The 55,843-nt window shown below is 42.4% G+C and overlaps 1 protein-coding gene across 1 annotated transcript; it reads left to right on the top strand.

The window, feature by feature from the left end:
• The first annotated feature begins 2,452 nt into the window (after positions 1 to 2,452).
• On the top strand, positions 2,453 to 28,032 carry kitlga (kit ligand a). Its single transcript, XM_083973299.1, has 10 exons — positions 2,453 to 2,774; positions 19,714 to 19,824; positions 20,179 to 20,235; positions 20,405 to 20,557; positions 20,660 to 20,840; positions 23,122 to 23,154; positions 24,209 to 24,312; positions 24,598 to 24,704; positions 25,700 to 25,769; positions 25,861 to 28,032. Exons 1-9 carry the CDS (start codon positions 2,760 to 2,762, stop codon positions 25,731 to 25,733), a joined length of 795 nt encoding a protein of 264 aa, XP_083829425.1. The 5' UTR covers positions 2,453 to 2,759; the 3' UTR covers positions 25,734 to 25,769; positions 25,861 to 28,032.
• The last annotated feature ends 27,811 nt before the right edge of the window (positions 28,033 to 55,843 follow it).

Below are 55,843 nucleotides of genomic sequence, written 5' to 3'. Positions count from 1 at the left end.
CCCAAGTCATTTAAAAAACAAAACCAAAAAAGAAGCACTACAGTATCTTGATTCTGGCTTGTTTTCATTTGGCCATTAACGAGAGTGATTAGATTTTATCAGACTCTGATTTTTCATTTAATCTTTGTCTTAATATCACATAATGACAATTATCTGATCTGAGGGAATGATGCATCCATATGTGGAAATCAAATATTCTATTATTATTTTTATTAACACTAAGATTTGTTCTTATTATTTACGGCATTGGGGGCAGATTAGCCAGGTTTCTTTTCTTTTTTTCTTTTGACTGAGAGAGAAAACAGCCATGAGAAACCAATCTTCAGAAAAAAAAATCTGGTTTTGTTTAAGGCAACAAACAATCAATACCTGAGCTTTTCCCAAGACATCTCCGGTGGATATATGTAATGCATAAAAAAGGTGATTTTGTGATGTGCACATGGTTTATATTTAAGAAAGTCTTGGTATATATGTCCTCCAGATTACTAGAAGTGAGATTGGCAAAAGTAAAAAAAAAAAGAGGTTGAAAATTAGCTGAAAGGGAAACGTTACCAGGTCAAAAGAAAAGAAAAGTAGAAAGTGGAATAAAATAAGTACAAGAGCACATTATCCCTCCATCTACCCCAACATCCTGCCTGCAATTTTCATTGCTTTGTAAGGCTGTCAACTTCTCTCAGCGTTGCCATGCATCATAAACTGTTGCTGTATAAAAATGCAACTTCTATAAGACTGTAAGATAACACAAACATCTGGATGACGAGGAGAGTCTGGGTAATTTTCGAGAAAAAAAAGAAGCGAAGACTGAGGAGAAATGTTTACACCGTGTATACATGGGACCTTTGACATCCATCACATTCATTTCCTTCCCAGACTGCATTGCTGCGGTCCTGTCTCCAAACCTTTTAAAGCAGTCTGTACACATTTTATTGGCAGTATAAGCCCATTAGCACATGATGTTTGCTCGGGATTTGTCAGTACTTCAGCTGCCACAAAAACTTCTCACTTTTTAATGGCCTGGATTGTAAAAATTTAACGCACTCTTCTCCATCAATAAATGTTGTCTGTCAACATGCGGTATCATGTGCAGTCTGAAACCTCGGCGATGTGATCACCATATCGCTCCTCTTGGCATGTTTCACCCCGTGTGTTTCAGAGTGTTTGGCTCTTTGCTTCTGGGCAAATTCTCAAGCGAGCTTCCACGTCTGCCTCCTCCGAAGCGCCCACACGTAGAGGCAGCAGACGAGTTGTTTCACTTCGCTGTGTGCCGCACAGCCCCAGGGAGAGGATCTGATGATGATAATGATGATGATGATTCAGGACTGATGAAGCTGAAAAATTGAAAATATGTTGCAGCATAGATGTAAAAAGAAGACTGATGTAATTTGAATCCTGTAACTTTGTCCTTTGTCTGATGTTGAAGTCATTACAGCAGAAAAGTCTGGATATAACATCACTGCTCTAAAACTGTTCACAGAGAATATGAGTTAAAAATATCCCACAAATAACCACAGAGGACGGAAACAGGAAATGCCATTAAATTCCGTTGGGTCACTGTAAAAATCAGTATTTAGCAACAGTATAACACAGTACAAATAACAACTACCTGGAAGAACTCAAGTGTGATAGTTGGGCTGCTTTCTTATAAAACAATGAATAAATAAATAAATAAATAAATAACAATCTCCAGCTCCAAAGTCCAACTCCATGCAGGCCTGCCGAGCTTTCCACCACAGACTCTCGTGGAGTCTTAAGTCATAAGCTAAGTAAACAAAGATTGACTTCTTGGTTTTAATAATAAAGTATGAGGTCATTTCATAGAATAACTTAATAAAACAAAGGTTATGTTGAAAGCACCGTAACCTGTTTTCAGAGAAATCATTGCAGCTTTTTTGACGCTTTCATTTTCTTCTCACTTTATTTATTTCTTTTTAAACTGTGGGCTTGGTTTTATTGACAGTTTATCATTAAAATACTGGCTCCATTGTAATGTAACACTGTAATAATGAACAGGTAATGCAGCTCTGCTCTGTGGGAGACAATGGGGGGGAGGCATTAAAAACAAAAAGTGAATGTGCTTTCATATTGTTTCCAGTTTATTCTGATCATTAATGCTATTGTTATTATTATTGCTAGATTGACAATATAATATATCAGCCCACAATTTGTCAATGCGTGGGGCATTAATGGGTTAAAGCCTGCGCAACCACCACCAATTAATAGGCAATAAACTGAGCAGCCTACTATTGAGCAACCGGCTCAGGGTCACTCTCTGTACCTGTGTTCATGTGTGCCATGAGTTTATATCGCGCTGTAGTGAAGTGGGGTTGTGGAGCGCTGCAGCCTCGTCAGAGCAGAGGAGGGCGGCTCTTCCCACTGCTGCTTTTTTACGCATCATTATAAAGGCTTAACTCCCTCCCTCTGCGCGCTGTCGCTCTCCGCCGCTGCTGCTGCGAGCCTGGATCTATGTGCTAGATAGATGGGCTAGATGCAACACGTCGTTAGCCTACAGGCTGCCGAGCTGCTTCAAAGTTTGATCTCCAGTTGAGTTCTCCGGTCACCGATTTTTTTGTGGAGGGGGGGGGATTTGGTCTTTTTTTTTTTCTTTTTTTCTTTTTTTTGTACTTCTTCTTCCTCTGCTTGGATACTACTGACTTAGGCATTGGATATGTGCACACAAGATGATGACAACCCCTTTCCTCCCCGTAGAAGTAAAATAAAATAGGCTTTCGCACACACTGGATTTACTCCTGTCGTTCCATATGAAGAAGTCAAAAGTAAGTGTTTTTTTCTTTATTTGTTTTTTTGTTTTTACTTGAGGAAATTAACAGTTGTGTGTGTTGTGGTTGTGACGCAGAGACACGTTGTACTGTCAAACTTCACCAGTTTAGTTCACTCATGTTTCAGATAACAGAGTCGCTCTGTTGAAAAAAAAAAGATGAGCTGGCTACTGGATGTTATCACGTCCAGGCTCCTGAACGCACCACCTGTCCCACAGTTTGTGCAGCCTGTCCCACGCACCCACGTTGTTTCTTCTCGTGGTGTTGGAGCAGCAGCAGCAGCAGCAGCAGCCTCCTGCCCCGATCAGTGCGTGTCTGAGCTGCGTTAATACAATGAGTGGAGAGGAGGAGAAGACGCTCTCTCTTTCTGCTCCTTGCGTAACTGTCCCTTCTTTCATTTTTCTTCTGTTTGCTGCATGTGAACCGAGGGGAGTTAGTAAGTTATTTAAAGTGGAGCTTCATTTCTAACTTCAGGGGAAAACGCACGTGTCTGTTGCGTGCAACTGATTCTTTTTTTCTTCTCTCTCTCTCTCTCTTAATAATAATCGATAATTCAGCCATAATTGATCCATCCACCTCCTCCAGTCTGCCTCAGATCATTAGCAGGTAAATTAAGCTGCTGTTAATCAGGTGTGGAGGAGCTCAGCTTGGCTCTTTGTGTCCACCTCATACCTGATCATTATCGATCCACATTTATTATCTACCTTTCTCATCCAGCCGCTGCCCTGCCCTGCCTTGGCCGCCGGCCTGGGCCGCGCTGCCCCCCAAACCCCCCCTCCTCCCCTCAGGGCTCCTCGAGCGGGGCCGCGTGTGTTTTAAGAGCGCTGCCTGCAGGGCCAGCAGCTTAGGCTCCGTGTCTGCGCCCTGACACCGTAATCTGTGGCCTGTGACACGGCTGACCCAAAAAAAAAAAAAAAATTGTACAACGTGACGATCAACAACCACCGGCTCCGGTTTTCCATGCAGCTTCCTACCTCTCCGTGACATTAACGAGCGAAATCCCAGGAATTACTCACATTTCTACATTCCTGCAGCAGCAGCAGCAATCAACCCTAATGTGTAGGTGGTGGTGGTGGTGGGTTTGATCCCCCATCTGTACCCAGCAGGTGATCACCCCGGGGCAGCCAACTCCCACTATTGATCTGAAACACATTTTCTTTTTTTTCTTTTTTTAAAATTGGAAACACTCTCTTCTGTTTCTAGTGTATAACAAGTTGTGTCTGTGGAATGGAAACTGGTTCACACAGACTTAACGTGTGTGTTGTGTGCATAAGAAGGTGTGCAAACTAAATTTAGGCAGGTTTAACCTGCATTACATCCTCCAGGCTGTTCAACTCAGCCCTGCCACATACTGTAGTATGAGGGGTCTCTCTGAGCTTCTGTTTGAATATTATATATAAAAACTGGATGATGTTGATATTGATATTGAATTGATACGACAGGGTGTGTGTGTGTATGTGTGTGTGTGTGTGTGTGTGTTTGTGCACGTGTGCATCTGGGAATGAAGTCTTTGAAGTTTTCCTGGATGAAGGATGGGCATTTCTGATTTCTGCACCCACCCACCTACCCCCATTGCTGCTGTTTCCTTTATGCTCTTTTAATCAAGTTAAACAGTGAAGTTGTGCTGTGTGTGTGTGTGTCTGGATTATCTCACACCTTTCATCTTTTATTCCGCGTCCTTGTCACAGCTCCGTGTGCTTCCTACCGTCACGTAGTCGCACGTAGGAAACAATGCAGAGGATTTGCCCACAGTGGGTTTTTTTTTATTATTCTGGCATGTGCCTGGAATTCAGCGGAAATATGGAAAAGAGAAACTTAAAAAAAAAAAGATAATAATGTTTTTCCTCATGGATGCAGTGCAGATGATTAAAGCCTCAGATGTTTCCACGGAGATGTCAGATCATTGGTAGCGACATGACAGTGTTTTCTTTGCCATTTGTAAAACCAAGGAATAACATATCGACTGTGATTGTTCACCAGGGGTCTCTGAACAAGCAGTGGCATAGAGGTGTGTGTGTGTGTGTGTGTGTGAGAGAGAGAGAGAGAGAGAGAGAGCGTGTCTAGACTTTTTACACCTCCACAGAACATTTGGCACCAGTAGGGTGCACTAGTTTCCTGATGCCTGCAGTGCTGGAGAAACCAGTCGCCTGGGGTCTGTGGGATGTTTGGAGAAACACCAACATGTGGTTGTGCCCCCCCTTTCTCCCCAAAAACACACACACACACACCCCTCCCTCCATCCCTCCATCCATCTCTCCCTCACACATGATGAGCGTTATTTACTGCTGATTCAGTAGCAGGACTCTGGAGATATGGAGTCGGATAAACTGAATCATTGAAGAGAACGGTTCACATGATGGACTGAGATGTTTGCTGGCTTCACATGGGGGAGGGGTTGGGGGTCAGGGGGCGCAACACTGGGGCAGGTGAAGCGGACTTGTTTTGGCGCCCGCTATGATTTAGCTTTACACACGGTGCAGCCAGAGGAGCCGGCTGTAAATCCACAGGCTGGCTATGGCTGCTTGCATAATGGAGGCTCAGTTTGCCTTTCGCTGTTTTGCCGTGGCCTCTGACACACCAGAGAACCCCCCACACCCCCACCTCAACAAATATTCTTGCACAGGTAAATGGTGCAGGCTGCAGAAACAATCAGTAGATGTATTATGTCACATGCACACAAGCAGTGAGGAGGCGAGGTGTTGATGTGTCACAGTTACACTCTCCAGCGATGACAGCTGAATGAATTAGTCAAAGGCAAATCTGATCATGAAGTTTACGCAATAGAGGCTTAATTCTGCCGATCAAATCTGAGGCCGATGATGATGATTCGTTTGGATGAAATCAGAGCCATCACCACTACGTCGCAGCGTGTCTCGGCTCCTCTGAAGTTCAGAAAACACCTTCACATTCCTCCAGGTTAATACTTCACGGCTGTCGACCTGTGAACATCAGGGGTTCATGTTGCCTGAGTGAAAAAAAAAAAAGAGGAGGAGGTTTCCCAGAGACACTGACAGTTAATAATAATACCGTTGTCTCATCTTGGACAGAATATTTCAGCAGCTCGCCTCTCAGTGATGAATGTCCTGAGTCTGTCAGTGCTGCATATCAAGTGGACCCTGTGACTCATGCTCTAATCACATCTCATGCCTGCCTGCACAACTCACTCACAACTCCCTCACTTTCTGTTTTGTGTTTTTTGTGTTTTTTTTTACATCAAGCATCACAGCCGCCGTGCTACCGTGCATCAGCTCACACCTTGTGTTAAACGAGCCGAATATTCCACTCAAATTTGATCAAGATCTTTTTATTTGCTGCAACACCAGACGTCTCTGGAAATCCCTTTTGACGTGCCCACTTCCAGCTGAAGTTCAGTGGGATGATTAACCATGTGATAACTGTCGCCAGTCGCCAAAGGCCACCACGCCGGCTCATCGGTCACATTGGTCTCCAGGGTCATATGTTATTGATAAAACTGTGCGATCCGTCCTCAGAGTGTGGACACTCCTCAGTCTTCAGAGCTTCCTGTGAGATCTGCAGAGGTCTTGTTCACAACCAGATGCAGAAATCATATTTTTAACTGTGGAGATTTTCACCAAGACAAGAGTCCAAACATTTTAAGGCCTCATCTCTACTGAGGAAGGGAAAATAGCCAAAAGGGATGTTGTAATTGACAAAGCCCCACACAGTTCAAAGCACAGTTATGGAAAAGTGAATTAAGAACTTCCTCGTTCTTTTGCACACAAAGCTGAGGTTTGATAAGGAAATATTTTTGCGTCGTCTCGCTGCAGGAGGAAACAGGAAGTATCTTAAGCCTCGTAAGAAAGAACTGTAAAAAATAATTATAGTCTAAACCTCTGTTAAATATTAAAGGAAGCTCAGCAGCGGTCGGGGATGGGTTAGTCCCCGGTGATGCAACAACACTGCGTCTTGGCTGATTTTATTTGATTTGATTTAGATGGAAATCATCAAGATAAACAAAAACATGTTCGCCCACAGAGTGTTAAAGGTATAAAGAGTGGTTCTTTGATATAAAACGCATTGGAGAGTCGCACTCTTAAATATTAGCTCTCGCCTTGCAGGGGTGAAGAAAACAACTGTAAAGCAGGCAGGATCCATAAAAAGCAACAGAGAAGACATGGTTTTAGTTACAGCTGGGGCCTCATGTCTGATATTTATTGTGCTGTCTCAGATCCAGAGAGGAGCCGGTCTGCACAGCGGGCTCATGCAGTCTTACCTGTCTGACTTTACAGCAGGCGTGTCGGTAAAGCGAGGAGGAGGAGGATTTCTCAGGAAATCTGCGGGTGACAGAAATGACTACTTGGAAATCAGGTTGTTGATTCGCGTGACTGACCACCGACGAGAACTCTTGTCACGAAAGACGGGTGTAAAGTGAGTTGTTGGCAGCACGAACTGCTGCAGGAAACTTTTTAAACTTTTTTTTCCCCCACCACCCTGGCGTGTGATCCCTTCAGTCTAGGTTCGTTTGGGTTCGTGAGGCAGTGAGTGAGTGAGTGGGTTGAACATGAGTTGGGAAATCACTGTCACATGGATGCGGCACCCGACCGGAGCCAGTTCTGATGGGTCGGTTTGTGTGGTGTGAACCAGCACTCTACGTTGATAATGTTTTTGCTCTTGCACGATTTATGAGTCAGTCACTTTCTCACTGTGACGTCCCTTTTAAATACTTTTTTTTACTGGATATGATGATTTAAAAGCACAAAACACAGGACTTTTATCATTCCTGTTTCCAGCTTCTCAAATGGGATTTTCTATTTTTTCCCAGTTTAAATCATTGTAAATTAAACATTTGCTTTTGAACTGCAGGTCTGACAGTCGCTGTGGGAGCTGGGATATTGTTATGGCTATTTTGAACCACTTTTTGTAGAGTGCTTGTAAAAATGTTCCACATATTGTAAAAATACTGAAAATTTTTCTTTCTCAACTCTGAAAACAACAATGGTGCTGCAGCTTTTCCAAATCACACATCTCTTTAACGCCCCCCCCTCCTCCAAATAAATCAGGTCCAATTCATTGCACTCACGCTGCACGGTGTGTTTCTTTCTCTTTCTCCTTCCTGAGGGGGTTTGATTGAATCACAGTGAGTGCAGAGACCACAGCTGCTAATGTTAGAAACCTGGCAACCGCTTCAGCAGGTGCATCAAGGGTTCTTGTTAAATATTCTCCTCTGCGGTCTTCTCAAGTGGCAAAGGAGCACGGATGTCGAAAACGCTGGACTTTGCGGTCCCTGCTTGGGGCCAAGAGACACAGTGCCGACCAACAGGGCTCCTTCATAATGAACCTCTTTGCCGTTTCCCCCTCTCTCTTGTCAAAGCAAACAGTCTGTCAAAGATCAAACCACATTTCCAATGAGTTTGAGTTCAGTCTGTCAGAAGGAGTTTGTGTGGTTGAGTGGTGTTAAGTCGGGTCAGGGAGGCAGTTTACGCTTTCACATCTTTGCATCAATGATCACTTGTCACACGAGGAGCAAGGACTCGTCATCTGATGGAGGCGATGACATGCGAGGCGGATCGTGACGCGATCAACGGTCGTTCGATTTAACGCGCCCGTTGCCCTGTGTGTGTTGCGAAGGCCTCGTGTCTCTGTGATCGGCGTGCTGCCTTAAACTCACAATTATTAAAAAAGCTCGAGGTCTCTTCAGACATGCAAGACTGAGCACCACGACATCCACCGACACACACACACACACACACACAGAGCAGAGCAGAGTCACAGCATGCAACTGACCGAGCAACCATTGTCCCAGGGCCGGGGCCAGGGCCATCGGGGGCCAGGGGGCATTTTAGATGAGTTAGATTTTGAGTGATGAACACAGAACGTCTTCATGCCAATTAGTACATCTGCAGTTTTCCACATGATCTGCTCTTAGGAACTGCATTAGTCATCTCGGCTCTTCGAGGAACATCACAGAGATATACGTCTTTTTTTTAAATTATTATTTAATTTTTTCCTTGCAGCCCGCAGCATGTGTTGTGCAGTCATGTAAAACAGCTCCCTGTGGATTCAAGGGTCGCTATGTGCTGTCTCTGTTGGTTTTGGTGTGACTGGGCTTGTGATTTTCAAATGTTATTTCCTGGACACGGGCAAAGAAATCCCCTGCGCCTCTTCTGTTTTTTTATTCTTTATGTACGCACTCTCAGTATATTTTTCAATACATTACTGTAAGGAATGTGCTTTTCTATAAACCCCATGTTTTTGTAAAAAGAACCAAAGAAGTTCTCATTTCAACCGGTGTAACGAGCTGCCAATGTCGGATAAAAAAAAGTTGTTGTGATTTGAAGCAGAAATCGTCTGACGGAGGAATACGAGGAGAGGGGTGAAAATTTGAGACGGTGGAAATGCAGCCGAGCCGTGGGTGAGAACTTGTGAGGGTAAAAACTTGGCAGGACGTCTCTGTAAGGGAATCTGGTAAAAAAGCGGTTGCACAACATCTAGCTTTCCATCCTTGTCCAAGCCAAACCCACCACTCCCCCCGACTCTCCCCACACCCCTACCACTGCTGCAGCTATCTGTTGACACAGTAACTGATGTGGTCTTGTAATGGGACTGTAAGCGAGCTCATAAAATACAGCTTCTCCCTCCCAGAGCGTGCAGTCATGAGATGTGTTTTATCTTCACTTTCTAGCGAAATCTGGATTTTTGATCTGCAGATGATGATGATGAGTCGTTCAGATCAACACATCCTCCAGAAGAGGCAGCCTCGGAGCCTCGGGAGGGGGGTTGGTGGTTGACTCATCGCTGAACAAAAGTGGTGAAAATAAAGCTAATTGTGTCCGTCCGAGTGAGTCGTCATAACGACATAACCAATTCTTCGATTACGCGTTGGGGCTCCCGGGACGACAGTAATCTGATTAAAGTCACGGCTCTGGATCAAACCACACATGTCTGGAGGAAACAACAAGAGATAACAAAATCTCATCTAGCTTAAACAGGAAGTAGGAATCTCTCATATGCCACCCCCCCCCCCCCCCCCCAAAAAAAAGAAAAGGCCCCCATTCTCTGTTCCCATTGTTCCCTCTGCTACATTTTTATTTCTGTCTCCAGCATTAAAGCCTCTAATTCTCTCCAGCTCGCTGACGCTTAGATAATATTTGGTTAAAGACAACAACATTTGGTACACACTAATCTCTCAAACCCTTTGTTTAACACAGCGGGTGTTCCCTCTAATTTCCACCAAAGCCTGAGTGAGATCTTTTCTCATTGCATTTTGTAAAGGTTTGTGTGTTTCCTGTTTTTCTCTGCAACATATGCTCTGTCAAACAAAAAAACGCACACACAACAAAAGCAAAGTGTTTTCATGTTGTTATAAACGAGTCATTTCTTTGTTGTTCAGTGCCGCTGCTTTAAAATTTATAGCTATCTATAGTGTGTGTGCGGCAATGCCAGTAAGTGGTTTAATGAACCTCAGCCCTCAAGGTCTCGGCCTCTGTCCGCTCAGCTGTCTGTGATTTCTTCAGACCTGCACCGCTTTACCCAGAGGTCACAGGCCGAGGTCATCCTCCCATCATATGATCAATGACAAACATGCATTCATAATTCAGTATCCAATTAATGTCTCGCACCGTTTCCCTTTTTTTTCTTGCTCATTTGTGTGTGTAAGGATGCAGCGATCCAAATCTGCAGGATCAGGTTTGGCCGGACGCCAAACTTAACAAGTGGATCAGGTTTCAACCAGATCCCTGTAAAAGTAAAAAAAAGAAAAATCATTATAAAAGTTTTCCGTTCTGCTCTAAATTAGATTCATTCTGCCATGACTCAGGCCTTTGACTCATCATGTAAACCCAAAATTAATTGATCCAATCCTGCTCCTTTATGATGAATATTCTTTGTGCAAAAATAATGATGTGCAAATGCAAAAGCTAAACAATATGTACGTTTAAGTTTTCTTCAAAGAAAAAACAAAATCAGCTAAGCTAAGCCTGCCTGGGAGGCAGTTTTGTTATTGTAAGACAGGGGAGTTACCCTCAGCAACGGATGTGCCGCCCTGCTGGGAAGCAGTGGCAGTTGTGCATAAAGCGTCACATACCTGGCATGCCTGGAATTTAAGTCTGTGTGTCGTAGTGAGAGATTACATCGCGTTTTTGAGGACGTTTACAACCAGCACTGACGTCATTTTACGCCGTGATACAAAGCTGCGTGTTTTTCCTCTTCCTCTTCCTCCTCTGTGGCTCTTGTCTTTTCTCGTTGTGTTGCATGTGTTTGAGCAGGCAGCTGCCAAGAAAACCTCGGGAAGCTCGGAAGCGCTCGTCTTCAGCCTTGTCATAGCAGCAGACTTGTAATTAGTTTAATTGATAACATTAAAAATGCATTCCATTTAAATGAACTCTACTCCATGGATGCTGGTGTCGTGCATGCTGGTCTACTAATGGAACACTTGAAAGAAATGGAGTCATCATTAAATCAATGTGTTGCAAGTTTTTCCAGCTTTAGCAAGTTAAGGTCATATGGAGAGAGAGTGATGATACTGAATCAATGCTCGGTACCCAGAGCTTCACGATCAGGGTCAGTAGCAGTAGGTAAATAAAACCTAGAATAGCAGCTGATGTTGTTGTCGTCTAACCGTGCATCTGCGCTTTCACTGCTCGCTTTGAACATTTGAGGTCCTGTATTCTTCGCTTTTCTGTTTTTATTGATCTGAAGGTTTGGTATCAATATTATATTATTGATTATATTGGTTATATTGAGATATTTTTGTGGTTTTTGCTTCTCTCTGGAGCTCTGGTAACAACAGGAGAGACGGTTCTGGGCCTTTCTTCTGATTGACTGACTGTTTTTGGGCTGATCCAATAAAAACAGGAGCAGATATCAGAATGAAACACTGCAAATCCTTCAAGTGTTGGTTGGGGTTGTCCAGGTGGTGGGCGGGGCTTGTTTGACTGCTTGGTTGTGACACAAAGTCACAGGAAGTTCTGACAGCTGGTTTTAAGGCTCTTTTTTTATATACAGGCTGTAAGCGTTTCTCTCTGGACTCAGGCTTTGATACTTCCACAGTATTAATATCAAACCTGCTTTATAACCACAAAGACACTTTAATCTCATTTCAAACAACTCCTCCTCCTCCTTTAATGGCTTTCAAAAGCCTCCAAAAGATAATGATTCTGTGTAATGTTTCTTTTTATTACACCCTAATCACCAACATGCAGAGATAATAATGATGACTGCAATAATTTCTATTAATAAGAACCACACCAGACTTGCGAGACAAGCACCTCTTAAAAGTCTGGCCTGGCCACACCACTCCATTATTATCAAGGTAATTTTCCAGGCTCCTCAGTCTGTTTGCTCTAAGTGCTTCTCAGCAGCAGACTGAGTGATAGATACTAATTTGATTTACACGCAATAAGGGAACTGAAGTTGCTCAAGAAGCCAGTGCAAGTCCAAGATTTAAGTCAGTGTACTTTGCGTGTTATCTTTCAAGGTAAGGATCTCGGTGGAAACTGTGTTGTATAGCTCGGCAATGTTTGACTGAACGGAGCAGCATGAAAACACACATTGATAAGAGAAATACTTATCTACATAGAGTTTATGGAGTTTATGAGGCAAAATGTGTTTTTCCTCATTGAGCTCTTTTGTGAACAGTTAATTCACAGAGATGTTAAATATTGACGTGTGAATGTGACTAAGGTTCATCCTGGTGACCTCTGACCTGGTGATTCGTCGCAGTCTGGTGTGGAAGAAATGCGTTGGGTTTTTTGTTTGTTTGTTTTCTTCTTCTTCTTCTTTTTCTTCTTCTTCTTCTCCTTCTTCTTCTTCTTCTTCTTCTTCTTCTTCTTCTCCTTCTCCTTCTCCTTCTTCTTCTTCTTCTTCTTCTTCTTCTTCTTCTTCTTCTTCTTCTTCCTCTCTCTGAAGTCAGTAAACAGCATAAAGCAGAGGGAAATGTTGGCACCATGCAGCAAGGGAGTGAGTAATATAAACAAAAGCAACAAAAATATTGTAATTCATTGTTTTCCAATTGGGGATTAGAGTGGGAGAGGCTTTTACCTGCCAACACACAGTGCAAAGTCACTTTTTTCTGGTCTGAAAAATCTCCACAGAAACAAAAATAATACCTGATCAAAGGGGAAGAAACAGATTTCTGAAAGAAAGGTTATTATTCTTTTTAAAACCAGTGGTTAATCTTAGCCTGGATCAACTGTGGAACATCTGGACAACAGCAGCCTGGCATTTTCTTTGCACAGACTAAATCATCTGCCCTGTTTTAATCCTCATTATGAAACATGGGAATTTACATCACATGGACGTTTTCGAAAATTCAAAACAATGATCTCGGGCGAGCAAGAAAGATAAAATATCCTCCCCGCACTCTGACAAAACAGGCTGCAGCAGTGTTGCTATGGTTGGGGCTCATGTCATGCAAGGTCCTGTGTTCTGCTTTTATGAGATTATGTGGTTAAGAGGACCACGAGGCCGCCGGTCTGGAGAGCCTGTTCAGCTAATGATGCCTCGGTTTCAAAGTGGTGGTGAAAAATGAGACGGGGGGGATAATCATCCTGGGCATCAATATGATGAGGGAGGGCAGGCTCGCAGGCCTCGAGAGCTGTAAATGCACCTGACGATGACGGAGGAGGGCTTCAGGGTTGCACATGACTATTCAACTCTTTCTCTCTGCTGAATAAAAGTGGGTGATTTGCTTGTATTTCGGGCTCGGCAGCAACATTAGGGTCTATTTTCAGCCTGGGAAACAGTCTCAGGTCCCTCAGTCGTCTCAGAAAGTGTCAGGGAAACATCCAGAGTGAGTGAGTTGAAGTCATCTCCTCTCTTTCCTTTTTTTTTTTTTTCTCACTGAAGCCTGTTGTTTATTGATATGTTTGGCCACGGACTGTGTGTTGGGAGTCCATAAGCATTCTTGGAACTTGTAGAAACAAGATCTGTTTGTTTTTGCATGAGAGTTATTTCATCAAGATGTTTTCCCATCTTTTTCCTTGTTGAAAGCAGCCCCCTACGATAAGATCGGCATAATAGTTCCACTTTGGATCTCGGATTAAACAAAGTATGTGATACTTCATGTGTGAAGAGATATGTTCGTTAGAGAAATAATGCAGCCTCTGAGTTGTAAGCTATAGTTTGCATGGATGAAAAAACAATATTTTCATATTCTGGAAGATTTCAAGGTCCAATAATCGTCATTTCTGCATCATAGTTTAGTAAAATCAACAGTCTGTAATCTATATCAATTTATAATGTCCAGACTGAGCAAACATACAAATACACTGTACAGAGGTTATGAATCTGACATGACAGGACTAAGGGGAAACATTTGCACTGACTGTATACAAAACTGTGCTGTGCCAAAGCCTTGTAAATGTTGGTGTAGCAGCATGAAGACGAGGAACCACGCTAGCGGAGGAATGTTTCCTTTATTATCTAATCCCATGTATGGTGGCAATCAAGGCTTTCTTATAAATATTGCTTTTTTTCTAAGAACACATGCTTTTTTTTTTTCTCTCAGCGATGCTGCAGCGTAGCTTTCATACCTGGAAGCCACCCATCACAAGCATACTTGCTGCTCCAATACAACAAACGACGACGAGGATCAGAGACTCCTCGTGCCAACATTATCATAATTTCTGCACGACCATGGGATAGTTAGGTTAAATTGTTTCTGCAGCTTTTGTAACGAAACGCAGCTTTCACAAGTGGAATCGGTGTCTGGTGTGATAAATGTGATTGGAGACACATTTTAACAGCCAAAACAATTTGGGAAAAGCCAGTAAAACAGCTTTTTTACAACAGCCAAACAAATTGAAAAGGTCTGCCGCCGCAGCAGCGCTTCCCCCAGCCAAACCATGAAGCTGCGTTCAAGTCGTCGTGTCCAGTGAAGTGTTTCAAATGTCACAGACAAATCTCAGCCATTACATTGCTTACACAAATATCACACACTGCCACAGCTTTGGCAGCTGCCAGCTGTTGGACTTTTAAACCAGCCAGATGTTGTTGTGCATGTTGTGGATTGATATCAAGCGAAATAAGACTTTAATTTAGGGTGGACAAATCTGTGACGGTTTGTTCTTCATTGCAGGGAGAGGTGGCGGCAGTTGTTACTGTACATCTACGAAATGAGCCAGGTTTTGGGCGTCCAGTGGTTCTTTTCATGTGCACCTGATGACCTGACCACCTGACCTGCCCTTGTGTTTTCTGACACCGAGCTGAAACCTAACACTTACATCTAAAAGTTTGATCTTCAGACTCCATGTTGTGCCGTTCGCTGCCTCAAAATGAACATTTCTGTCGTGCAGTAAATCATGGGATGAGTTGGGACGGCCATGAGCCTTCGCAACATTGGGTCACGACCACTCTTCACATGCAGCCCCCCAAACCCCCCCCCCCCCCCCCCCCCCAGAGAACTCAAACTGAAGTTTACAGCTCGTCATCTCGTTGTGTTTCCCCCCCTCCCACAGTTTCCGACACAGTTTGTTATTGTGATGGTCCGACGTCTTGAATCCACTGGAAAAACCGATGATGAATGGATTCATTATGTGAGAAGTTCAACAACTCCATTCTTGACTCCTCAAAGATATTTAAATATAATTAGATTATAAAACAGCAGCAGTGGCCGTATCTCTGTAGCTGCAGCTGCTTCACAGTGTCGCTTCAGACCGGTTTGCTTTCTCCAACTCCTGTTTATCTGCAACTTCAGTAGCTAACCAACTGGTACTGTGTGTGTGTGTGTGTGTGTGTGTGTGTGTGTGTGTGTGTGCATGTGACTACCCTGATGCAGACTTAACTCAAAACTGACCAGCAAGTCGACTTTTATCAGCTTGTTCTGTCTCCTGTTTTCCCTCCTGCCATTGGTTTTTTTGTAGTTTCATTCTGGCTGCACCTCAGATTCATTAGTCTCCGCGCTGCCCCTCTGTTTGCACGATCACACCTTTAACCTCAGCAGGAGTGTGGAGAACAGCGAGGCGCCTTCTCAGAGCCAATCAATCGCCCTGCAGATGACAGCGTGGGGCGACATGAACGCGCGGCGGGAGAAAGTCCAACACGAGTCGCCCAGACTAAATCAATACTGCAATAGCTTTAAGGTTTGGCGTGCGAGGGAGGCGCTGAGTCAGCGGGGGGTCTCTGAGTCTCCTGTGTGAAAATCACGTCAAACTAAAAAAAATCAAATGTCTGGGGGATTTTGGAGCCAAAATGACAACACATAACTGGTTTGGGAGTGGCAGCAGCAGCACTCAGCCTGTCTCCTGCATGGTTTCAGCTCTGACCCCCTTCTGCATAAACGAAAACTGGCATTTCTGTAGTTTTTTTCTTTATAATTTACTTCTTTCTTGCATCTGTGAATATTTCATTTACAGTCTGATGTTTGTTTGACACGAGGCGTGAGTGGCCGCCGCCACTTAACTCAGCCTCACCCCCTGAGTCGCCCTCTAAACAAACTCTTACAGGAGTTAAACTCAGTGGTGTTGAGTGAATTTTCCTTTCACTGAAACCAGATGTGTGCGTCAACAGAGATACGGGGTGAATGTAAACAGTTACCGCTGCTTTTTTTTTTTTTGCAGCTTGAAGCCGTCACTTTTACTTCTGCCGATTCATTACTGTCATTAAACTCTCATGTTGCTCTCAGACCGAGCCCTCGCCCCCTCTGCCTGGTTTTCCCTCCTGCTGGCAACTCTCCCTGTGCACACACCTGTTCCCATTTACCTAATTACCCCCCCCCCCTTTGTATAAATATATATACTGTATCTGCCTGCTTTGGCTCGGCAGCTGTCACATTGTGTATGTGTTCATTGCCAAGCCTCTGCAGACTTTTGTTTGCCTGATTAGCGTCCTGGCTGCCACCCCTTGCTGAAGGACCACAGGTCTCTGTTGCAGATCGTTGACCACCGTGACCGCCCTGAATCAGATTCAAGTCGCTAATTCTTTCCTCCAGAGCAAATTCTGGGTCTTATCCCGTCTCCTTAAACTCAATCATACAGTCTTATGCTCCGTCTTGGCCGCTGCATTCCTGCAAAGAATGATGTCGGGCACTATTATCCCAGCACACAAGGCGATCTCAGTCCGACTGAATGCAGCGCCGTCATTCTCTATCTGCATGAATCTCTTGGATATACTAGTATCTCCTCATCATTTGCACCTTAAATGTTATCCCTTCCCTTTGGATGGATGCATCTGCCAAACAAGTGAATGTAAATGTCGATACGTGTCGGACTACACGGAGGAATCACATGCACTAATCTGAGTTAGAGGTGTGAGACACTGATGTGCATTTGAAGATGAGATAATATGAAAACTATTTGCAGGGTGGGAGGGTGAGGAAGCTGGCACGTAACTTTGTTCTGCAGGATTGTACAAAGATCCCAGTGTTGGTTTTGTCTGATATTTTGTGTGTTTTTTTTTTTTATCAACGTACGTACCAGCTGAACAACTTGAGCTTATCTGGGGCGTTGTCTCCCATTTCATTCATTGTTATTCTCCCGTTGCAAAGAGCGATTCCCAACATGAGGCTGAGGCATAACTGATGAGTTACAAGACGTCTCACACTTTTTTTTTTTCTTTTTGGCTCGTCGCCTGCTTATCAATCCCGGTCCCCTTTTTACCATTTAAACACAATCAGTTTTGGTCGAGCAGTAAGAGGCCGAGGCGGAATTGAATTACATCCCATCTGCCCCTTTTTTACATGCTGCTCTTCCTTCGGCCCTTTCCTGCTGTTGATGGATCATTGTTCCCGTCTCTTCCTGTTGTGGCTCTGCCTGATAAATATGAAGCAAACGGGAGGAATTAAGGCAGCCGGAGCTGGAGCCTTGAAGATTTTGATGTGACTGATTGGAGTCATGAACAGTAGACTGAGGAGGAGGAGGAGGAGGAGGAGGAGGAGGAGGAGGAGGGGAGAGGGGCAGCAGGGGGGAAAGTATGAATGTGTTTAAGTTAACTAACAAGTTGCTGCAAAAATAACAAGCATGGTCTTTAACGCTTAAATAAACTACAGAGGAAACAAACAAAACAAAATCCTGTTGTACCAGTTGAAGTGCCTGAAGTTTAGACATGGCTCAACTCACTATGATTCCTCCTCATTTGTGAAAGACGAGACTCACTTTCAAGGTTGCTGAATTGTTTTTCGAGCGAGTCCCCAGCAGCTAGCTAGCTAGCCGGTCCTGCAGCTTCCATCAAGAGGAGTGTTGTGTTGTGGGTATGTTGCATAATACAGTGAGATTATCACAGAGAAGTGATATGAGGTCAGGCAGATGAGTGACAGGGTGTGAAGTGTATAGTAAAGTCAGCACCATAAGGCCATACCACAGGCTTGTGATACCAATGAATGGAAAGAAAAACGTTGCATCGTGTGGCTTCTGTATGAATGTACAGTAGTGGTTGCAACTGATGCATGTAAACATACTTGTGCAACTCTGTCCTGCATGCAGTGTAAAAGAGGGCAAACAAGGACTCAGAGAGAGAGAAAACATGTCCCTGTAGTGCTACTTGTGATTTAACAACGTTTCATTGAAGTGTAATTAAACACACCATAGGGGTGGGAATTTAAAGAAGCTGTTGACAGATCACTGTACCTGTCATTGTGCAATGTGCTGTTAAAATGCTCAGGGCTGCTCACCAGCTTCAAGCCATGATGATGATGATGATGATGATGCAGGTTCTGCATCAAGATATTATCTCACTTTTTACACAAAAACAGTTGCGTCTCTGCTTCACTGAACAGAGACACGTCCCAACGTTTTGATCTCTTTCCCTGCGTGTCACAACAGCGCCGACCGCGCCGGTGACAGGCAGAGGATTGTGTTCCTCGCTGAGAGTCGGCTGGTCGCCAGGTTTTGCTGACAGCACCTAGAGTGTGGCTCACTGGAGGCCTGGAAAGTTGTTGTTCTGATCAATTAAAACACAACTTACAAGATGATGGGCTGTCACTCTTGAAAAGCTCCAGTCAGGCGTGTGAAGGGAATCTTGTGTATAAGAAATAATGTTCCCTGGTTAAAGGCTCGTAGTCAATTCTTTCACTTATTTGTTACTTAAAGGTCCCATGAAGTAAAATTTATGTCGTTTTTTTTTTTCATTGTAAAACCTGTGAAACCAGAGGGTGGAGATGGTGTTTGGGTCTTAGAGCCGCAAATATCTACTAAATCTAACATTTATGAGTTAGTTATAAAGTGAATCTGTCTGATTTATTGCCTCCAGTTGATCTTTTCCTGGTCGTTGTTAAATGCACAACAGGGTATTTACACCTGACTGGCACCAGACCTAGAGATACTTTTTTCATCAACTCTTTGGTTCTTCTTGCTGTGACAGGTCTGAAGTCTAAGTGTCTGTGTGGTGTAAACAAAGCATATTATCTCTTAACTGGTACAGTCAACACTTGCAGTCTAAGGTTTCTTCCATGGGAAATGGCGGCATCTCTTTTATCACTTACACAGAACATAAACCTATATTTGAAAAAAACAAAACAAGAAACCCACACATATTCTATTGCGCCTATAACTTAAGAGGCACAGTGTGAGTGCCAAGTCATTCTGAGGGCATATGGATTTTACCATGTGGCTACATTAGACTCAAAAACACAAACAATTAATTTGTCAAAACGACAAAAACAACACCCAGTGCAACCACAGCGTTCTGATAAGCAGTCGCTTTAAGGTCTGTGGAGTTTTAGCATATCATTGCTGACGTTCTTCACACTAAAGGCCGCTTTGTGCCTCCGATGTCACTGTAGGGTGTTTTAGGAGAGTCGGAGCTGCTGGACGTGACGACCTCGTATGGGTTGATGTGCTGCTGTCACATGCACAGCCTTCCGCTCCCTCTATAAAGCACCGTCCGGATGTTTGCAGAGCAGCTGCTCACTTCTGCTTATTGTGCTGCAGCTCACATAGTTTAAGATTGTTTTCAAAGATCTATAGATGTAGATATATATTTTAGTTTTCTAAATGTTTTTTTTTTATTTTAAATGTCTTTTTCTGCCTTTTGTGATCTCCAGATTTGGATACGCCTCTGTGTCCATTTACTGCTGTTCATCGCGCTTGGGGTACATTCAAGTAAATTTGACGTCAACCCAGTGACAGATGACATCTCTAGACTCTCTGTTTTGGTAAGAAATGTCTATTATTATTGAAACCTGCTAAGCTTTCTGTAAGATACTGTACAGATGTTGCAACATTCAGATGCATTGATTATATTACATGAACATGAACTCATAATTTAGTTCATTATATATTATTGATATATCAGATGACTGTGTTACACATTGCTGAAGTGACTCAACCAATCATGGACAGAAGTAGGAAATACAAGACGATGATCGTCTTTGATACCATGTTATTATCAAAGCTGAGAGGTGCAAAGGTCAAAGGGTGAATGATGCTGTTGTTTTAATGTGTTTGAATGTGATTTGTCTGCTTTTTAATGTTTTACTTCCTTCCTCTTCTGTCTTGTTATTTTGCAGAGACAAAACATTCCTAAAGATTACAAAATTCCTGTACGTTACATTCCAAAAGACGAGGTAAGATATCATTGAGGTTTTTTGTGTTTTTTTTTGGTTTGTTGTTTGATTCGGATGCCTTACAATCAGCATCCCTTCAGAACTACTTGTTTTTACATCCTCACACTTTGATTGTTCTCAAGTGCTGTTGCTCATTTCGCGCCACTTTTCTGCTCTCCTTTCCCTGCAGGGCGGGATGTGTTGGGTAGAATTAAACGTCTTCTACTTGGAGGAGAGTTTACAAGGTTTAGCGCATAAGTTTGGAAACATTTCATCCAACAGAAAAGATATTAGCATATTCATCCAAATGCTCCAAGAACTGCGGCTCGACATGAGCCGTCTGGTGAGTTCCTGCTGCAGCAAGCGGCCCCCGTACACCAACCTGCTCCTGTTGGAGTCTGCACACAGGATTAACTGTTTGTTTTTTTTGTCTTTGTCTGTACAGGAGCTACTCATGTACGATTTTGAGTGCCACTACAGGGAAGACAGGTGGCAGACGGCGCGATACTTTGACTTTGTCAAAGACTTCCTTTTAGCTGCACAGAATAGAGAAGCTTCAGATGACTGTGAGCCTCCTCCCTGTCCCACCACACCATACACAGTAACAACAGAACAATATTTAAAAGGTGAGAGTCTGTTGTATGTGGCCTGCTTTTGCAAACAGATTCATTGTAATCATTACAGTAATAATAATGCAAAAAAAACACCAGAGAGAAGGCGGTGTTAGTTATCATCACGTTATAAATGCAGCATGGGGTTTTTAGTTATTGTTTTGGAACGGTTGTGCAGCCTGGAAGAACTCTTAGAAACCCGCCGTGTGATATCTTTTGTTGCCGGAGCCTCCAGGTGTGAGCAGAGATCGAGTCGCGACAGTGTTTGCATTTCGCTCTCTTTGAGTTTGGATTTGTCTCTGCGTGTTTCAGAGGAGCGATCGAAACCTCACCAACAACATATCACCTGACAAACAAAGCGAAATCTACAGGGGTGTCGACATGTGGGACGGAGCCGTGTAACATGAACGTACAGCTCTGATCTGAACAGTACATGCCACATGTTCACATCCGCTGTGGGTTAAGATATAGAGGTCAGGGGAGCTGATTGCATTACTCGTATGCAACAGTGCATTTGATGATGATATCAGAGAGTCTTAGATCCACAGTACAGATCGGTGTGTGGGGAACAAAAGCCGGCCCGTTGATTGTCAGCAACGAGATAAGATCGACCACACGGCTGCCAGCTCTACGTGTGATTTGTGCACTTTCCTTTTTTTTTTTTGGTATTAGAAAGATAAAAACCTCGTCTAGACCTCACATTGGTGCAATGAACATTTTTCATATAAACACCAGGAGTAGCTGAAAGTTTGCTTTGGTATGTATTTCCATTTCTTCACTGCAGAGGAAGTGATTTTTTTATTTAAAGGAGGAAAAACAAAAATTCCCATAAAACCTGTTTACGCCGAACTCTGTGGGTGTTCCAGAAAAACCAGAGCATTGTTTCTGATGAGACGCTTCACCGTCGAGTAAATAATAAAAAAAAATAACCAGAGAGAAACCGTGTATTAACATATTTTCAAAGATGTGGGTTAACCAGCTCTTTAGGTGTTTTAAAGGGATAGTTCAACATTTAGGCAAATTTGCCCATTGCCATCATCCCTATAGTCAAAGCAGTGCAGTAGGTTTGTTGCCCTTTAATTATCAGTGCAAGCTATTTTTAGAACGGCGGAGCAAAGCCGTGAGCTGCTCAGAGCTACGCTACGGAGGTTAATGGGATTTCTTGGTTTCCCTCATCAAAATCATCAAATATACAATCCAACAACTCCAAAAAGCTCTGGTGGACAAGTTGTGACCTGCACATTCACCACGCTATGAGATAATAACAGAACGTTACCAGACAGAGTTGTTTTAGAGGCAAATGCAGAGACAGGTTGCTGAAAAACTGCCCCTGAAGGCAACACGCATCAGCGGTTTTGCATGAATTTGCCTCGAAAACTCTTGTATCGTACCGTGATTATCTCATATCGTGGTGAATGTGCAGGTCACAACTTGTCCACCAGAGCGTTTTGGAGTTGTTGGATTGTGTATTTGATGAGTTTGATGAGGGAAACCAAGAAATCCCATTAGCCTCCGTAGCGTAGCTTTGAGCAGCTCGCTGCTCTGCTCCACCGTTCTAAAAACAGCTTGCACCGACAAATAACGATAATGATCCTACTGCTATGACTATAGGGATAATGGGAATGGGCCAATTTGCCAAAATGTTGAACTATCCCTTTAAGTGTTCGACTGTAGAGGACATTGTAAAAACCGCTGCCACCCTCTTTGGACCATTGTGAACAAACGGGCTCTTTTTAGGACAGATCTCTTGTGGCCCTGCGCTTTGGAGAAGCTTTTAATCCAGGAACCATTATTTTCTTCACAAGAACTTTGCAAGATAAAAAAAACAAAAAAAAACTCAAAACCGTCTCAGTGCTTAGACGGCCCGTGGAGACACGGCTGAGTCACAGGACTGAGGGAAGATGTCCCCAGGCAGCGCATGTGAAAAGGAAGAAAGAGCCGAAACCGGATTGTATACGTGTTGATTACAGAGCAATCTTCCAATCTTCCCAAGCGCTTTGGCTTTTCTTTGCCGGAGTGGTCGGATCAGATCTTTTGTGTGTGTGTGTGTGAGTGAGTAAGAGAGAGAGAGTGTGTGTGTGTGTGTGTGTGTGTGTGTGTGTGTGTGTGTGTGTGTGTGTGTGTGTGTGTGTGTGAGAGAGAGAGAGAAAGAGAGGGGAGGGGGGTTAAAATTTAAAAAAAAAAGGCAGCGTTGAGGTAACTTTTTAGCACCTGACAATGAAATGTTTTCATTTTTTTGCTCGTCTCCTCTCGTAACCCACAAACTCACCAACTTGTCTCTTCTTCTTTTTTCCAGTATCACCCACGTCCAGCAGTAAAGGCAATCCATGTAAGTTAAGTTTGCAACTCGCAGTGTTTCTGAGAAAAAACAGGTGTCAGATCTGTGGTTTGGTTTGTGAAGCTGGACCAGCTGGTGTGTCAGAGGCGGTCGTTTCTACGGACGACGCTACAGTAATCTGCCTCATCCTCACAGAGAGAAACAGAGAGAGAGGGAGTAACGCAGCTCGTTCCCTTGAGCTGCCCTCACTTGATAAACGACACTCTCGACACTCGAGGCAAATTCCTCGTCACGTCCTGTCTCGTGTCCTCTTAAGTTTTTTTTTTTTTTTTTTTTTAAACCATCTCTACCTGTCTGGGTTTGAGATCCCCCTTCCTCCTCCTCCTCCTCCTCCTCCTCTTCCTCGGGGTCATTTGTGAACAGAGAAGCTAACAGTAGCACAGTAGCCCAACACTGGCAAGGTGGGATCAACTTCCCTGTGAACCAGCGCAGCAGAAGCACTGAAGTCACATGATGCAATTGGTCTTATCAGATGGAAAAACACTGATAAAAGATTGTCCGCAGGCAGATCACAAGAATGTGGTAATTGGATATAACTTTAAAGCCCCCCCAGCAAACCAACCTCCCCCCACTCGCCCACCCTCCATCTTCCCTCCCAGTTGCTTATTGGAGATTTATTTCACCGTGCTGGACGACATCAAGCTAATTTTCATGTTTATCAGCTAAAACTGGTTGAAAAACAAAAAAAAGTAGTGAGTAAGAAGGTGGATTAAACATAAAAGATCCAAAACAGAAGTGTCCAGAGGGGATCGTCATTAAGGCTAATCTGGAAGTGGCTCTGTATTTAAAGGACCAGTGGTTTACTCTGATGTTTTTACAACAACAGCTGCGAGCGACTCAGCGTTTTATTGTTGCGTGTCGAGTTCCAATGATTGGACAGATCGGGCAGCAATTATGAGGAAATACTAAATTACAAACTAAACAACAAGCTGGTTATTTGCAGATGTTTTACCTTTGTTGATTTATCTTGTTTATGCTGAAAATCACTGAAAATCCTAATTATTTATATTTTGTAATAATGTATTCTCTTTTCTTTTCTTTCTAGTCGGGAGTTCGGAGGCAAGATTCCTGCCCGAGGTGGTGGAGCGAAGCCTTCTCTCCTTACTCTTCATCCCGCTCCTAGCCCTCGTCTTCCTGCTTGTTTGGAAGGTGAGTTGACCTTTGACCCACGGCACTAAACTGTGTTAACTTCCTGAGGCGCTGCAGAGATATGGCTGTTTGGCCCACCGTTTTTTTTTTACTATCGGAGGAGATAGCGGCTTTGTTCCATGGAATTTACGACGGGCAGCGGCGACAGCGGCGGGCTTTCAGATTCCTGCAGATGCTGTGCAGATTGTGTTGATCTCTGTTGTGTTGTGTTGTGTTGTGATGTGATTCCAGCTTCACTCAGTGATATTTACAAGTGACTCGATCCATTTTGTGCACCCGAAACAGGTCCGGTCACGGAGGAACGAGGAGGATGCTCAGCAGAATCCTGAAGCAAGTGAACATTTCACAGGAACAGAATGGACTGCACCTCCTGTAGACGAACCATCAGAAAAGTAAGCAGCTCGGTCTTTTTTACTCTTGTGCATGCATGTTGTTTCTCTCAACCTAAACGGGTGTGAGCAGAGGAAAGAATTAGAAAGAATTGGGCATTATGGGAAGTGTAGTATCAGTAGGCCACGGTTTGGTTTGGTTTGGGCACAAAAAAAGATTTAGAATCAGCAAAATTCAGAGAAAGTTTGTCATCCTGGTTTCAATGATGAACTGTTACAAGTTAAAGATGTGGAACGGCCCGTTTCACATGTGTTCTACTGATCCTGATCCGTCCGTCCACCTCAAACCTAAAACCTCCTCCGATCGCAGGACTTTGCCCCGAACAATAAAGTTTAACAATGTCGTAACACCAGCGTGCACAGACAACCTATAAAAGCCGCGTTTATTTCTTTACAGGAGGAGGGATGAATATTAAAAGTCGTGAACCTTTAATCCATTTTCTTCTTCTTCTTCCCGCTGCCATAACTTTAACCTTAACACGTATGAAGCAAATTCACCAACACAGCAATGAAGCAAGGAAACGCGATTGACCGAGAGGTTAAAGCGTGACGACAGGCCTGTTGGCGGTTCACGCATCAGCCGGCTCTCGCCGATCTGTCAGCCACGTACAAAAAGTGAGAACACCACGGGGCGAACTTTGACCTCTTGCTGCGTCAAGCTGCTTTTCATATGATGAGCATCAAAGCGCCGTCATGTGGCTTTGAAAGCTGTTTTTTTTTCTTCTTCTTCTTCTTGTTAACGAGACTCAGCGGCAGTGACGAAGCTCCGGCCACAACGAGCCGCGTTCATAAAAATCTCAAGCTGTGTTTGACCTCAGTGTGATTTTCTTGAAGCGCAGTCACCAGGAACTAAAGTGTGACGAGGCGTTGAATGCGTCGCTTCACTGTTATCATGTGAAAAACCTCCCAGAACCACTCAGCCGTTTAGTTCTTCTTCTCCTTCTGGATGATGATGTTTGTCGTTTGTTTCAGCTATTTTATTTTTTTCTTCTCCACAGAAACAAGTTGAACGTCGTCAGTGAAACAGTGTAAAACTTTTTAAACCTTCAATGTTCTTCAGCGTAATTGGTAAGTTTCTCCTTTTCAAAAAGGTTAAAATTGACTCGTTTTACCGTCCCTCAGCTTCTAAATCCCTTCTCCTTACACTTTCCCTCCACAGGGCTCTATTCTTTTCTCCTGTTGGTGTCCAAAGGTGATGACAAACACAAAGCTGAATCCCATGGTGAGATCTCAAAGAGGTGAAAGGCCTGTTTTCGACCGCTCTCCAAGATTGACAATGGCAGATTCACGATTGTTTCCAAGACCAAGATATTTGTTTTTCTCTCCTGGTTCAATCATGCCTGCTACCGTATGGATAAGCTTGCATTTCTTGTAAAGTAAAGACTGCTTTAACTCAACCACCCACCCCCTCAGAATGCTTTTTTTTTTTAAATAAAGGACAAGTGAGATTTTTTTGGCGGAGAGAATATATATATACAAAAAAAAAGAAAAACCACCACACCCATCCTCGACCCCACCCACACACCCACACTGTGGCTCCTGCCCATCGTCCATCAGAAGCTGCTGCATCAAGAAACTCTTTTTGGGGGAAGGGAAGAGACAACAGAGTGACTATTGAGATAATCAATGACAATCAGTGAAGAGGTAGAGGAGTGTGAACGGGGCACGCTGGCTGTGACCTTTTACCATCAGGCCGCCTGCTGCTGCTGAGGCGGCAGGACACAAAACATCTGTTTCTGTATGTAGTTTGAGTATTTCTATCATGTCTATGTGGTCTTACATTGTACCATATCCATTCTTGGTTTTTGTGCCTTGTTTGATTAGTGCGATTGATTGACTCCATGTGTAAATGTCAACAACAAAAAAAGAAAAAACACAAAAAACTAAAAACTTTTTAAAAAACAAAAAACAAAAACAAGCCTGTCTATGTTTCTGTGTGGTAGCAGAAAGTGGAGAGATGATTTTACAGGGCAGATTAGAATAATCTCACCACAGAAACCCCGACAGATATTATCCCCCTCTCCTCCTCTCTCTCTCTCTCTTTCTCTCTCTATCTCTCTCTCTTTCTCTTTTCTATTAAACTCAAAACACTTTAGTCGGCCCTGGTCTGTGATGATGATGATTTCTGGAAGACAATTTCCTGGAAAAGCAGTGCTTCAGTTATGTGGGAAAAAAAAACATGTATCAGCAGAGAGCAAATCTGCACTGGTTGTGACATTTCTGTCCACACGTTACATTTTTTTTTTTTTTTTTAGCCTTTGTAACCTTTATTAGGAAACAGTTCAGCTGGTAACTCCGCTTGTTTCATGTGTATTTGGGACTATATGTTTGGGAATTTTTATTATAGGAGATGAGAGTATATTGTGCTAAATTGAATCTGTGTTTGAGAAGAAGAAGAAAAAAAAAAGTATACCACATTGGTGTTCATATAGTTCAGAGCAACAGTACCTTTCAGCATCAATAGCTGGAATTCTTTGGTGTGGTAAAGTATTGTTTGTTGTGTTGAACTGCGAGATAATTTTTATTCATTCCAAAATGCATCTTTGAAGAACAATCCTATTAATGGCGACTTATTATAATAACTGGTGCCATGTTCTCTATGGCAGTTTAGAGCTGAATCTGTGTTAGGAAACCGTATACCACATTGGTGTCCATATAGTCCACAGCAACAGGAATATCTAAAAACAAACATACAAAAAAATTAGCGGCATAGTAAAGTTCTGTTAAGCTTTTTTTTTTTTTCAACCAGTTACAACCATTCAAACATGCATTTTTGAACAATATTGGAAGATACTATCTACAGCAGTTTAGACCTGAGACTTTATCTCGATCATCTTTAGGTATTTGCCTCTCTACATGAAGACGACTATTACGTGCAGTGCCCAGAGACACAGGCTAGTCTAAAACTAACGAACAAACAAACAAGGTATACTATGTCAAAAGTTGCTTTTTATACATAGTCTATGGATATCATGAGCTGCAACAGGTCTAAGCTGTGAAGAAAACATTTAAAAAAAAAATTAACATGGTTTCCCATTTTCCTGTCTATGCAAGAGCCACAAAACAAGTCTGTATGTCTGATGCATGGAAGCCAGCCAGCAAGCGATCTCATGCATTAGTCAAAGGAATGACTGCCCTTAAATACTGTTCCTATGTGGGGTTTTTTTTGTTTTGTTTTTGTTTTTGTGTTGGTCTGAGAATGAGCGGAGATGCGTCCTGAACAGTGCTTTTCGGGCTCGAGTGATCCAATCCATCCCACTTCAGCGGGTGAATCCGATGGCTCTAGGCAGGAAACAAGTCTGGGTGCCAAAAAAAGCAAAATGTAATTATTGCCCGGTTGGTATTCTGGGAGAAAACTCTACTGTATTCTGTATTTTTGTATAAATGTAAACAAACATATATGAGATATGAATAAAGTACACGTATCCAACTGTTATTTTATTTGTTTTTCTTTGTGTTGTGGATGTTTTCTCAATTTCAGGCCTTTTACCAGGGAACCAAACTCACAGCGGCTCACAGTCATTTCGCAAACATTTGCTCGGGGCACGTTGGGGTTCGCTGAGAGACTTTGAAGGTGACGGTAATTACCCACATGCCTCTGGGAAAAGAAATCGACATGTTTCAAACTGCATTGTCTGTAGCCCATTTAAAGGCAAAAAAACCAGTAAAGCCAGTGGGGACTTAATTTGAAAAGTAAAAACACAGTTGCTTTTGTAAAAACGCACATAAACAGCCACGTTTAGTTTGCCTGACATGTGTTACTGCTAGATCGAAGGCCCTCATTAGTGTCTCCTTTCCGAAATGACATCATTAAACCAATGTAATAACGTAGAATTTACATTACAGTATATAAAAAAAGATGACATAATAAGACTTTAGCAACCTTAAGGCCTTTTTCCAAAAAACGTGTGTCCAATAATGTGCTTTGTGAGGTCCTCTCTCCACTCCACTGCTTTTTATAGGTGGATTCGCTGCTCGCTCTCAGGTTGTCAGGTTGTTTTCACTTTGTCACACTCAGTTCCGAGGATAGCTCGGGGAGAAAAGCTTCCATGAATAATGTTTTGTCTGCCAAGTCGATGAGATGAGAAAAATCCTCTCTAAAAAGCCACTAAATCACATCACCTCTCTGCTGAAGGTTCCAGCTTCCCGACTCTGCCAGGAAGAGTTTAAACTATGAAATTCAAGTCATTACATCTCCTTCATGACCATATTTTATTAAAGCAATAACACTAGAGGGAGTATGCACTTGGCCTCTGGCCACGTCACTACAGTGCCAATCTCTCACGCTTCAGTACGACCTCCAGTGTGTTAGTCCTTTTATGCAACATTTAGCACATTCGGCATAAACACACACACGGGAGCATAAAGTGAATTACAGAGTTACACATCCCAAATGCAACATATTTCTCTCTCAGGGTTAGTTCAGGTCTATTGACTCATGTGAACAATCTGTTTGATCGCTTTTTTCACGGATAAAGAAGCTTCAAAAGTCTGGAAAAGGGTTCCCACTGCTGCCTTAAGGAACCACAAAACTGCTTTGCTGTATGATCAGCCGTCCATGAGAGCGTCATCCCATGGGTTTAAAGATGGCAGGGCAAAGAACAGCTGATTAACAGTTGACTCCGCCAAGCTCACAGACAATCTCAACTGTGATCGACCTCCACTACACCTGGTTGGATGCACAGAGTAATCGCTCTTTGTAATTTTCAATCAGCAAAAGAAAAAATACTTGTTAGCCATCTAGAGACTGAGCAGACTGTTATTGCCAAGTCGCTGTCCTTGATAGTGAAACCTGTTCTTGAGCTCAAAGACATTAATGACATTGATTACTTTGAATGTGAGAGTGAACATATACTGTATGCAAATTTCACAACGGCCTCCTGGGCACGATGATATCTATCATCATCTCTTGATGATGTGCCAGCCCAACCAATAGATCCACTATGTCATGACTCAAGGCTCAATTCCTGAGATGAGCTATGTAGCGCACCATGTGATTTATGGTTGTATCATTTAGAACATGGAAAATTTTATTTAATTAGTCCTTTTTCTTTCCTGGATAGGACGGTGAATTATGGCCAACGCAACACTGCACATACCTGCGGCTACCCCTGGTAATCCGATGCGATCATTAGGAGAGTAGAGGATGGAAATGATTGGTCCATTGAAGAATATCATTCGTGTTCCAGATGTTTTTTTTGCAGATGCTAATGTCACACATTTCCAAATTTGGCACCTCCTAGCTAATATGTGTTCTGTACTGACATGGTGCAAAAAAGTGTATCCGCTCAATATTAACACATAAGTACTTCGCATGTTTGTTTTTCTTGGCCTGAGGTTTGGGATTTCCATAAAATCGGTTCATCAACTTTTTTTTCTGGATGCAGAGGACATACATCACAGAGAGCAGTGTTATGATTTCATCGGCGCTATCAGGAAACAACAGGAAGGCCGTGAAAAGTCCATTGTTCATAGACATGTTGCTGTACAATGAATGTGCGATTGTGTCACTGTGAATGGGCATGACTTCAAGTGCTGTGTGAGACGGGACATAAACAAATCAACTGACCTCAGCCAGTAGCATGTACGTATGTAGAGGACTTGAGGCTCAGCTGTTTCCCAGGGTCACACAAATAAATGTGACATACTCTACTTTACTCTACTCTACTCTATTCTAGCCTACTCTACTGTAGTGTATTCTGCTCTAGATTACTCCACTCTACTCCACTACTATACTATACTACATATTATGCTATATACTTTACAATACTATACTATATTACGCTATACTACAGTATACTATACTATACTATATTACGCTATACTATAATTTACTACACTATACCATATTAAGCTATACTATACTTTGCTAGACCATATTACACTGTACTACACTATACCATACTATAATGGACCCAAGTCAGTAATAAAGATATCAATATCTACAGTATATGCTATGCTATAATCTGCTGTAGTGTGTTCCTTGCAATACTTCACACTTTTCTAATCTATTCTTCAATATGCTCCTTTGCGGTGGTCCAGCCCTATATACTATGCTATGCTAAACTGTAGTACACTACTGCCCTATACTATGCCATGTACCACACAATATGATACTGTATTGTATTGCAATGCAATGCACCGCAATGCACTGCGCTATGCTGTCCTGTACAGTGCCATACTATGCTGTGCTGTGCTTTACCTTGCTATGCTATGCTATGCTATGCCAAAGTATACTTTATTTCACTGTACTGTGTAATGGAACTGTTCTGTAATATACTTTACTTGCAGTAGCATGTAAGTGAAGGACATAAGGCCCAGCTGTTTCCCAGGGTCACACAAGTCCTCTTCCATCGTGTTTGCAGAACCTCACTGAATAAATGACCGGTTCAAAGGGCACTCCCATGAGAGTGAGTGATTCAATAGCCCTTGAAATACTTATATCCTGGCAGAGATCACAGCTCCAAGACTTTAGGACTTCCAAGATAAGCTTTAGGTTTTTCCCCTGATGCTGTAAGAGGAAGTTGATAATAAGAGCCTGAGTTAAGGATTTCAGAACAAGGAAGTACGGCTTAAAAAAACAAAATGAAAAAAATGACAGCAACCTCGGTCTCGAGAGATTACACGTGGTGTATGATACAATAGATTATATCATCTGAAAATGTGAGAAAAAATGTAGCATATAAAAGACAACTCATTAATCAATACCTTTGGCAGCAGGTGTGTCAGACTAGTTGTAGAAACTCGAATTTGGGATACATGCCCAAGAGATCATTCCCTGGATAAAAATGAAGACAATAAAAGCTCTTCACAAACCTCTGAGTTTGGACAAAGTTCAGCAAGCACCAGCCAGCAGACAGGAGCCCAGGGATGAAGCCCATGATGCCCCTTTGCTCATTAATGATTGAGGGCATCACTCCTGTGCAGGAAATAACCAAAGTCCCCTCAGAAAGTGCCTCTCTGGATTTCATAAACATGGCCTGGAGGACTCTCCGCCGACATCATCTTTCATAAGCCCCACGGTTTCTACCTCACAGCCAGGAGCTTCCGCTTTCCCATCCTTCCCCTCAGACAGCTCCCAGCTGCACAAACTAATGAAGGAAGAGCATTTAGCAACCAGACCTTTTTTGTTTTCGTGACTGTAAGCCAGCTGAACTTGGACCACAGTGCGCTGGCTCTTTGTGCGAGTGCACTTGATGGATCAGTCCCTCATGTACCCATGATTGCAACTTGGATATGTGATCAAAAAGGGGTTTTGTTTTCTATTTTTGAAAAATTTGTTTGCAGTCGTGCTTTTGTCTCAGGCGAAGACAAATGTGCGTTAGTGTTTCTCCACCAATTCTGGGTTTAGATAACACTTCAGAAATTAATTGAGAGTAAACAACTCTGACAAAAAAAGGCAGTTCAAGTAGAGTCACATTGAAAAGGGATTTAACTGTGGATCTCATCCAGAAACAACAATGCGTGCAACTGTAGAGTAATAGCAACAGCTTGAAAGCCTTTACTGCCAACGCTACTAGCCAACGGGTAGTAAACACAATGAGACAATATCACTGCGCTCAGACAATGGCTCAAATGTTTGCTCCTGGTGTAATCATGTCGACGATAATACACAAATACTTAATGAAAGAAGGATTTGGGTCAGCGCTTCGACTGCAGAGCTGCATCACATTTGGGGGAATGTGGCCCAGTAGCAGTCGACATCTGTCAAAGCTGAAGTGGAAGTAGACGACATGGGGGCAGAATTTAAAAACTTAATTTCTCAATCAGCTTCTTACAGTGACTAATGGGATCCTACATAAACACAAAGCTGTCGACTCAAGTTTGGGCTCTTCTGCTGGACAGAGGAATGTTTCTTCTTCTTCTTCTTCTTCTTCTTCTTCTTCTTCTTCTTCTTCTTCTTCTTCTTCTTCTTCTTCTTCTTCTTCTTCTTCTTTTCTTCTTCTTCTTCTTTACTTATTGTGTATTGATATTGATGTATTGAAGTGGAAAACTCTACTGTATTGTACTACTCTCTAGAGAATGATGACTATTATAATACTTGAACTTACAGTATAAGCCATTATAAAATGCTCTATGATGTGTTATGCTTATTGTTATAAAGTCTTATGATGATTTATTTGTGTTTATAATGATAGTTATACATGTTTATAAGCCAATTATAACACAGTATAACAATATTTATAATGTATTATCTACTCTACTCTGCAATACTATACACTATTGTATTGTACTCTGCTGTACTTTACCCATCTGTACTAAACTATACTATGGTGTACTCTACTGTACTCTAGATTAAATTTCTCTACTCTACTCTACTGTATTATATGCTATTTTCTGCTGTACTCTTCCCCTCTCTGTACTCAACTAGAGTATGGTCTACAGTCTACTCTACTCTACTATATTATATAATCTACTCTACTCTGCAATACTATACACTATTTTATTTTACTCTGCTGTACTTTACCCATCTGTACTCAACTACAGTATGGTCTACTGTACTGTACTGTACTCTACTCTCCTATACTACTCTACTCTGCTCTAGATTAAACGTGTCTACTCTACTCTACTCAAGTATATTTACTGTATTATATGCTATAGTCTGCTGTACTCTTCTCCTCTCTGTACTAAACTAGTACAGAGTTATGTTTGGTGAAGTATTGACTACAGTGCATCATACTGTACTAGTTTCAGTTATGTATGCAAATTCACCTGTTTGTTTAACCAAATAATTAAACACATCTGTCAGGCTCAGACATGTTGATGCAGTCAACCCTCAGTGATGCTGACGGCTCCAACAGGTCCACTGGCCTACTTCCAGTGGAACATTTCTCTGATTGATGAATGAGAAGATGCTGACAGTAGCCAAATGTATTGTTTGGAAAGCTGCAACTGAATTTGAATTGTGTCAGCTCATCTACCAGGGATGTCGTGTATGATCAGTGCTCATCCTGGTTAGGGAGCTCTACGAGCCAAAGATCAGGAGAGAACACATTATCTGATGTGCCAAGCACCTGTTTCTCAAGATGCACAGGTGCTTTATCTCAGTTTCATCACGTCGTCGTCCACGACCTTTGACTGTCAAATGAATTTAATTAAAAAAGAGTACATACTTGGAGCAGAGTATAGGTGATTATCTGGTTGAACTTGCATAACTGTTGTGACATAGTTAATTAAAATTAATTAGACGTGTGTGTTTGTGTATGGGTGTGCGTGCACAGGCAACAACGGGGTCATTAAAGGCAAAGTCAGTTAAAGGGCGTCATGAACACTCTCCCCTCTCCGATGTTGCCGCATACATTAACAACAACAACAACAACACACGCACTCACTCACACACACTCACACACACACAGACACAGAAAAAATGCATTATCTGCTCCCTTGAATGCATGACAAAGCTCTGTAACGTCACAATCTGTCTTTTTTGTGCGTGTCCCCTCCTACTCTGTCTGTAAGTGTGTGTGTGGGAATCAGCACAGGACCCTAGTCACAGGTCAGGGGCTCTAAGGTTACTAATAGCCCACACCAATAGACTTGTGATACACGTCTTGCCCTTTATGGCACTCTTCCCTGCGGCCAGAGGAGAATGCCTTCCCCCCCAGGTGGGGAGTGCGGGCTCGGCCAGCCCCGTCCCGAGAGGACGTAACAGGAGGCTTATCGGAGCGCTGGGCTGTGCTGTAATACTCCTGTGAAAGGTCTTTCAGGCCGCCTCCCAATATTGATTTTTCTGGGCAGGAGGGAAATCGAGAATGCCCCCCTCAGAAGCATTGGAGCCTGGGAGGAGGAGGAGGAGGAGGAGGAGGAGGAGGAGGAGGAGGAGGAGGAAGAGACAGGTAAAGATAGAAGGTAGAGGGGGGGGGGGTTGGCAAAGAGCAACAGACAGTAAAAGACACAGAGAAGAGCTGTGTCTCCAGCTGGTCGTACAGGGTTAACTTTTTTTTTTTTCTTATCTGCATAGATGAAAGTCTATAAAAGATTTACAACCCCTGTGCAGACATTTAATAAAAACAAATCAGTGTAATGTGTTTTTTTTTTGTTCCAGTTTGATTCCTCCTCCTTGCGGCCGCACCGCTGCGCCCTCAACTTTGAGTATGTTTACATAGGCCTTTGGTATGCCGGGGATTGTATCGCACTGTTGCCATAAATAAATCAGATGCTTGACACTTCATCACTATCATCATTTCAGGCATTTGATATATTGGAGAAAAAGATAAAAGACAAGAAGGAATAAAAAAATATGTGTTAGAATATCTCAGAAAGGCACCAAAACACAATATATCACCATTTCTCCAAACAGAGGAAAGCAAATAAATTAGTTTTTATAGTTTTTACAGCTCATCCTAGTACTGCACGGTTGGCTGACTGAACTTAAACTGAGACCATAACTTTTGTTAAAGAGCAGACAAGTGAGAATACAGCACAAGACGTGTGGTCTCACGGTGCTTCGCTGATTTAACATGATGCACTGCTGGATATGAAACAATGCACGCAAATCAGCTGCAGTCCTCTGAGTCAGGAGCTGAAGTTGTGGAATAGGAACCACCTGTGCAGATCTAATTGACTTAAGTGATAGTCTGAGTTAACTGATGCTTTTATGATGATGCTTTCCTGCAGTCATTGTTTTGCTTTTGGGTTGGCGACCTCCTGGTTTGACGAAGCACAACAGAAACAAAAAGGAAAAAAAAAAACTATAAAAAGTCTGGCCCAAGCTTAACCTGCACGTTTTCGCTGCTTAACCTCAGCATGGTCGGGGGAGAAACACATATTGACCGGGCAACAAGCCACAACACAACATTGGTAATACCTTTATGGGATTTGTCCCGGTATGCCCAATCCAACTGTGGCTGTTCTTGTTCTAACAGCATTACTGAGGACAAGGTGCTCACCGGCTGCACTGCATCAGGTCAACAAGGCCATTTTAACTAAACAGATGAAGCTGGTTAGCCTCGTCAACCATTATATCTCAGTTTCCATCCAAACCTCCCAGCAGGTGGTCGACTTAGGCCCAGCAGAAAACCCTTTAACTTGTTTAAACCGTTAAATAGTCACTTGTAAAATGGCAAAATTCATGTGTTTATTACAACTCCTGGGCCTCCTGAGCGCGTTCACGTCATGCCCTGATCTCAATCAGTGAATCATTGGATTGGATATGCATGTAATAACAAAAATGACCTGTGCCGTCAGATGTGACCATCCCCTTTGATCTTTTCCTGGTCAGAGACCTTTGACTCCTGCAGCATCTTCTCCAGACAGGGTCATTCACTATTTCACAGATGTAATGTTCACAGATGTGAAATGTCAATCACCAGTCCAGAGTTGGTGTCTTGTGTCTTGTGACTTGTTGGATGTGACTATAGCCCAGCATCCTCCTGCACACACCACATCGTAAAAAAAATAAAACAATAACTTCCACGCTGTTGTTTGAATCAAAACGACTTGTTCAACTTTTAAAGAGTTCACGTGCATCGCGTGAACGCGAGAGCGCGCACCAGGCAAATTCAATACAGGACTGTTTAGGCTGTAAAAATGTCCTAAATGACGTTGTTTAGAGTAAACTCTGGACTATATCCCTTCAGGACACTTGGATTGCAGTGGAAGAGCAGTGTGGAGGAATATTAAATGGTTTTTAAGAAGTTTTATAGATGTTTTTGTGTCGGGTGTTATAACCCATCCCTGCTCCTCAGGGATTTCACTGTACTAGCTGTATATGTGACAAACAAAGTACCTTTACCTTACCTTACCTATTACTCTTATATAAAGTTTTCGTTGGACTACGAACCGGCCTCCCGGGTCTTCAGATGCACTTTGAGGAATAAAAAACTACTCTGGAGTATTCATCAGCATGAATTTCATTTTTTGGTGAACTATTCCTTTAAAGAGATGCTGTCTGAGCACCGGAACAACAGTGAACACAAATAAACAGCAGAGTGAATGGAATGGTTACACAGAGTAAAGTGGGAAACCGAAGCAAACAGAGACAGACAGTGATAGAAAGAGATGGATCACCTGTGTGGGAGGGAGGTGACTGAGGGAGGAGGGAGGGAGGGTTGCGGATGAATCGGTCAGACAAGGGGGGCCTTGAGAGCTCTTGTTCGATGTCACCTCGGCGCGGAGTGAGAGTGCGCGACGACTCCAGACCCCGTCATCTGATCTAAGGTCAGCCCTCCACAGTGTGACTCAGTGGCTCCTGAATGCTGCTTTCAGGCGCCCCCACTCCCCCCCTCCTTGTTCATCTCTCTGCTTGAGGATGAATCACTTAACTTCAGCTCCCCTTTTATATTCTGGAGAGGATCCCGTTTCTGTGCAGCCATGTTTCCGCACCGAAGGGAACATTGGTCAGCGCCTCGCCCCCACACGAGGGCTGCCGTAGGTTTGAACGGACCATCTGGTGAGCTGTTGATCAAAGTTGTACTAGAAAACAAACAGAAGCAGTAGACTTTGTTGTTGTTGTGGCTTTATTCTTAAGTTTAGAATTACAAAGAACGCCTGCATTCACATTTATACGTACATGTGCATCTGTTGGCATGACATCTTGAAGTCATGCCCTACCTTATGCAGTAAGGATACAGCCTGTACAAATCTTTAATGTACAAAAGCAATTAAATAGTTATGCCAAAAGTAAACATCTCCCTGGGGGCATTTTATTGGGAAATGCATCGCGACAAAAGGAGTTGGATGGGTGTTGCCATATTATCTAGACTTGAATAACACGCTGCTTTCCCATTCAGTCTCATCTTTTGACTGATTTCAAAGGGGAAACATGATAATAGTGAAAGCTAACTGACAAAAAATGCAAACAAAAGCTTACCTCCCTCTTTTAGTCTTACGACATGAAAGACACCTGTGCTTTCTCAGATGTGGCACAAAAAATATGTAATGAACACCCGCAGATAAGCACTTCAGGCGGCAGATATGCTAACGTCTAGAGGGTAAGACGCAGCTGGTCAGTGGGGCTAGCTTTATGCTAAGTGACCGACTGAGTCTATTCAGACACAATGAAGCCATTTGATTTAAAGAGGAACTAAGCAGGATTTTACCCGTGGCTATGTTACATTTTTTTTACCTTAATTAAAAAGCTCCAGAGTAATTGTGATGGTTAAATAAATTACTTGTTAGGAGTGACAACGGAGGCTCTCCGACACAAATGCGCTCCATAACCCGCAATCTTTTGTTTATGACGGTTAAGACTACACAAATATACATGTCATACCATTGTAAATGTTATATGATTTTACTGCGCTTCATGGATTGCTTTTTCGCCAGCTTCGTTAAAAAGAAATGCACATGGCCAGGTGGAGGGTTAGCAAAACAGCGGAGAAGCGACCAGACTTGCATAGTTCCTCTTTAATTTAAAGACTTATTGGCCTGTTATCTTTTAGTCCACTTTGTGAAATCCCAGTTTCCTTTGACTTCATTGGATATTTACTTAAGAAAAGAAAACCTTTCCACTCTGTGATAGATTGTACGTGCAACAACAGTCTGAAAAAATACCCCAAAGGAAATCCCAGGGTGAGGCGTCAAATTTTCTCTTTTTCACTTTTCTTCGCCCAGGACCAGACATAGCATTGACTAACATCTGTGCCCAGGAGACTGACCTTGACCTCAGCAGTCACCACTGCAGCCTGAACCCCAGCGTCAACAAGCAAGGTCCCCTACAACACGATGCCAATGACTCACAACCATTGATGCAGCTTGGTTGGGTTAGAAGTTGGAGAAGTCCAATGCCTTTAAAATTGGTAAATGGAATATGGTGAAGGTTTGGACAACCTTAAATGCTACGGTAAATAAATAAGGCTAAATGTCTGAAGGTGTTATTAACAGAGGTGGGGACTTGGACTCTAGACTTGAGAGCAAAGACTTGAGACTCTACTTGGACTTAACCCTCTTGACTTGAAATTTGAGTCAAGTCACATGCAGCAAGCACAAATATTAAAATATTTAAAAAAGTGTCACATCATTGTTATACTGTAGCAGCCAGCCAGAGACGTTCTACTGTATATAGACCCCACTCCTGTTATCAGTCTTGGCTGTAGGCCTATAATTAATGCCAACACACTAATGCCTACCACACACATAAAGATAATCTGTCTGATTTTGCCCCGATTTCCCCCCCTTCCGACCAAAGACAAAAACCGCTCGATTATCTTAGGCTCTTAAGATTATTTTTATGAGATTCTCCTGTGGTGTGTGGTGTGTTAAGAGTTAAATTCTCCCGACAATCGGCTTGTAAAACGGTCGGCACAGGCAATCGTAAATATTAAACATGTTAGGATTGTTGGCCCTGACAATCGTGACCGTTTGGATCAAAAGTCGGCTTGTGTGTGAGGGAACCCGACAACAATCCTGAGTCACCGGCTCCACGGAATGTGACATGAAATTGAATGTAACCAATAAAGAAGCGAGCTGACTGCAGCGTACGTAGCATAACAAACCAATGTGGCTAATGGCTCCATGGCATGGACATGGATCTGCACGATTTCGATTTTTTATCGAAATCGATCGAAATTACGTCACGATCTTGAGCATCGAAGTCAAAGAGAGGATCGACGACCGGCCCCTACAACTGCCCGTTGTCCCCATTGCGCAACAAGATCTTGTCAGTCACTGGTCCGAGTTTTCCTTTACTTTTTATTTCGAGACAACACTCATTCTCTCTCTCTCTCTCTCTCTCTCTCTCTCTCCCTCGCTCTCTCTCTCTTTCTTTTTTATTTTACTGGCGGTGTCAGCTGATGTGCACGTCTGCAGCAACCCAAACAAATGCACATGTTGACCGGCTCTATTCCAGATGATTGGTTCGGCGCAGCGGAACTCTCAATATCATTGGCTATTTGCCAAAACATGGATGAATAAAAACTATCGACCACGTCTCATATTTCTATCGAAGAAAAGTTATTTCACAATTTATAGCGTTTTATCACCGAGCCCTAGGTGGGCTACTGTCCCCCTCCTACCTGGGGAACAGGAGAGAGACACAGCTCTGACTACACAGCACCGACAAGCACTGAGAGCCGCATGTTGCAGAGAGACGTTATAAGATTTTAAAAAAACAACCACCCGCAAATAATAAGCCGACGAAAAGGTGCAACTTGCCACTTTTTGTCGATGTATTATTTGCGGGGGCTTTCGGGGGATCTGGTGACGGTGGAGGACCGGGACTGATTCAATGTGGACCACCGCCAGTCTGATCAGGACCTGATCATCAGGTCCATGGCAGCACAGCAGCTGCAGCTCTGCCCCGCTGTCTGTCACATGACTCTCGCGTATCAGCGCAATCTCGTTTACATTACATTAAGCCGACATCAGGAGAATAATGAGACACGACGGTAAATTAATGAAAATAAAATTATGATAATGTACATAAATATATTTGTTTCAAAACCTTGGGGGCAATTTTGGCCCCTGGATCATGATTTTTGGGGGCATGTTACCTTTATATTGTAAAGAAATTATTTAAATGTGACCATTAGTGCCTAATGTGATACATTATGGAAATTGCATCACTTATATGTATCCCATCTTTTGAAATAAGATTTACTTTACACAATTTGATGAATAAAACCAATGATCGTAGACTAGACTAGTCTGAAAATAGCATAGGCATCTGTGCTGTAAGAAAAAGAAAAAAAATCGAGAATCGAATCGAATCGTGACCCTAAAATCGAAAATCAAATCGAATCGAGGATTTGGAGAATCGTGACACCCCTAATTATAAGATAATATATACATCCATGGGCATGGATCTATATAATACATCCATGCTCCATGGCTACCATCAACAGAGTACGTCAGAACACGCAAGATTTCTGGCGTGTTACTGTATGTCAATTTTAAATAGCTTTATTGGCATGAGAAGGCAGTGTATATTGACAAAGCATATCACAATAGAATATTAATAAAAAATGAACAGATGAATAAGTGGCAGAACATTAACAATAAAATATAAACAACTTATTGAGGCGTGGTCATGATCTTTACGTATCATTAATTATAATCGATTTGTCTGGGACTCGAAACAAAAATCTTAAGACTTGGTTGGGACTCGAAACAAAAATCTTGAGACTTGAGACTCTACTCGAGACTTGAGAGCAAAGACTTGAGACTCTACTTGGACTTGCAACATAGGGACTTTCTCCCACTCCCCTATATCTCAGGACTGACACAAGTTCGAAAATCCAGTCAGAGCCATCAGATTGTTTAGTGAGCTGCTGTTGATGTATTTTATGGACTGTTACTGTAATACTTTAATACTATTGTGTATTGTACATTTTTATTATTGTATTCTAAAGCACTTTGGTTTTTAAATGTGTTAATGTGAACTTGACCTTGACCTGTTGTTTTATTTATGGGTTTTAGGAGAGAAAACTCCTGCACACTGTCTCCACTTGGCGGGAGTTTTCTCTTTTGACCTTTGTTGGCCTTTCGGTCCTCTCCAATCTTTTGATGTGCATATGTTTTTCATGATTTATGGGTTTAAAAAAACAAACAAAAAAAACCCAACAAGACCTGATGTCTCGTACACGGACTGTTTCAACCAAAAACATATTTACACAGAGAGGAAAAACCTGAATGAATGAAAAGTAACACCTGCATCCAGATCTAAGGGAGAGAAATCAAACCGTGGAAACCTGTATTTTTGATGACTGTAATATTCCTGCATTTTCTGTAACATATACTGTAAGTAACACAGCAGAGTCACAGCTCTTCCTCAGGTGACTGCAGGAGGTCAGAGGAGGACACCATCAGCAAGAACATTTGGCTGATATTTACACAAAGAGGCGTTTCATAGTACCATGACAAAGATGAATGCAGATTTGAGCGTAACAACCAGAGGCGCTGATCTACAGAGATGTGGTAAAAAAAAAAAAAAAAGTGATGTGGTCATGAGTGCGCGGGGTCTGATGGCTCCGTTTGCTGGCATGGTTTGAGTTGTCTCCATCAAAAGGTCACGAGGAGTCACAGACTGGTTGGAAGAGTGAATTTAGGAGAGATTTGGAGTGATAATGTTAGAAGACGTTCATCAAAACACCACATACCCACATTTCTTTGGTCTGAATTGAGTAAATCTATCCATCAAATAAAGACAAGTTGAATTGAAGCTGAAATAAAGAGACTTCATTCTGGTTTTTCCTTTAAATTGCCACCCATCTGTGAGCCATATCGAGAGCAGGGACATAAAAGCCTCATCATGAGATTTCCAGGCTTCTTATCGCAACTACGGCGAAGTATTCACGTTTCCCCAGTCAGAGAGGAGCTTTGGGAAAACTGGTATTCATGTCAAGAGTAGCACGGCGGGAATCGCTGCGCCCTAATAAAAATACATGAATGCTTGTCTAATGTTGGCCAAAAAGCACATGATGATCCTCTGGAGCCTTTGGAACAATGCTCTATGGAAAGATGGAAAGATTAATCAAAAGCGGCGAATGGTGGCGGGGGTGAAATGCAGAACGGCATTCCACTGATTCACACAAAGGGTCAAACAAGTCTATGGTAGGATCCCGGTGACAATGGCTGAATTGAACGACGTTCTGCAGCATCACAACCTGGACAAGTTAGCAGCATGTGACGAATCATGAATTCTATCTCTATCTGTATCAATGGGACCAGCTGAACTGAGTTGAGCTGAGCTGAACTGAACTGAGCTGCCTCGGGCGACAACACACAACCATGAGCGAGTCTCCTTCTGCTCCATTGTACCCCACTCTGTTCTGATCTCTATTCTGTTTGCCCATTGTGGGTTTAGGCACTGGCATCTGCTGCATATCAATGATGCTTTTGCAGGAACCCCTCCCGTCCAATTTAAGATGATGCAGAAATCTCACATACCGTACTGTTAAAACTTTAAGCTTTATAGTTTAGGTTTTTAAATGTTTGGTTTTTCTTGCACAAGCCACACTTAAACACTGAAGCCTCTCTGCTTGTCAGGGTGGCTTTACTTTTCTGTGTGCATGACATCTAACAGTGATCTGCTGCTGCTGGCTGGCAGTGCCAAGAATGCATGTTCAATCTGCAACAAAAACACCAGCATGTAAACTAGGCACTGTGTGACCGAGTGTGACAAATAAGAAAGGACATAGAATAAAAAAAAGAGCTGAGAAAAGGAACAAACGCATCGGCCTCATAGATTTAAAGGAAAAGAGCTTTTTTTTAATGATCCGGGTTCTGCACATAATTTCAAACATCAGTCCTGATTGCTATATTTGGTATCTGCTCGAATTTAAAACAAGGTTCTGCAGCTTTAAATAGACAATTTGGTTTGGTTACACAGCGAGCAGTGATGAATGATCCACTGGCAGAGGTTACAGGCAGAGATCTGGGACTCTGATGTCTCTCCAAACACAGGCCGTTGTACTGTTTTTAAATAACCTACGACTCTCAACAACGTATTTTCAAGAAGAACATAAAGATAAAACAACTTGAGTAAACTGACTGCAAATCATTCACAGCTTCTTAAACCTGCAAACAGGTCAAACAAAATAACAAAATATAGAGTTTATCCTTCCCACTCTGGAAGGGTTTCGTGATCTGACCCCTGAGAGAGGGTCAAACCCTGACATATAAATAATACACTTTCTCCTCTGACAGCACCAGTGGTTAAGAGTTTGGGTGAGGTTAATAGAGACAGAAACGCTTGGTTTGGCTCAGGGAAATGTAACATTTTGGTTTAAATGACGACTTTGTTGAGGCTTAAGGGGATTTGTCTTTGTACTTAGAGCTGTAAACATGTGGTTGTGGTTTGAGGATGTGGTTTAGGTAAAAAAAAAAAAGTTGTTTCCCGTGTTGAATCAGATGTTTCATTCACTCATTCATCCCTAAATGGCTCAGTGTAGTAAAGAGAAGTAAATGGCTACCCTCAAGACTCAGATGAACTTTGAAAATGGAAATTTGGTGTCATTCAGTGTCCAGAGTTCATCTTGTTGATGTTGGAGTGAGAGCACTGATCGAAGTAAAGCAATTATTTCAGCAGACGCTCCCACCTGACACGTTCACTCCCGACATATTCCTCAAGTTTTCTCAACATTTATCTTTAAACAAATCATTTCTTTTTATCATGAAAAGCTCATTTGCATGTTCTCATGTTTGGCAGACTGTTGCAGATGAGGGTATGAGTTGCAACGCCCATATCAATTCAGTACAGATAACGTGTATCCAAAACAATAATAATTTAAAAAAAAACATTCCAACCATGCCGGTTTGTTTGTTGAAGGACAAACTGTTGCAAAATGAGTAAAATCATCGGGACGCGCACAAAGAGACGGTTGGAAGGAGGAGACTCGAGAAATGATTCTTTCAGAGAGCGGAGCATCTTCGCCGCCTCTGAAAGGGCACTGGACACAGACTGGTTCTTTTGTGTCAGCAAAAAAAGGAAGCATGGTGAATTTTCATTTTTGCATGTGCTTCTTCTCCGAAATCTTTTGCCCCATCAATAAATCTGAGTCTATAACACTAAAGCCCCATGGAGTGATCCTACCAAACAAGAATTCGCTACAAGCCCAGTTGACGAATACAGCTCCATTTGTGAAAAGATGGTGTTTCATACAGTATCGCTGTCCAGATGTGCGTCAGTGCATCGGTCAGTGTGTTTACATGGACTCAAGTTCATCAGGTTTTTTTGAGTATCCCGTTTTTTTTGTTTGTGCATGTAAACATCCAGTTTTTCTACCTGGAGAACTCCAAAAGAAAACAGGATACTGTGGATAATGTTATCTGGGTTTCTGATAGCTGTGACTATCGAAAACCAGGATACTGGTACTGTATCTCTCATGTAGACCTTAACAGAGATATTAATAACCGTGTTTCTCTGTGTCCATGTAAAAGCAGTATCCCGATTATGATCATAAACAGGATATTGCTCATAACCGGGATACTTAAGTGCATGTAATCACACAATGTGACCCCCCCCCCCCCCCCCCCCCCCCCCCCGCGACCCTCTGTCATATTATAATGTTGTGTTATTCACTGATGAATAATGATAACTCCAGCCTTCAACTGTTCACCTCTGGATCAGTTTCACGCTCTCTTTGTCTGTGTTATTTACTCATTGATGTACATTATGTGATGCATCAGTTGTTGCGTGACTCATACTGTCTAATGTTACTCTGCTCTGATGTTGCTTTAGTGCAGCTCACGTGTGTGACGGGGTCTTTTTTTATCCAATGCACAGTGAAAGAGGCAGTAACACTATGGGAATAAATGCATTGTGCATTAATGAGGCGAAGCCTGCGAGCTTGTTCTGCTGCTCTACTCATGTGACATGTCTCATTCCATCAAACACACCCTCCCGATCTGGCGCATAAACTTTTTTACCATCTTCCTCTTTTGCTGTCAGTGACACTGCTGTCCTGCGTGCTATCACCTTCTGCCTGATGACACAGCCCCAGCAGGCTCCAGGTGTTCAGATATTTTCTTATCACTCCCATATATATTTAATAGGATAACAACACAATTGCAGAGATAAGGGTAATGACAGACATTGCGAATGGTTGCATGTGTTGCTTGAAAACCATTCACACCAGCAGCGATGTGAATATGCGACAATTATAAACCAAAGTTTTGCTTTGCATCAGGTGGTTCTTCGCCTCCACGTCGTGGCTTAAATCCGTTTATCACAACTACTCAATTATCTCTCACGTATTCAACACCTGCTGTGCCACTGTCGTCTTACCAGCTTTACTATATCCAACACTTATTTTATGCCACTTTTTGTTGTAAACGTTGTTTGTTGATGTTTTTCTTCTTCTACTTCCATTTCTTCTTTGCTTGGATGTACCGTATATTATCTAATTTGTGAATTAATTCTTTGTAACAAGGGGTAGACAATATAAGTTTGCTTCTTTCTGCCCCCTTTCATTCAAGAGTTACAGTATTGTCATTATTTTTATGAGTTTTATTTTATTTATTTTTTATGCTCGATAAATGAATGAAATAAATGAATAAACTAAACTAAACTAAACACAGCAGCTCACTGTCTGATCACTGTCTGATCAATGTCTGATCACTCCTACATTTCGTTGTCTTTGTAAAGTTTATGTCCCTTAGGATCATTAAACATTTTGGCAAATTGGCCCATTGCCATAATCTCTATAATTTTAGGAGTAGTTTTGTTACCTTTAATTTTTGGTGCAAGCTATTTTTAGAACGGTGGAGCAGAGCTGCAAGCTGCTCAGAGCTAAGCTACGGAGGCTCATGGGATTTCTTGGTTTCCCTCATCAAACTCATCAAATACACAATCCAACAACTCCAAAACGCTCTGGTGGACAAGTTGTGGCCTGCACATTCACCACGCTATGAGATAATAACAGAACGTTACCAGACAGAGTTGTTTTAGAGGTAAATTCATGCAAAACCGCTGATGTGTGTTCCCGCCGGGGGCAGTTTTTCGGCAAGCAGTCTCTGCATTTACCTCTAAAACAACTCTGCACATTAAAAGAGATGGTGAGAAGGTGGTCAGAGCGAAGACCGTCTTTGGTGAGAGACACAGGTTTTTTACATTGTTGTCATGGTGTTGTGATGTGGTGTACCTCCTTTTCGTCCCCGGTGTGAAAGGGCCTTTAGACTTAGTGTAAAATGCACCTAGCTCAGACTACTGTCCCCCTGCTCCTCTGCAGCTAATCTGAGGGCCACACCATTAATACCATAAGTCTGTAGTGGTGCAGTAACCCTCATACTGCGAGTCAGATTGACATATTTCCTTGATAATGACACATCTACTCAGGAATTCTTTATTTTCTTGAGTAAGAGCCCTGTCATATTTGCCTGTAAAATGTGTTTTTAATCTGTCACCTCTGACATTTCAACACTCTGATTCTCTTATTGTTATTGTGACACTTGACAGTTAAACGTCTGCTGAATGAGGGCAGGACATTGACTCACTCACTTGTACCACCTGAGGCTACAAACATTTCTTTTCTTTGTTTTTTTTTATTTGGAAATAGGTTGTTTGTGTGAGTCAGAGACCGACTCAGAATGAGCTGGCGAGTGTGATAATGAGACAGAGACACACACACACACACAAATGCCCACACAGTAAGTGTGGGGTGAGACTATCGCGCTTTAATATTCATTGAGATTAATCAAGGTATTGTCTTGGGAGAAATTCCTGGAAAAACTTGTAATGATGATGTAGCTGGGAATTCATGTGAAAAAAAGCCGCTCACAGTTATGACGTGCATTGTTGCGAAAAAAGTTGATCAGTTAGTTATATAACCACAAGATGATTTTATGGAGCTCATAAAATCTTTTGTTTCTGAGATTCTGGTGAAAGGATTAATGCTTTGAAATGATTACCATGGAAAGTGTCAGTCTATCTATTTGCTTTGGCTGGAGATGAAAGGCTGACATATTCACTCATCAGCAACAAAACCACAGGCTCCTTGGCTCTTTTTATACTGTAGATTCCCATAGGCTCTCTGTGTTTCTTTTCTTTCCCACTTTCTTGTTGTTTTTTTTTGTCTTTGTGTTTAATTATGCAATCGTTTCATGACAGGCAGCGCCACACAACCACCGGCTGTTCTCGTTCAAGCAGATGATAAATGATCTGGAGTCCGGCACTGTATCACGACTGTGTTGACAAAGTGCAGGTGTCAAGACTGTTAATTCTTGGTGTTGGGGATGTTTTGTTAAGTTATGTCTGTCCTGTCTTTACACTGCCTGTGGCAAACTAATTCAACAGATCAGGATTACCGACGCCCCTCCCCAAACACACACACTGACACCATATAACTTCTTCAACCACAGGGTTCAGCTTTCCTGTTATTCACAGTGTCATAAAATTAACAGTGCACCTGTTTAAAAACCAAACTTTTACTAAAACGTACAATGCAACAATTAATTAACAAATATAATGGGAGTAAGACGTTTTAGGGTCTTGTTTCTTTTACAACTGGTTTGTCTGAATGGGAATTGCATCTTTCCTTTGTGGTGTGTTCCAAGTATCATTAAAGTTTTTCACATCAAGTTAAAAAAGACTACGCGTTACTCATGACTCATTTGTGTGTGTGTGTGTGTGTGTGTATGTGTGCATATTTTACATACTGTTGTCTCACTTTGAATTTGAAAATGCATGAGATCTTCAGATACATTCAAGCTTAATTCATGACCTTCAGGTACCTAAACCTTCATCATATCATATAGGGATAGTTCAACATTTTGACAAATTGGCCCATTGCCATAATCACTATAGTCATAGCAGTGGAGCTATGCTGTTTTCGAGGTAAATGCAGAGACTGCTTGCTGAAAAACTGTCCCTGAAGGCAACGCGCATCAGCGGTTTTGCTTGAAGAGCGTTTTGGAGTTGTTGGATTGTGTATTTGATGAGTTTGATGAGGGAAACCAAGAAATCCCATTAGCCTCTAGCGTAGCTCTGAGCAGCTCACGGCTCTGCTCCTCTGTTCTAAAAATAGCTTGCACCGACAAATAACAAACCTACTGCTATGACTATAGCGATTATGGCAATGAGTTGGTAACAGTGCTGCACCATGACACAAATATTGCATTGTGTCAATGAAAAGTAAAGTCAATGAAACAATGAACAATGAAGTGTTCATCTCATTTTTATTCATGTAGGTTATAAAGAGCAACCAATGAAGTGGTAGTGGGTATTTTCTATTTTAAACATTTACCCATGTCCTCTAAACACAATCTCATGACTTAAAAAGCTCATGTTTGGCATAAACTACATCGCCATTGCATGACGTCACTGTCACCACAGCTAGACTTGTACTGTGACTCAAAAGGTCAGTTTTTAAAATCTTGGTCTTAAGAGCAGACTAGAAAGTTGGGTATGTAAAATTTGTTGGGTATGTGAAATTTGTTGGGTATGTGAAATTTGACTATTCACTCCACTGGGGTTGGGTTCCACTTATCTTAATACATCAGTGCTTCAGGATTTCAGAAGACATTCCTCCTTTTTGTCAGAAGAACCATGACAGATTCCAGTTTCCTGCCACACCGCCTTTATTTTGGAGTCAACCGACCTGCCGAGCGCCCTGCAGGCTTTTCTCCTGCTGATGAGCTCCACAGCTTCCCCCCATCCTTCAAACTAATCAGCACCTACTCCACCAACCTGTCCATACTGACATCATCTGTCAAACAATCTACTTTTCTTTCTCTCTCTTCCCGCCTGCCTCTTTCTTCATCCCTTCTGGCTCCTGGCTTAGGTAAAAGGGTGATCACGGCTGTGCGCTAAGCCGGTGGACAATCTGAGTTGCCCCATCCTCCCCAGATATTGCAATGAAACTGCTGCCAGACACAGACAATGATTTGGTTTACTGAACATAAAACAAGAGCTCAAAGCCTTCTCACATCTTCATCTGTGGGTTTTTATAGAAGGAAAAGGTGGAAAGATGTTCCAGAGCTTTCCACTCAATCAAAGGTGTTTTTTTGGGGCTGGCCTGGGGTGGCAAGGACCACCCCTGAAAACTCACTGGCCACCCCAGATCTAACAGGTGGTTGGTCAAGTTTGTCAACACAGGAAACAAGAGCTCTGTCAATCAATGATGACTAAGGGCAAGTTTTAAATTTTTAACTAAAAGAGATATGGTTGTACGGTACGGAGGCTGTGAGAGACGATTTCTGGTCAGTGGACGTTTGGCCCTGCAGGTCTGAAATCTTAGACATGTCAAGATAACCAGAGATTCCCAGGGACTGTGATGGGTGGAAATGGTATTTTAAAAAAAAATAGAGACCGATTCCTGCATGTTCAGGCTGTTCTAGGCTGTAATATCAACTTGCATGGTATCTTTAGCCTTAATGCTGTTTAATAAAACAACTTCCTGGCCTTGAATACAAGGCTCCAGACAGCCCCGAAATGGGGGCACTTTGCCACTAAAATTTGAGACGATGCATGTACATTTTTCATCTACACAGTATCTACCAGTAAATTTGCTTTTTTTTTTTTGGTGAAATGCGGCTCAAAGAATCTGGAACCTGAGGATCATGAATGAAAAGGACGACTTGCTTTGAAAGTGGATTTACAGTGTGCTCCTAAAATTTTAAGTTAGGGGCCACTGTGCTCCTTAAAAAAAGTTAGCCTGTGGCCCTGGAATACGAACAACACACTGAAGGTGGATTCTAATTAATTAACTAATTAACTAATTATGACTCATATACGTATGCACAGGCTGAAACAAACTTTGTATTCACACATTTTATACCATGGCCACCCCACACCAGATCTGTGTCCGCTGTGTCATGTCAGTAAAAATGTCCTGGATACACCACTGCACTAAATCCAGTGAAACTGTAACAAATGACATGAATATCGGGCGTCTCCGTCTCCTGCTCTCTCTGTAAAGAATGTTCTTCCAGTCTCTTGTGGCTATCTGCTCTCACAGCTCCCATATCTTATCAGCTCAGCTGCTCAGTCCTGCTCCATTGTTATGGGTTGGACCTTCAAATGCATTCATGCTACTGTCATTTTTAAAGTAAACTGCTGATATGCAGGGGGAATTCTGCAGGAAATCGCTGATATAGAATGAATGTACACTGTATCTACTGTTGTTTGGTGAATTGAACCTTATCTACAGAGATCGATTAACAATGCGAAGAACTTTCTAGGCCGACGGAGAAAATCTTTTCTCTCAGTGATGACTAATTGCCTGAGGCGTCGGGGCATTGAGGACACGACAGAAGTGCCCCTTTCAAACTCCCACAATGCCTCTTAACTGTGTTTGCAATCTGACAGAGAGCAGCTTTAGTGGTCCTTCGCCTTGGGCATGAATTAATCAAAGAGAAATATGCCACAAATGTACACAATGTAATTAAATAGATAAACACACTGCAATTACACATAACACAATTAAATAGATAAACACGCATACAGAAACACACTGGAAGTAGCACAGATGTCGAAAGAAGAAGTGTTTTCTAGGGGACTTGAATGGGTGATTCACTCATCTTGGACACACTTCAGAATTAAAAAAAACAGACATTTTCACTGACTTTCCAACACTGATCAACAAACGCAACCCAGTCTGGTTCATTACCTCCTAGAAACACTTAACACATCCTACTGTTACAAAATTATAAAAATATAATGTATGTGTAGGTCACCATCTCATATAGGCCCATTACAAATCTATAAATCATAACAATTCACTAACCTCTGTTTACTGTATGATATTTGCCCCTGTAGAAACTTTGATCTCTTTATTTATTATTTCCACCCCAAAAATGAGTTTTCGTACTTTGTGTTTATAAATCCTGTTTTTATTTTTGATTTACTTTTGTATATTTTTTGTTATTGTACTTCCTGTCTTTGTCTAGTTTCCGACCTCCCACGTTTGAATTATCCTGTGTTTAAAATGCGAATTTCAGTATGTCTGAGTCAGTTTGCTCTGCTAAATGACCTTTGTTACCTTTGTTTATCATCTGACTAATGCTGTAATGATTAATCTAATGTTTCTTTTTGTCAACTGAGCTACATCTCTTTTGAGTACTTGGCTGTATAGAGGAGAGTTTTTACTCTGTGTGGCCAACACCATGTTGCTTTCTGGGAGAGCTTTCTGCCAATTTGTAAATAAATCTCCCTACTTTGTGCTACCAAGCGCTGCTTTTATTGATGCTTGGCTACACACTCACCACCTCACTGCCAGAACCTGTGTGTTTATAGTATTAAAAAAAAACATGTGTTTTAACCACTCGATCCACTCTGTGCCCAGTGGCTGCTGGTCTCTCAGTATTGAAGTTCGGCCCTTCACAAAGCCGAACCAAGGGAAGAGAAGGACAAGTGCTATCCATACAGGAATTGACATTAACAGATGGTAAAGCTGTAGATTAACAAGAAAGCCTATCAAAAAGACAAAAATGAGGACAAAAAAAGTCAGGTTCAGATTAAATCACAAGTTTATACACAGCACATTGTCTTCACTGGTGAGATGAGAAGGAAGAACTTTCCTAGCTGGCACTGGTTTGGGGATTTTTAACTTCTCCATGGTACCAGTGTTTACAGGTGGTTTGGATTGCGATTGTGAACAACATATAAATGATTGGTATCTGTGGTGGCAGACTCACTGTCTCCAATGATGAATTCAGAACACCCCCATGTGGAAAACTAAACCAGGAAGTGATCTCTGTTTCAAGGCATCCTTAATTGGCAGGTCTGGCTGATTTGTGCTCATCCTCACCTGGCTCTGCCCTGCAGGAACTGAAAACAACAGCGAGACATTGTGTAACGTTGTGGAACAAGGGCCACACAACATGAGGAGCCCCTAGTTTTTCATATTTGTTAAGCGATCAAAGCTGAGATCTGAGCAGGGGTCAAGTTATCCAGCGAGTGATTGATTCAGACATCTGTCAAACAAAGTTATGTAAATAAAAGCTTGTGAAGAAGAGCGTGACATCGTATGGACAACTGGTTTTTAGTTTTTGTGAAATCAGTAATTTATTTTATCAACTTTACCTGCATCTCTATAGGCATCCTAGAATTCATGGTCATCTTAATAATTTTTTTAAATGATCTAAGTAATCAGAGGTTATGCAACTTAATTTTTTTTTCTTTTACTAATGAGAGCTGATGTACAGTAGCTCAGCTATTTAGAGATTCAATAGCTTGGGACAAGAAGCAAAATCCACAACAGGGCTGTTGTAATTTTAAGTCTTTCCACACACCCTGCCAAAAATCTGTTTTTATTCAGAGAATAGCCAAAAAAGTAAATTGGAAAAATACACTGTTAGGCACAGAAATATGCTTTCTAAAGTAGAGGATAGTGTCTTAAGTTCTGCTATCTAACACACCAAATATATTAGTGACACCTGCTCACAAGCCGCTGTATGTTTATTCCACATACAAAGATGACAGCCTATCTAAGTGTTGGCTAAAATACATGGAAATGTAGCCTATAATGGCTTGTAAATCCATCAGCACCCTCCAGTTGATTTGATGAAATTTCTAAATAAATAGCAGCCACTTCCTTTGGCGCAAAGGGACGATTGTCACACATGCCACATCATTACAGCTTCAGTTAATTTTGTAGAGCATTACTCCATCCCAATTTTGTATGACAGGAAACTTTCATCTTTTTAAATGAGACATTGTACTGTGAGAAAATAAAAAATATGGTACTAAAATGTAGTGTGCACGACAGGAAAGGCTGAAGTGATGTGCCAGAAATATTTGGTTATATTGGACAGCTTGATTTGGAGGTGGAGGTGATCTCACAGCACGCAGAGGACAAAAGATCAGATTGAAAGTTTAGAAACTGAGTAAGGACAACAGATGCTCCTCTCGACCTAAATGTACTGATTCAAGTTGAACTGGCTTGTGAGTTGGCACATGTTCAGCAACATATATTTCCAGAGCGTACGTCATCATCTCTCGGTGCACTTCTTTTTACCTCTGCCAAGAAAGTTATGTTTTCAACTGTGTCTACTTTGGTTGGCTAATTTGTCAACAGCATTCATTATCGGTTTAAAAGGGCAGATCCAGGAATGTTTTTTAAGTCGCTTTGCCAGGAAATGATGTATATGGATCTCGACATTGCCACAAAATCAGACATATTTGCAGTGTTGAGCTGCACAGATGTATGAGTGTTTGGCCTTGGCAGAGGTATGCACTCTTAATCACAGCCATTCTAGTAAGTTAATTATTGTTACCACACTGCGTAATAATTAGCCTTAGCTGCAGCTGTCTCCCTGATCTTTTACTGAGACCCGTGACCACACCATTATAATAGTCTAGCCTGCATCTGTATCTAATTCTTGTTAAAGTTTTAAGTGGCCTTATGATATAATTGTCTTTAAAGCTGTGTTTGGCACTCTAAAAACATTGTCTGACAGTCTGTGGCTGAAGCTCTTGAACTTAAGTGGAAATGCGATTTGAGGAAACTTTATCCTGATGCTGGTTAAAGGATACATGGATGTCTACGTTGTCTAAATAAGGATGATCTTCTTTAACCAGATTTTCTATGACCCTTTACAAATATCAGCAGCGGGGTGCTGGAGGCCATAATCCAAGTCGTCATTTTGTCTAGTCCTCACTTATCCTCTGATCAGGTTGAAATGGTCAGAGAAGCTCAGTTTTTGAGCAGTGCATGCAAAGGAAGGTAAGGTAGGCTTTTTTTCACAAGTACATGGCTTATGACCATGCTGCTAACCATAGCACTGTGTAAACTTAATATACAGTCACTTACCAGCAGAGTCATGTCTGGATTAGGTCAGTAATAGCATTAGTCTCTGAACTAGACGTGCTAATGCTAGCTGCTGCATTAACACTGACAGGAGGCTCATTGATTCATCCTGTTCTTTCACCTTGGACTATGTTTATCTAGCCAGGCTAGCGCCGCCTACTGGTTCCGGCAAATTTCATTTGCCTCAAACATGTAGTCAGGACACTAGCAATGCGTTTCGGTTTGCTCCGTCCGCCAGAGCGGACGGACCAATCAGCGAACAGACGGGTAAGTGAAGGCGATGACGTTGAACTCAAGCGCTCAAGATTAACCTATGAGCTTAACCGGTGTATAGCACACGTGACCACCAAGCAGCAGCGATTAGTTGAAGCAAATGTAAGCAACCGCCTCCCGGAAGCAAACGAATCCCTATGGCTCGTGTTCAGACGCTATATGAAATGTAATGAAGTAAGCGGCTGATGCATCAGGCTAATGTTTATCTGAGCTCGGTTCAGAACAGTTCTTGCATATCCAGATCTTTGAATAATGCATTTTGCATTGTGCTACATGTCCTTGGATCAGAGCCCATGCTGGTTGCAGACCAGTTGTGTATGAAGCAGCTTGCATTTAATAGAGCCACAGCCTTAATTTGCAAGTTCAGCAACTTCTACATGGCCAACGTTAAATTTTAACGTTCAACATCGAATTTAATTCCATCCATCCATCCATCCATCCATCCATCCATCCATCCATCCATCCATCCATCCATCCATCCATCCATCTTCTTCCGCTTATCCGAGGCGTCCAGGGAGCATCCGATAGGCTACAGATGCCTGAGCCGCCTCTCGATGTGGAGGAGCAGCGGCTCTACTCTGAGCACCTCCAAGGTGACAGAGCTCCTCACCCTATCTCTAAGGGAGCGCCCCGCCACCCGGCAGAGGAAACTAATTTTGGCCGCTTGTATCCGGGATCTTGTTCTTTCGGTCATGACCCAAAGTTCATGACCATGGGTGAGGGTAGGAACGTAGATTGACCGGTAAATCAAGAGCTTCACCTTTCGGCTCAGCTCCTTCTTCACCATGACAGACCAGTACAACAACCACTTTACTGCAGCCGCTACACCAATCCGCTTGTCAATCTCACACTCCATCCTTCCCTCACTCGTGAACAAGACCCCAAGATACTTAAACTCCTCCACCTGAGGCAAGAGCTCTCCCCCGACCTGGGGGGGGGGCACCTTTTTCCAGTCGAGAACCATGGCCTCGGACTTGCAGGTTCTAATTCTCATCCCAGCCGCTTCGCACTCGGCTGCAAACCGCCCCGGTACACGCTGAAGGTCCAAGCTCGAGGGAGCCAACAGGACAACATCATCTGCGAAACGCAGAGATGAAATCCAGTGGCTCCCGAACCGGACCCCCTCTGGCCCCTGGCTGCGCCTAGAAATTCTGTCCATAAAGATAATGAACAGAACTGGAACATGCACCGGGAACAGATCTGACTTACTGCCGGCAGTCCCTGCTCCAGTCGTACAGGGACCGTACAGCCCTCAGCAGAGGGCCTTCAACCCCATACTCCCGAAACTACCTCCCACAGAATGCCACGAGGGACACGGTCGAATGCCTTCTCCAAGTCCACAAAACTGGATGGGCAAACTCCCAATATATCCCAATACCAATACTCCCAATATATACATATCCCATTACTTTGCTTTGGGAAATGTTCACTGTTTTGTGACTTGCACTGCAAAAAAAATTGTTTGCCAAAAAAAAAATTTATATATATTTTGCCTTGGCCCTTTCAAAACTGTAGGAGGAGAAGCTAATCATATTTGGTATGGATGATGAATAATACAAAGAAGAATACGAAGAATAAACACACAGGATAATGGCTGAAGTAATTGGAAAATGACCATCACCACCACCTCTTCCTGGAAAGAAACAACGTTCAGCAGCAGAGAGAACAAACAGCCCCTTTAAGTCTGAAGGGAGTGATTCAAAATCTTCTCCAATGTCAATTTCAAAGGAGTTGGATCCTTTG

The sequence above is a fragment of the Trachurus trachurus genome (assembly GCF_905171665.1).
Source record: "Trachurus trachurus genome assembly, chromosome: 6".
Taxonomy (NCBI): Eukaryota; Metazoa; Chordata; class Actinopteri; order Carangiformes; family Carangidae; genus Trachurus; species Trachurus trachurus.
This window is presented reverse-complemented; position numbering and strand designations above follow the sequence as displayed.

Excerpts from the sequence above, each read along its gene's own strand:
- kitlga (XM_083973299.1), top strand. Across the intron at positions 23,155-24,208 it reads CAGCAGTAAAGGCAATCCAT|TCGGGAGTTCGGAGGCAAGA; the intron begins GTAAGTTAAGTT and ends TTTTCTTTCTAG. Across the intron at positions 24,705-25,699 it reads GTAGACGAACCATCAGAAAA|AAACAAGTTGAACGTCGTCA; the intron begins GTAAGCAGCTCG and ends TCTTCTCCACAG.